The sequence below is a fragment of the Punica granatum genome, chromosome 2 (genome assembly GCF_007655135.1).
Source record: "Punica granatum isolate Tunisia-2019 chromosome 2, ASM765513v2, whole genome shotgun sequence".
Classification (NCBI taxonomy): Eukaryota; Viridiplantae; Streptophyta; class Magnoliopsida; order Myrtales; family Lythraceae; genus Punica; species Punica granatum.
The window spans coordinates 18,578,392-18,650,480 of NC_045128.1; the positions used below are offsets into that span (position 1 = coordinate 18,578,392).

General features: G+C 45.1%; 1 protein-coding gene across 1 annotated transcript; it reads right to left on the reverse strand.

The window, feature by feature from the left end:
* Window positions 1-20,376: 20,376 nt before the first annotated feature.
* LOC116194871 (brefeldin A-inhibited guanine nucleotide-exchange protein 5) lies at window positions 20,377-38,533 on the reverse strand. The gene is made up of 34 exons (XM_031523779.1): window positions 38,374-38,533; window positions 38,117-38,256; window positions 36,680-36,755; window positions 35,681-35,930; window positions 35,137-35,258; window positions 34,996-35,054; window positions 32,885-32,942; window positions 32,726-32,810; window positions 32,410-32,607; window positions 31,844-31,902; window positions 31,693-31,762; window positions 31,544-31,612; window positions 31,267-31,389; window positions 31,135-31,188; window positions 30,947-31,035; window positions 30,707-30,803; window positions 30,499-30,597; window positions 30,183-30,383; window positions 29,160-29,270; window positions 28,893-29,077; window positions 27,661-28,287; window positions 26,576-26,993; window positions 25,832-26,071; window positions 25,592-25,715; window positions 25,299-25,447; window positions 24,303-24,659; window positions 23,808-23,974; window positions 23,262-23,494; window positions 23,007-23,182; window positions 22,627-22,740; window positions 22,389-22,525; window positions 21,749-22,046; window positions 21,157-21,252; window positions 20,377-20,881 (listed from the first exon to the last, which is right to left on the reverse strand). The coding sequence occupies exons 2-34, from the start codon at window positions 38,229-38,231 to the stop codon at window positions 20,807-20,809; spliced, it is 5,331 nt and encodes a 1,776-aa protein (XP_031379639.1). The 5' UTR covers window positions 38,232-38,256; window positions 38,374-38,533; the 3' UTR covers window positions 20,377-20,806.
* Between the last annotated feature and the right edge of the window lie 33,556 nt (window positions 38,534-72,089).

Consider the following 72,089-nt stretch of genomic DNA (forward strand, 5'->3'; position numbering starts at 1 on the left):
GGCCCCGCGCGAAAATTCCATCCCGATCAACAAATACGGCCCCCGACAAGCCAGACTGCCAGTCGGGTCTACCAGTCGACCCGACTGCTCCGATTCGGGTCTGTTCGTTCCAGCCGAGTCTCCCGACTCCCTTTGCCACTTCTCCGACTCTTTCCTCGTGTTCCGAGGCTAGGTAACACTCCTCTACGACTTAGAGAAGTTAGGATCTCCGATATTCTTTTGATATGAGGTGTTAAGGCGTTTAACAAGTTGAAATGCATGCAAGTTTACGTTCTTACCTACTCCCATGTAAATGTACGTCGTTTATCATGCTATACGTCGTATGAACACATGCATCATGACGGGAAAGAACTTAAATCGGGGTTGAAGAGGTCGCCTTGACCCGCGTGAGCCACGGAAAGTCACGGCCATTCCTCATGGGAGGTGGTCGAGAGTTTCTTTGGACCACACGGGTCCAAGGAATCCTCTTTCGCCTCGAAATAAGTCGGTTCCCGTATTTTCCATTTCGTCGTTGTATGAGTCGATGCCGTTTTATTGATTCCTTTAAATATTTTGTTTGTGCATGTTTGTATGCCCGTTTGCGTAATTATGATCATGGCGGCATCGATTTGGTTAAAACGTGCGCTACTATCGTGCTTGACGTATTATGCATGCAAGATACGATCCGAATCGATCTAGGAGGCCCTCCATAACCCAAGTAGGGTCATGGAGAGCTCTCGGCTCAACCTTTGGAGGAGGGGCCGAGTGCTCTTTGACCCATCCCGGGCTTAGGACGGTCTCTTTCGTTGTTTCGGAATCGTCCCTTGGAATTGAGTGTACCCATATTTTGTGTTTCTATCGTCGATCATGTGCTAGCCGTCTCCTAGGAGAGTTAGTTTTGGAAGATTATCCGTCAAGTCCACAATTCCTCGATATAAGATCACTACCACCGAATAATTTCACAAATGGGAGAAACGAGACGTATCATTCGGTTAATTAAATCACTTGGATTAAATAATTGGACAAATTGAATATTAATTCGTAAACATATCGATGGTTCATGAAACGGCGGAAATGCCCTTTTCCTTAAAAGCTCATAATTTCAAAACATCGAGACGTGTAACACGAATAGAATTGTGTCTAGCAAGTACTCGCGTACTATGACTCGAGTCCGGGCCCAATTTGAGGCGGCTCGAGTCGAGATGCGCGAGTCCTCTTTAGACCTCTTCGTGTCACACGATCTTTAATTTATATATGAACATCACATGTTTTACCACTCAAGGGCATAGTCGTCATTCCGTGATTCATCGATATCCTAGTCTTTAAGGAGTCGGAAACACCTCGATCTATGGACGGAAAGGGACGGCCCGTTCGGGTGCGAGTTTCATTCGTACGGCCCATTCCGTTCACTTTCGGTGTTTCTATCTTCCTATCGTAGATTCGGTGGTGAACCTTTTTATTTCAGTTGAAAAAGACGAAGAACCGGATTAATCATGTACTTGACTTAAATAAACATTAGATAATGGATAGTGGAATATTAGATTCCAATCTAGAGTCAAAACACGAGTTTGGCTAATTCAGTGAAACCGCAGTGACACTTAACTGAATAAGAGTCATAAAACAAACACACACATGTAATCGGCTTAGAACCTTATCCTAGCCCGCCCTCTATGTTTGCCTAGGTTAGATGCATTGTTTGCCAATCAACCACGGGTAATAACTGATTAAATCACGTACATTCGACTTAATACACCACTTGTCTGTATTCACCGACAATTGTCAGTTGCTTTCTGTATCGTGTCAGTTACATCAGTTTTCTTCCGTTTTATTCTTGCTTTTGATGATTTATTGCGGTTCGGGCCCGAACCCATAAGTCACGTGTTGCATGGGGTCCAACGCCCCAAATCACCGAACACGAGGTCCAACGCCTCTTAACTCACCGAGCGCGTGCAACCCGAGTGCGGAATGGGATCTAGCCTCGATTCACCGTCACACTCCGAATACGGCCTATGTGGAAGGCGGATTTGGATTGAGCGCGTGAAACGTGTTTAGATATCACCCGGGAGCTCGATCGATCCAACGGTTACAGTGGAAACAAGTCGTTTTTCTGCAAACCGACGGTTCGATCGGACCCGACCCCCGGCTCTTTGAGCCCGCGTTGCCTTAATTTATTTATCGGTTATTCAAAATACACGGTGAGCAGGAGCGGAATAGTGGCCCAATGCAAACCGATCGGGATCCATTTACTTATTCGGTTATACTTTGTAATTGTTCGAGAGAACATTGTGAGGATTCTATTTGTATGTTCATTCATCTCCTTGTAAGGATCCCCGATCGGTGAGCGAGAGGTCCGAGTGCTGGATCGGTTAAGTTGGTCTATCGCCACCAAAGGGTGAGTAAGCTTGGATACTCGTGGTTTCGGTTCACGCAGGGAATCAACCATCACGGTTCGATGAACTATAACGCTAAGATAGTGAACCGACTCCTCGATGCACAAGCCTACTCATCTTTCGGACTCTTGGTCCAACTTGATCAATTCATCGAATTTACGGTGTCAAAACGGGCGAGTCGAGCGCAACTCTAAATCACGCGGTAAATAAACAAAATGGCAAGCCTAGCAAACTAGAGTACCGAGAGGGCGTGTGGGATATAGGCCCGCACGTAATAGAACCCCCGAATTCGGAATTTTCGGTTCCGTACGACCATTGCCTTAGCATTTAGGTGTACCCCGTACCCCTAGACCCGGGTAACTTGCCGGCCCTCGACCCTCGGGTCGTAAAATGGCAAGTGGCGACTCCTTCTCACGTGCGTCCGTCGCGCGTCCCCGGGAAGGTGGACACTCCCAAGCCGCGTTTGCTTAGGCGCGCGCATGCGTGCCCCGACGAGATGAAATTCGGGTGCGCACAGCTTGGCGACTCCGCTGGGGACATCTAGAGGGTTCGGGCTCAATCTCGTTTGCTTACTTGCTTGTTTATTTACTGCTTTCCGTCGTTTACCGCTTATCTATTTACGCACATTTATTTCACGCATGCATTGCATATCATACTAGTTTCTTAGGTACCTTGTCCGACATCCCACGGGCACCAATATAGGAAGCTAGGTTAGTCAGAGGTTCCGAGTAAGGGAACGGATCGAGTCGGCTATGCCACCGAACCGGCCCCCAAAGATCCTCGCTCGATTTCAAGGAATTCACACCCTTGAGTCGGGAGCCCCCATCCATAGATAGCACGGTCCTTGTAGCACCGAACCATGCATCGTGCTATGCCTCCATGCAAGCCTTCAACCCGACGCCGACAACAGTCCATCGAGTCGGCCTGCGTGCCACTCGAGTCTTTTCCATTTCAAGAGCGATGTACATGTAATTTCTATTAAGCCGTGGGCATTTACTCTCTTCGCACACATGCATCATGCAATTTTCAAAAAATAGGATGTCATTCATGTTGACGAGTCCTAAGCGGATTTTCCTGTCGTCTTGGTAAGGGACGCCTCGCTCGGCCTCCTGCCCGCGCCTCGGCAGAGTCCACCAGAACACAAGAACCTCACCGACCCGCCACGAAATGCAGATGGCATATACTCTGGGACAGCATGATCGACCTCATCAACACTAGGTTCGATCACCGAGAGGTCGCTGAGAAACGAAGAACTCGCCGGCCAACCACCTCAGAGGGAGCTCTCCCAAACTCGTGCCAAGATGCAGAGATGCGGTCAGGAGCTCGCTTGAGCGAACGCCGCCCTGGAGAGGTCTAGGAAAGGGCCTCATGAAGACCCACACATGCACTCTAGGATAGATATCTCCGCAAGGCCCTCGCCTAGACCCGGTGCTTTCCAAGGCGGCGCTCGCTCAAACCCCGAGTGTGGTGGCAAATCAGCTTAAGGCTCTATTTTACAAAATTTGCATTGTACTTTGAACCTTTCGAGTCAATTTGAACGACAACATTAGCTTTTGAAAACTCACGCATTGCACGCATCCTATTTATTTACTATTTTACACGAGAATTAACACTACCACACAGTAGACAAAGTTGTGACCGCCTTTGCAGGTGGATCTCTCGTGGTCCTCACCCTTCCTCCACGGCGAGACGATCAGTAGCTCAAGGGCCAACCATCTAAGCAATACTAACTCCCCATGAATCCCACGCAATCGATTACGTCATTGCATGGTTGAGTACACGTCCCTCGATGCTACAAGTGCTTCCACCAGCACAACAGTGTGCCCTTTCCGCGTCGTGCGAGCACACCCCTACCTTGCCCATGCACGCATCCTCGACACACCTTGTGCATGTCCCTCAGCGCGCTCGCACGACGCCTACCAGGCTAGTTCAATCCCCTAAGCCCTTACGCTGAAATCGCGAATATAGTTTGCTCCTTCATTGTTTTCTTTCCCATTGTAGAAAATTCTACACAAGAAGACAGCATGAATACTGATCGACCACAATTGAGACAACAAACGTCTTACATCTATCCAGCTCCTTGGGATTTCAACACTAAGTCCTCATCCCTGCTCCACAAAGCAAGACCGCAAGCAAATCAGCGTCACCGCATTGCAGCGCCTCACGCTATTCCTCAGCATTGACCTTTGCTTTCGCATTTCTTGCACTTTCCTATCAACCCCGCATTTACTGCATCGGACTTCGACCCCGCATCGGGCTCCGGCCCTGCATCGGGCTCCGGCCCCGCATTTATTGCATCGGGCTTCGGCCCCGCATCGGGCTCCAGCACTGCATCGGGCTCCGGCCTCGCATTTACTGCATCGGGCTTCGGCCCCGCATCGGGCTCCGGCCCTGCATCGGGCTCCGGCCCCGCATTTATTGCATCGGGCTTCTGCCCCGCATCGGGCTCCCGCCCTGCATCGGGCTCCGGCCTCGCATTTACTGCATCGGGCCTCGGCCCCGCATCGGGCTCCAGCCTCGCATTTACTGCATCGGGCTCCGGCCCTGCATCGGGCTCCGGCCCCGCATTTATTGCATCGGGCCTCGGTCCCGCATCGGGCTCCGGCCTTGCATCGGGCTCCGGCCCCGCATTTACTGCATCGGGCTTCGGCCCCGCATCGGGCTCCGGCCCTGCATTTACTGCATTGGGCTTCAGCCCCGCATCGGGCTCCAGCCCTACATCGGGCTCCGGCCTCGCATTTATTGCATTGGGCTTCGGCCCCGCATCGGGCTCCGACCCTGCATCGGGCTCCGGCCCTGCATTTACTGCATCGGGCTCCGACCCTGCATCGGGCTTCGACCCCGCATTTACTGCATTAGGCTTCGACCATACATCGGCCTCTGGCCCTGCATTTACTTTTGGGTTTCGGCCCTGCAGCGGGCTCCGGCCCCATTTTTGGGCTTCGGCCCCACATCGGGCCTCGATCTTGCATTTACAGCTTTCGGGCCTTGGTCCTACATTTACTACTTTCGGGCCCCGGCCCAGTATTTACTGCTTTCAGGTTTTGACACCTCGCATCTACTGCTTTCAGGCTCATCTAAAGTAAAAAATCGACTTGGATTCAAATTCATCCAAGCGATACTCCGAGGAGCAAGTTTAATCCTTCAACCGCAAAAGATCACAAGCAACGGCTCTGACGAACAGAGCATGGCCCTGCCCACCCGCCGCGAGAGTCACTAGCACGGTCACATCTCCGACCGGAGAATGATCCCTGCCCACCCTCCACTGTGGCCATCAACCAGCCACTGGGGCAACATGCACTTTTCCCTAAACTCTCTTTTTACATTTATCTTAATACATTCCCAAGCGGACTCCGGACAAGAAAGGGGCATTAGGACAGTTCTCAGGACGCCCTATTGGTTTTGTCGGAATTGTTCGATTCGTCTGTCCTCCTGGGATCCGGCTTCTCGAGCCTTCCCTAGGACGGCTGTGCATGCCAACCAGCAATTGGGGAAAGTACGCCTATACGGCTCACGATCACAGTCTGACCACCCCAGGGTGGTGATGATTAGACTCCCGGAATTGAGTGTCCCCCACGCGCGGCACCCACGGGTCGCGCGCTGGATGAGGGAACCTCCCATGGGTCCACCTTACATTTCTTACCACACATTCCACCGCATAATCGCCTAATGCATCATCCTCTTTGTCATCCTTCACAGGGACACGCCAGTCGCGGGCGAAGAGCGATGCGCGGGTTCACACCTCCCCGAGAACTCCTATCGGGTCTTTCTTCCTATACTTTAGTAGGGAAGGGCCCGACAAGGAGGTACCCCCTATGAAGCCGACGACGGAAGCATCCGAACGAGCTGCATGCCTTCAGCGCAACCGTCTCAATCGACAAACAAACATGCCTATCGGCTTCGAGAGCACACCTTTCCGGCGTACAACTGATGCTGGAACCACAAGCACGATCGGGGATGATGGTTGTACAAGAGGCCCGACACAAATCACAAAGACCGGGGCATCCCCGTCCAACATTCACGCGGAGGCAACCTTGGTCACCCACACTCCTGGGGCAATTTTGTTTTTGTTTTAGACAATAGGGGAAAGGACTTGTAAAGTTTGCAAGGACAAAAGACGCGAAGTTCGGCTTTTGAGTGCACAAGCATCAGACTTCTGAGAAAACCAGCCCTCGCAAAATTGGGCTAGGACAACAAAGTACATCAAGTCTCCATGGGGCGAAGCAAACAAAAGCAGCCTCGATGATGCAAAGTCGAGGAGTTTCAAACAAGTACAAGGGGCACAATACAGACCCCAGCTGCGAGGAAAAAAACAGAGCGAAAAGAAGCGGGATAAACCCGCCAATGAAGAGAGAGAGAAAAAAAGCGGGAAAAACCCGCCAATAAAAAATGGGGCAATGCCGAGGTTCACCAAAAGCACCGGCACCCCCGATCCAAAAGAAATGAACAAATCCCAACAAAAAGGGAAGCAGTAGTCGCAACTCCTCGACGGAGACAGAGCGTAACGCACTCGAACGTCGAATCATTCGAGCACTTCGCCCTTGCAAACTCGAGAGATAAAAGAATCGAGCCCGCTAGGTTGAAAACCCCTCGGGGCGACCTAGGCAAAAGCTAGGGCAAAAGAGAGGCATGACCGAAAATCCCGAGGCGGGCGGTCGTGGCAAAAGGAGAGTTCATCCCCTTTAGGTTGAGAGGTGCGGCCCCGAGGTGGGTGACCGTAGTAAAAGGAGAGCAAAACGAGAGATAAACAAAACAGTCACCCGAGGCTCTCGCACATTGCGCGAGCTAGGGATCCCCAAGGGAAATGGCCAGGATGTCTACTCCAACGCGATCCCCGATCGGCTCTTCAACATAACTCAACTTTCCAAGGCGGATTCTTCCCCAGGCGTAGTGGACAACCGAGCACGCCATCCGAGGAGTTTGGCGCAGCCCACACCGCGGAAAGACAAAAAGGGGATACATTTCGCTGCAGGCGTGAACCCGTGTATCCTTTTAGCCTGGGGCAACGTGCTCTCTAAGCTTTCTCTTTTCTCCTTGTCATTTACATAACTCCAAAATGGGTCACAGCCACCCTTCAATCGGCTACCACAAAGCCAAAATCCTAGACATTTCTTTCCGGGAGTCTAGTCATAACACTCTGAAAATGACTAGACCGAGGTCTGACCAAATTTGAACAAAATTCCCCATGCGGGTTACAAATGCAGCCGCCCTACGGCACCTTGATAAGAAGGGTCCTAAGTTCACAAGCGCGTCGAACAACCGATAGAGCCGCTTGGGCACCTTTGAGAACGTCTCGATATGCCCATGCAAGGCCAACAGGAGCCCCGGAGGCCTCACATCGGGGCCTCTGAAAGCGGGATCCCATTCGCATCGCTAAAACAAAAACTCTTTGCGGGTCGCTCAGGCGACCCGAAACGAAAGAGCATGCGTCTCAAAGACATCTTTTTACCCACGCTTACACGTTGTTAGTAACCTCCATGACTTACTAATGATGTCAGGATCACAAGTACAACAAACGCGGGAACTACGGCAGACTCTGATTCCCGACTCCTCGGGATACGCAGGCACTTTACCCCAGAGTTCGAATCCCTCATCGCATAACCGGGCGTCCCTAGCGAACTACAATCGCCACTGTGACAGAGCTGACATCCGGCAGGGCAAAGAGTAACCGCCCTAGCAACAAAGCCGGCTTCCGGCAAATCAAACACACCGCCACCCCAAGGGCAAAGCATCGACGAAGCAACTTCATCGCAGCAGCAACGCCAATCTACAGCAGATCAACACCTTCGGGACAGCATCAGCCCTGTACACTTGGCGCGCGCCACTGTCCACATGACTAACGAAGAGTTATGCTCTTCTCTGCAGATACGCATGGAACCCCGAGGGGCATCTCCTTCCTGACGAACACGCGATTGGCTTGTGCGACAGATTGGGGATTCGAACCGAGTGGAAGGCATAACAGAGAATTCTCTTGGCCCTAACTCAAGGAAAAGACAGATAACAAGCTCGATTTGGAACGGGACAGTCTACCTCTGCCGACATCCCCGACGAACTACTTGGCATCCTTTCCCGCCCTTACTTTCCCTTGCTCTCTATCCACTTTATCGCTTTCCGGACTTCGCGTCCACGGACTTCGCGTCCACTTTACCGCTTTCCGGACTTCGCTTCCACTTTACCGCTTTCCGGACTTCGCGTCCACCGGACTTCGCGTCCACGGACTTCGCGTCCATTTTACTGCTTTCCTCGGGCTTTGGCCTAGTGACTTTACTGCTTTCTGGACTTCGCGTCCACGGACTTCGCGTCCATTTTACTGCTTTCCTCGGGCTTCGGCTTAGTGACTTTATCGCTTTCCGGACTTCGCGTCCACGGACTTCGCGTCCACTTTACCGCTTTCCGGACTTCGCGTCCACGGACTTCGCGTCCACTTTACTGCTTTCTGGACTTCGCGTCCACGGACTTCGCGTCCATTTTACTGCTTTCCTCGGGCTTCGGCCTAGTGACTTTACTGCTATCCGGACTTCGCGTCCACGGACTTCGCGTCCATTTTACTGCTTTCCTCGGGCTTCGGCCTAGTGACTTTATCGCTTTCCGGACTTCGCGTCCACGGACTTCGCGTCCATTTTACTGCTTTCCTCGGGCTTCGGCCTAGTGACTTTACTGCTTTCCGGACTTCGCGTCCACGGACTTCGCGTCCATTTTACTGCTTTCCTCGGGCTTCGGCCTAGTGACTTTATCGCTTTCCAGACTTCGCGTCCACGGACTTCGCGTCCATTTTACTGCTTTTCTCGGGCTTCGGCCTAGTGACTTTACTGCTTTCCGAACTTCGCGTCCACGGACTTCGCCTCCATTTTACTGCTTTCCTCGGGCTTCGGCCTAGTGACTTTACTGCTTTCCGGACTTCGCGTCCACGGACTTCGCGTCCATTTTACTGCTTTCCTCGGGCTTCGGCCTAGTGACTTTACTGCTTTCCGGACTTCGCGTCCATTTTACCGCTTTTCTCGGGCTTCGGCCTAGTGACTTTACTGCTTTCCGGACTTCGCGTCCATTTTACCGCTTTTCTCGGGCTTCGGCCTAGTGACTTTACTGCTTTTCGGACTTCCCGTCCACGGACTTCGCGTCCATTTTACCGCTTTTCTCGGGCTTCGGCCTAGTGACTTTACTGCTTTCCGGACTTCGCGTCCATTTTACCGCTTTTCTCGGGTTTCGGCCTAGTGACTTTACTGCTTTCCGGACTTCGCGTCCACGGACTTCGCGTCCATTTTACTGCTTTCCTCGGGCTTCGGCCTAGTGACTTTATCGCTTTCCGGACTTCGCGTCCATTTTACTGCTTTCCTCGGGCTTCGGCCTAGTGACTTTACTGCTTTCCGGACTTCGCGTCCACGGACTTCGCGTCCATTTTACTGCTTTCCTCGGGCTTCGGCCTAGTGACTTTATCGCTTTCCGGACTTCGCGTCCATTTTACTGCTTTTCTCGGGCTTCGGCCTAGTGACTTTACTGCTTTCCGGACTTCACGTCCATTTTACTGCTTTCCTCGGGCTTCGGCCTAGTGACTTTACTGCTTTCCGGACTTCGCGTCCATTTTACGGCTTTCCTCGGGCTTCGGCCTAGTGACTTTACTGCTTTCCGGACTTCGCGTCCACGGACTTCGCGTCCATTTTACCGCTTTTCTCGGGCTTCGGCCTAGTGACTTTATTGCATTCCGGACTTCGCGTCCACGGACTTCGCGTCCATTTTACCGCTTTTCTCGGGCTTCGGCCTAGTGACTTTACTGCTTTCCGGACTTCGCGTCCATGGACTTCGCGTCCATTTTACCGTTTTTCTCGGGCTTCGGCCTAGTGACTTTACTGCTTTCCGGACTTCGCGTCCACGGACTTCGCGTCCATTTTACTGCTTTCCTCGGGCTTCGGCCTAGTGACTTTACTGCTTTCCGGACTTCGCGTCCACGGACTTCGCGTCCATTTTACTGCTTTCCTCGGGCTTCGGCCTAGTGACTTTATCGCTTTCCGGACTTCGCGTCCATTTCACTGCTTTCCGGACTTCGCGTCCATGGACTTCGCGTCCATTTTCCTGCTTTCCACGGGCCTTGGCCCTGCACATGCTGTCGTATGGGGTTTAGACCCCTCATCTAAATTTCATAATGTTCGCTTCCTAATCAGGTGGTTACCCTATGACAGGTCCGGGCACCTTCGCACATCCTCCCTAAGTATCCAACACGAGGGAGCAAGCTATCACAGAGAGCGATAACAGAAGCGGTCGCCGGGACCAAAAAGGGTGCCTCTCATGGTCTTTGGCTACATCCTCTAACCGAGCATGCAACCAAAGAGGGGCAAGCTGTCAGCACCCCATTTTGGCCCACCGGCTTCCCGCACAAGGATTCCCGACTGAAGCTCGGGACACTATTCATCGCCCGGCAATCGGAGGCAAATAGGCGGGCACGGGGTCATGAACAATAAAGAAAAACACGGTCCACTGAGAAAGGCGGAAGAAAGCAGTCAGAAGAACCGACGAACGAGGAATCCCGAAAACAACGGAGCTGGCACTGTGGCACTATTCATCACTGAGTCACCGAAGCACCGAAAGGTGCCCAATATGGGGCTCCAAAAATCCCTCCCAGTGCCAAAATGACCAATGACACGTCCGGGCGCATTTCCGGGACATCCTGCTTAAGCTGGGACACCCCGATCCCCCACGGACGCCTTTTCTGACAGAGCTCCCGGGGTTCGCTCCACTGACAAGCAAACGGCCCCTCAAAACGGGTCTACAGGCGCCCAGGGACCACCAGGGCCGGGGAACAAGTTTCAGACAACCTTCCGGAACTCGGCTCGATCTCCCGAAGTACTCTTTAGTGATCACGAACGCCTCCCGGTGAACCTTCGGGTATTTCCACGGAAAGCAGAGACCACAACGATCTCTGAGTACCTCACGATAACCTCCAAGCACCTCAAGGCATTCGGGGCACATTGAGAGAATCCCGGTCAAAGTCCCTAGGTCTTCTCGGGCCAACGGTCCCCGACCGAGGACGACGAGCCAACAATCACCCGCGGGGCAAAAGGGTCGCCGAAACGAACATTAAGGTGCACAAAGAGCAATCGGGGACCGGGGACGCTCAACTCCACTCCGAATGTCCGAACAGGGCAAAACCGATTCTCGAGGCGCCGAGTCACCCGAACGCTCGCTCACACGACGTATGGCGATATTGGGCTCATTCAAATCCTCTTCGTTCAAGCATTCCAAATCTATAAATTAATCGGACATCAGAGACCGGACGCGCGTTCAATCAAGTCTCAAGCTTTTTCCGGCTCTTCTCTTATTCGAATGGGACCCACAGCTCAGCCAAGCCAAGCCACCAAGCCACGGCTCAATCTCCAAGCCGCGGCTAAAACCCAAAATTCGGTGGCTCCAAGCTTCAAGAAGCTACCCCCTCCACACATTTCAAATCCTTCTTACACCCATCACTTCCTATCACTTCCCCATCACCTCCCATCAACTTTCCCTTCTCTTCCTTTCCCCACACTCAACAAGACAACTTCCCCACCCTAATCTTCCCTCCAAAATTCGGAACCCCTAAGCTCCCCCCTCTAATTGCACTTAAATTCACTAATTTGGCTCATTAAGGCATCCTATAAGTGCCTAATTGCAAGACACTTTAATCACAACTCCTCTTGCACTCTCTCTCTAGCTTTCTCACTCAAAAACTCTCTCAAATTCCTCTCAAACTCCAACAATTCGTCCAGCTTTCCCTCAGCCCGAAACCAAGGCAAAATTGCCGGAAAACTCAACCGTTTTCCGGCGACCGCCACTCAACCCGAACCAAACTCAACCAAACTTCATATCCCACATGTTTTCGACCTCCCGAGTCCATTTCCGGTGTTAGTTTTGCGATTTGAAGCTCCCAGCAGCCCGAACCAGCTCTGTCCAGAAACGGGTTCCGTAGGTGTTTCACGGCTTCCCGGGCTTCCCCGACATTTCCACTACCTCACGACTATGGCGAGTCGTGCCATCATTTCCTAGGGGTTCCTCATGACCCTCACTCTCCCCCGTGACAAGGTGGTCGCGTGCCGAGAGCCGCTCAACCGCACACCACCGCCATTTCTCTCCTTTCTCCCTTCACAGATTTTTTCCAGTTTTTACCGGTTTTCTTTGCATCTCTCAGGAAAATCTACATGTCTAATCTTCATGAAACCACTGTAGGCATGATCCTCAGTCAGTTAGGAGTCCAATGCCACCGACCTTGCACCAAAAGACCACCGGGAGCCTCCCGTAGAGTCGTTTCTTCATCGGGTGCCAGTCGGGTCTGCTCCTCAGGTCGTCTTTTCTAACCCGAACTTTGCAGGAACATACAGGTCAGCTCGGGTTGAATCTCGCTACGAACCACCTATCACCGTGATCCTCAGCCAGTTAGGAGTCCAATTCCACCGACCTTGCATCAAAAGACCACCGGGAGCCTCCTGTGGAGCCGTTTCTTCATTGGGTGCCAGTCGGGTCTGTTTTGACCCGACTGGGTCTGTCCTTTTTTACTGACCCGACTTTGTTTTTGATTTCCAGAAAATCTACGCATGCTCTCCTCCTGAAACCACCACAGGCGCGATCCTTTGTCTTTTGGGAATCCAACGCAACTGGCCCCGCACGAAAATTCCATCCCGATCAACAAATACGGCCCCCGACAAGCCAGACTGCCAGTCGGGTCTACCAGTCGACCCGACTGCTCCGATTCGGGTCTGTTCGTTCCAGCCGAGTCTCCCGACTCCCTTTGCCACTTCTCCGACTCTTTCCTTGTGTTCCGAGGCTAGGTAACACTCCTCTACGACTTAGAGAAGTTAGGATCTCCGATATTCTTTTGATATGAGGTGTTAAGGCGTTTAACAAGTTGAAATGCATGCAAGTTTACGTTCTTACCTACTCCCATGTAAATGTACGTCGTTTATCATGCTATACGTCGTATGAACACATGCATCATGACGGGAAAGAACTTAAATCGGGGTTGAAGAGGTCGCCTTGACCCGCGTGAGCCACGGAAAGTCACGGCCATTCCTCATGGGAGGTGGTCGAGAGTTTCTTTGGACCACACGGGTCCAAGGAATCCTCTTTCGCCTCGAAATAAGTCGGTTCCCGTATTTTCCATTTCGTCGTTGTATGAGTCGATGCCGTTTTATTGATTCCTTTAAATATTTTGTTTGTGCATGTTTGTATGCCCGTTTGCGTAATTATGATCATGGCGGCATCGATTTGGTTAAAACGTGCGCTACTATCGTGCTTGACGTATTATGCATGCAAGATACGATCCGAATCGATCTAGGAGGCCCTCCATAACCCAAGTAGGGTCATGGAGAGCTCTCGGCTCAACCTTTGGAGGAGGGGCCGAGTGCTCTTTGACCCATCCCGGGCTTAGGACGGTCTCTTTCGTTGTTTCGGAATCGTCCCTTGGAATTGAGTGTACCCATATTTTGTGTTTCTATCGTCGATCATGTGCTAGCCGTCTCCTAGGAGAGTTAGTTTTGGAAGATTATCCGTCAAGTCCACAATTCCTCGATATAAGATCACTACCACCGAATAATTTCACAAATGGGAGAAACGAGACGTATCATTCGGTTAATTAAATCACTTGGATTAAATAATTGGACAAATTGAATATTAATTCGTAAACGTATCGATGGTTCATGAAACGGCGGAAATGCCCTTTTCCTTAAAAGCTCATAATTTCAAAACATCGAGACGTGTAACACGAATAGAATTGTGTCCAGCAAGTACTCGCGTACTATGACTCGAGTCCGGGCCCAATTTGAGGCGGCTCGAGTCGAGATGCGCGAGTCCTCTTTAGACCTCTTCGTGTCACACGATCTTTAATTTATATATGAACATCACATGTTTTACCACTCAAGGGCATAGTCGTCATTCCGTGATTCATCGATATCCTAGGCTTTAGGGAGTCGGAAACACCTCGATCTATGGACGGAAAGGGACGGCCCGTTCGGGTGCGAGTTTCATTCGTACGGCCCATTCCGTTCACTTTCGGTGTTTCTATCTTCCTATCGTAGATTCGGTGGTGAACCTTTTTATTTCAGTTGAAAAAGACGAAGAACCGGATTAATCATGTACTTGACTTAAATAAACATTAGATAATGGATAGTGGAATATTAGATTCCAATCTAGAGTCAAAACACGAGTTTGGCTAATTCAGTGAAACCGCAGTGACACTTAACTGAATAAGAGTCATAAAACAAACACACACATGTAATCGGCTTAGAACCTTATCCTAGCCCGCCCTCTATGTTTGCCTAGGTTAGATGCATTGTTTGCCAATCAACCACGGGTAATAACTGATTAAATCACGTACATTCGACTTAATACACCACTTGTCTGTATTCACCGACAATTGTCAGTTGCTTTCTGTATCGTGTCAGTTACATCAGTTTTCTTCCGTTTTATTCTTGCTTTTGGCGGATTTGGATTGAGCGCGTGAAACGTGTTTAGATATCACCCGGGAGCTCGATCGATCCAACGGTTACAGTGGAAACAAGTCGTTTTTCTGCAAACCGACGGTTCGATCGGACCCGACCCCCGGCTCTTTGAGCCCGCGTTGCCTTAATTTATTTATCGGTTATTCAAAATACACGGTGAGCAGGAGCGGAATAGTGGCCCAATGCAAACCGATCGGGATCCATTTACTTATTCGGTTATACTTTGTAATTGTTCGAGAGAACATTGTGGGGATTCTATTTGTATGTTCATTCATCTCCTTGTAAGGATCCCCGATCGGTGAGCGAAAGGTCCGAGTGCTGGATCGGTTAAGTTGGTCTATCGCCACCAAAGGGTGAGTAAGCTTGGATACTCGTGGTTTCGGTTCACGCAGGGAATCAACCATCACGGTTCGATGAACTATAACGCTAAGATAGTGAACCGACTCCTCGATGCACAAGCCTACTCATCTTTCGGACTCTTGGTCCAACTTGATCAATTCATCGAATTTACGGTGTCAAAACGGGCGAGTCGAGCGCAACTCTAAATCACGCGGTAAATAAACAAAATGGCAAGCCTAGCAAACTAGAGTACCGAGAGGGCGTGCGGGATATAGGCCCGCACGTAATAGAACCCCCGAATTCGGAATTTTCGGTTCCGTACGACCATTGCCTTAGCATTTAGGTGTACCCCGTACCCCTAGACCCGGGTAACTTGCCGGCCCTCGACCCTCGGGTCGTAAAATGGCAAGTGGCGACTCCTTCTCACGTGCGTCCGTCGCGCGTCCCCGGGAAGGTGGACACTCCCAAGCCGCGTTTGCTTAGGCGCGCGCATGCGTGCCCCGACGAGATGAAATTCGGGTGCGCACAGGTATCGATGACTCATTCGGGTTTATTCGGTTATGAGGGTAGTTTCGGTCATTGGACCAAATTATCCTCGATCCTTATGGAACCGTCTTGGTTATCGAGTCACGAATCGTTTTCATAATTAATGCATTCGGCAATAAACTTAAGCATTAATTCCACGAACGGGTTAATAGGGATGCTCACATGGTTAATTCATTCGACTTCAAACAACGTTACACGAATTGGACAATAATCTATTCGAGAGCATTGTAAGGATTTTATTTTGTACATTGTAATGATCCTTTGGACCCGCCAGGATCATGTAGACCCTGAGGGAGCCGAGAGAATGATCAAATCACTCGGAAGTGGTCTAAGAATAACTCCCGCGTTCCGACTCGAGCCGGCCTCAAATTGGATCCAGACTCGAGTCAGGATGCATGAGTCCTCCCTAAATGTTCATGCTACGCGTACTACGTGTCTCCCGCAAGTGGTAGAAGCGAGCCAGGGCTTGGGTGAGGGACTTCTTCAAAATGTCTACTTTCTGAGGGACATCTATCCGAGGGTCGGGTTCGGAGTTCGGAGGGCAAAAGAGAATGACCGGAGCATAAGAAATGGGACTGCTCTGATCAAGAAGGCAGAATTTGAAGGTCTAAAGGTGTTGTGGGGTTGGTGAGGAAGGCTTGACGAGCTCTTTGGATATGATCTTCACTTCCATTTCCTCTGTTTAAGTCTCTGCTCAAGAGATGGATTGTAACGCCCCGATTTTCAAACCATGAAAATCCGAAATACGAGAGATTATAAAAGAGTTAATATCCAGACATTTCAATAATTCCATAAACTATACAAATAATAAATAATACACGATTTTCTATAATATTTTGTAAATACAATTTGGATATCAATGATAAAATAGACGAAATCCGATGGGCACTCTGATCTTCAATATTAGCCCCCAAGAGAACTAATTTGAAAAACATGAAATCTGAAATGGATTGAGCTCAATAGTCCAGTAAGTAATCACACCTAAATTAGCCGAGTTCACTCACATTTTTAATATCTCAAAGAAATTGTAAACATACATACATATCCTCCCTGATCCCTTCTCAGCTCTGTGATCACAGTGGTGGCTCCACATTTAGTAGCCTCTTTTGCCCCAGTGTAGCCCTTTACTCATGCTTGGTTAATACTAGCAAATGGCATCACATGGTTCACTATTCTCCCAAAAAACTCGGTCAATACATTCATATATCATAATCATGATATTGAAAATCAACTCATATCATATCAAAACTACATGCGTGACTTGAAAATTGACATGGCCATGAAAATGAATTTTGAAAAATCATATACATATGTTTCGAAATTACTAGCTTAGGATAGAATTACTCACCCCGCAAGAATTGCCTGAATTTCCCGTGCTTAAACAAATAAAAAATCTTAAACATTCTCCCGAGCTTTCTCTATTTTCAATAGAAGAATAAAGAAGAAGACGAGATAATGAAATGGACGAAATGAGAGGCTCCGATGTAAGTGGAAAACGTATAAATAGGAATACATTGTCTTACCCAAATCAGATCGATTGAAATGGATTAATTGTTCAGCAATTAATGAGAGAAAATTGGAGGAACTTAGAATATTTATTTTATTGTAATCTCCTTTGACCGAAGCAATAATGGGCAGAATCTATTTAAAAGAGACAAATTGCAATTGGCGGTTACAAGGAGACTTATATTAGGAGATTTTTATGGAAATTAATGACTCGATAATTATGCAACGAGTTTATTCCAATTTCAATAAATCCCAAATATATGAACGGGAAGTTTTCCGAACATTTATGACCATTATGATACTTAAAACAAAATGAGAAACAATAATTCAATTAGGAATAAATTTTGACAGTAAATGTGCTCTTAATAACCGAAAATATAAATGGCTATAAAATATTTTTAAAAACTGAAAATGCTTTCTTAGTGCATTTACCTTTCAAAATAAAAATTCAGGGTATTACAGATAACGCAAGGTCGAGTGGCTTTTAGAGTTTTCATAACTTTTAATGCGACAATTGACATTTTATAATGGTGCCACAACACTCAGGAAACTTTAAAAATTCTTCAACTATAGAAATTGAAAAGTTCTTTGTATATATATACTATATATGTGTGACTATTATCCAAATTGGTTATTGAGTACCCGAAACTCAGCTCCGCTCTTATTTGAATTATTTTCAACTAACGCGGACACAGGTGGTGCATGGCTATCGTCAGCTCGTGCCAAAGGGATTAGAAACTTCAAAAACAAGAATTGGCTGCGATACATATGAAAGAGTATACAAGAATGATGTATAAGTGTGGGACAACTAATGTGGATACTACCCAAATTGCCTATATCATTTCCCGTATCCCAACCTTTGAAATCAACCCAGCAGTCAAAATCGAAGAATGGCCAAGACCACATCTCCCCCTTGGAATTGGCCAAGCCCCGCACCTCCCCTTAATTATACTCGGCCAAGGTCACTCCTACCTCTAGTACTTCCCCTTGGAGTCGGCCAAGGCCACTCCACCTTGGAGTCGGCCCTATCTGGACCAACTCCCAGGAGTCGCCATGTCTCATTTCGGGATCGCCATGGAGCATTTCCTCTGTCTGGGGAGTAGGCCACGACCAAATTCCTCTTGGAGAGCCGCTTCTCTCCTCTCTTACCTTATTCCTTTTTTTCACCCTCCTTTCATACCTCCATAACCGTAACCACCACTTACTTGGCCGTTGAAGGGCTAAATCAGATCTCCAAGCCCTGATATTGGCTTCATTAACTGGTTTCAACCCATAGGAGTAGCTAAGGACGACTCGGGATCTTGAGCTCTATCATATATTGTGTTTAAGAAAAAAGGAAAAATATAACTATTTATCAGTGAATACATGCACTCAGTGTCATCAGAAGAACAAAATAAACACTCTTCTACCATATGAACTGCAAGGATCTATGATTGTAAAAGCACAAATATGGACATCCTTAGTGGTCTAACTGTGTTTTTTTGGGAGAGGGAATTTGGCATTATGAAGAATATGTCAACCCCTCAAATTGAAGGAAGTTAGAGTAACTTAATGTGATGGCTCTCTTCTTGCTCATTCAACTTCCCTACAAATATTTCCCGCTCCTCTCCTCTTCTCTCTTCTACCTTTGCTAATAATATTCTTAAACAAGGAATGAAACTCTCCCTCCATTTCCTCTCATTTCCTCTTATCTCCCTAAGAAACACTCAAACACTCAACAGGGGCGACGTGAGAGTTAAGGCCCCATAATGGTCGGAGACTGCGATGGCTCAATCCACTATGATATAATATGTATGTTGCCAACTTTATTCGATATTCCAAATCTAATGAGGCACAGTCCATAACCATGGAGATAGATGATCCCGACTGGTGCGTTCTCTTTGATCATTCCGTTTAATTAGCGGAATAAATCCAAAGGACATTCTCCTCAAATTTCCTTTTTTCCCATAATTGGGCAAATTACAAATAGAAAAAACCTAAATTTTATTTTTTAAAAAAATATCAATTTTGTCTTAAATTTTACTTTGTAACAAAAAAAATCACATGTTTTGATAATCTTCTCAAATATAACCTCCGTTATAATCATGTTAAGATCTTCGTCTATTTGCCTACATGGACTTTATGAGACCCACCAAATCATTTGATCATCTTCTCTTTTCTTTACAAAATAACTTAGGTTTTCATAAAAATTTCAATTTTGTTCTAGATTTTGATTTATAATTTTAAAAAAATACATGCCAGCACTTCGTTTTGGTCCACTAGCTCTAGGAGGGAACATCAATAGCATTTTTTACTACAATCCAGAAACTATTATAGAAGAAGACCCAACAAACCCGGGGTAACTATTCACAGTCGGGTCAGCCATGTTAACCGGATAGCCTCGGGAGCAATGCACGGAGGATTGCAGCACAAGGAAAATTCGAAATCAACGACCTAGCATGATCACAAGGAGGAGGGGCAAAATCGTCATTTCTGTCATCCATCGGCGAGAAGTAACCATGTTGTGAATAGTAACTCAGAGTTTGCTGGGTCTTCTTTTGTAATAGTTTCCAAGTTGTAGTCAGATATGCTGTTAATATTCTCTCCTGGAGCCAGTGAACCAAATCAGAGTGTTGACATGTATTTTTTTTAAAATCAAAATCTAAAATAAAACTGAGACTTTTATGAAAACTTCGATTATTTTTGTAAAGAAAAAGAAGATAAAAAATGATGTGCAAATTTGGGGGTACCATAAAATCCACGTAGGCAAATAGACGAAAATCTTAACATAATTATAAAGGAAGCCTAATCCGAGACAATTATCAAAACATATGATTTTTTTTTGTTACAAAGAAAATTTAGAACAAAACAAAGACTTTTTACAAAATTTAAATTTTTTTTTTAATTTACCCCCAGTAATTATATGACATGTCTCCACTCCATTGTTTGAAATTCATCCGCAGTTGGATGGCATCAACTCAAGTCACAAGATACTACTTATAGATTTGAAACCCCTACACTACTAAGTAAATTCCTTCCGCTAGTACCGGAGTTCGTCAGCCACAGAAGTGGTTTTCTTTTCTAATTGGACTTTCCCATGCTTGTTCCACTGAAATGGTATGATTTCTAAGCTTGGTATAAGGCTGTACTCGTTTTATGTTGGCCAAAAGAGAAAAACAGAAGGAAAAGGGCTCTCTTACCATTACACAAGCCAACTAATCTCAGGGTTTAGAGCAAAGAATACAACATCGTGACGATAATGATAGAGATACATTTCCTTATAATTGTTCTGTATATTTTCAAATTCAACAGAATATATTTGCCCACTCGACAAAAATCAAACTCCCAATTTCGTGTCTATTTCCCACCAGCCGCCCTTTACTATTGTTAAATACCATCAGCAATGCATAACAATCTTCAGGCTAGAAACACAATCTCCTGCCAACTTGCGATAGGCAACTATTTCCACAGCTTCTGAGGAGCCAACTTTATCGAGGGAAAGCTCAAACTAATCTTAGCAAAATAAGGCGCTGGGTGCGTCCTGCAAGGAGGTGACCCTTCCGAAGAATCATCCCTTGAAGAGAGCAGCTCACTAGGACAGCAACAGAACTATGATGGTACAGATGGTAAAAGAACCATCAACTGTGCCCGGAAAAGATCGCCAAGGGCTCCGCGGACATCCATCTGCACAATAAAAGGAGACTCTAGTTGAGAATAAAGGTTGTAGAGATGAAACAGGTATAGCTGGTAGTTGTTTTCATTCACATAATGGCTTTTATTGTAAAGACTGCAATAATGTGACCAGGTAAGAGCAAAGGCTATTGCCCAATTCTAATGATAGATACCAGTAAAATGTCCAATGCGTCAAAGCTGACTATGCCAAATAAGATAGATGCAACAGGGATGATCAGAGGCAGAGAGTAACCAATTAATGTATCTCTGCTTTAAGAGAAGATTACCTGGTCACAGCAGACGAGTTTAGTAAGCAAGGGATAGAACTCTCGTAGGTGTCTTCGGAAGATTTTGTTATCCATAAGAGACATGCCCTTAAGCACCTGAAAGATCAAATAAATCACAGTTCTGTTCAGACAAACACATTGGTCAAGTGAATTTGAAGCAGACTTTTATGAGACATATGAAGGACTGATAAGCATCGCAAAGATGAGAAAGATTACTCTCATTTTTCATGGGGAACATATATAGACTAGCAAGGACTTGCTTTTTGACCAGTTGTAGCACATAGTTAAGCACACAAGGGATCTAACAGCTAATGAGAGCCCTTATGGTACAGGTTATTTCATGCCTAAATGTGAACTTTCAGATAACTTTCACTGCATGTATTTTTGGGAAAATGCATGTAAGCACACAAATATCTCAAAAGCCCGAAAAATTTCTGATATCAAAACTATTTCAAAACTGACGTTATCCTAGGCAAATTATCTGCACCCACATTTTACTTAGAGAAATAATATCACATACAATTACAGACTACTAATATCCACATTGGATTCTTCAGTCTTATAAAACAGAATAATAAGCGCAGTGCAGTACCTTAACTATGACTGGAGACCGCAATTCCAGAACACGATGAATATCCATATTAGTAGTCTCCCCAATATCAGACTGGAGATCAGAAACATCCTTCAGGACCTGTTCACAGAAAGTTACCAGCTTCTCCTCTGCGATGCTGAAGAGCTTCCCCTCCTCAGCGTTGGAAGCCCCAATATCATCCTCTGAAGATTCTGGCTGTTCCTTTCTGAGGGAAGTGTTTCCTGAAGTAGTCTTTTGTAAGATGTCCAAATATATGCTGGTCCCAGCTAATTCCTGGCAGAGGAGATTCGAAGGTGGCCTGTACAAATACAGACTTGCTGAGTGCACAAAGCTCCGACTTCGAATGCAAAGCTCAAAATCATGATAGTAGAACAGAACAAAAGGAAACATAATTATCAGAACCAGAGTGGACTAGGCAGTTTCACCCATTCAATTATGAACAGCCATGTGCCGACCATCTTTTCAGCAACAGACCAATATGCAACAGGAATGCATCAATTAAACTCAATTGAACCATTCAAAAAACCTTGAGGTGATTGGACTTTATTCAGACAAATCTATGTGCTCCAGTTTGCTTTTATGGAAATTTGACAAATACAAGATAGTTGCACACTAACAAATTCTCAAATTAGCTACGTACCTTTCAGCAGGTGCAAAGCGCATCCTCAAGCGTAGGTTGCTATACGAATTATATGATGCTGCAAATTCTAGCAAGGACAGCAATATGTCCATTATGGCTATCTTCTGTGATACTCTCAACTTGCCCCAATATTTTCTCTGCAAGCACAGTAAATCTCAGTCCGCTTTCTATGTATTCAAGACTTTCAAAGAACCGAATTCATTCTTTAGATAGAACTCATCGACAAATTAATCTTTACCTGAATGCTGTCAATGGCACCAAGTAGTAATAATTGAGTGATGCACTTTCCTCTGACGGCTGCCAACAATGGAGTTTCCTCCTCTTTAGGTTCAGGATCCCCGGCATCAGAAGCCTGCACCTTAAGAAGGTCTAGTAAGAAGACACTAAGGCAAACTTGGGCAACTTCATTCATTATCAAAGTATCTGTAAGCAATAGTTCTATTTCTTTCATTGCAGATGCAGTTCAAGTATTATGTCAGTATCTTTTCCATAAAAAGGCAAGGCGAAGTAATCATAGCATCCAATGACCATGTTGACAGTACTTAGATGATGAAATTTTTTTCAAAAATATAGAAGCCAGAATAGAGAAATAAATCATGTTAAGTGTGCAACCGCAACCTTGGCTGGAGAAGATGGAACTGAAGCATCTGAAGGACGGCCCTTTGGTTTAGAGGTAAGATTTCTGAGGAAGAGATTATCTATGTTTCCCATAATTCGTTGACCTAATGTTTTACTCCGTTGGAGGCCTCCACCTTCCACTAATTTCTGAGCTCTTCCTGATGGGGATGGAAGACCTACAGAAGTCCAAAATTTAGAAAATATAATCCACTTGTCAGTAGAGTAGCATGATCATAGTATCTGAAAGAGCTTAACCTTCAGATCCATCAACTTTAGTTTGAGAAGCTGATTCCTGACTGTCAATGGTCTGTGTTAATTCTTGATTTCCATTGTCAGCGACATCAAATTGATGGACTTCACCCTGGTCAACAGATGCCATATTGTTTAAACTGAACTCTAAACCACGAGAGGAAGCAGTTCGGTTCCTCATTTTCTCGAAGCCTACTTCATTGAGCAGCTCCAGCGGCTGTGTAGTGTATGAAGCATCTCTGCATATTAAAATAAAAGCAGCAACATTTAGAGCATATCCATAGGCACAAATAAAAATTACAATCCACAGCAACATCAGCTTTTCAATTATCAAAATCAAATATAAAGAAAATTGACATATCTAATAAAACAGTTCAGCACAAATAAATGGGAAGAAAAGGAACCTTAGATTGAGCCTATTACAAAGCAGGGTATGAGCATCTCTGTTAGGGTAGTGGATACTTTGGAAAACTACCAAGGGTTTTCGGAGAAACCTACCATAATAAAATAATAACAATAATAGAATAAAAAGACTGAATTCAGTTAACACACCTTATGCTTTTTAATAATGTATCCCAGTCTCTCTCACTGAATCGATGTCCACCAACCTCTATGAGATGTACCAGTGCACCCAGAGCAATTGAAACTACTGTTTGGTCAGGTCTTTTAGCGCAATCCAGTAGCAGGCTCAACAGCGGTGGCAACATAAAACACACCTCCTGCACCGAACAGACCTAACTGCTGAGAATACTGAATAGAACTAGAAACCCAATCAAGCAGAAATAAAGTGCTCCTAACAAGAGGCTTCAGACATGTAGGACATGTTCTACTATATGGGGTTGTACTCCCCCCAAACCAATCCCCATAATCAGTAAAAGAAAAGAGAACAGAAGGTGGATCGGGGACATTGTTTTAGAAGTGTAAAACTATAAGTTAGTGGCCAAAAGAAAGATTTAGCAGATTAATGAACCTCACCCTGATAAAATCTAGAAATCAAAATCAAGCATATCATTAACTCCTAGAAGACAAAAGAAGCTCAATAAATACCTTGTAGAAAGTATTGAAAAGATTGCACAGCAACTGAAGGGAATGGGTGCTTGTCTCACGAAGCCACTCATCTCCAGAAGAGACTGAACCTTCCTTTCCCGCATGCCTCACATGATCGAAAATGGGGAACAAAACTCGGTGGAAAATGCTCTCCCAAAATGAAGTTGAGAACTTGCTGCCTCTCTCATTCAGCAGGTCAAACAAAACTTCCAGTGCACAACTTCTGACTTCTGGTCGTGGGTCAGTTGTCAGATCAGACAGACCCGCGAGCATAGGGAACCAATAGTGCTCAGTAACATCAAAATTTGCCTCCCCCTCCACATCAATAGGCTTCAATGCACCACCAGGAATTAGGCCCTAAGATCAGAACACCAAGAATTTAGACTATTATAGCAAATTAACAGTCACATAATGGAGGACTCAGACAATAATTGTAAACTTATTAGAGAAAACCATTTATCTAATAGACCCAATGAAAGCTGCAGCGATTAAACCAAACCAATTATATCAAGAATTCAGTCAGGGAAGAAACATGACACACTCACATCAGAAATATAACAAACTTGATGTTCAAGTGCTCCTTTTCTCTTTTTCTTGGAGTCAGATTATTTTGGCTCTGTAATGATCTCGAATTTTTCAATGGTGTACAAGGGATTCAATTCAGAGTACTGCAGGCTTCATATTTCTATAATGAAAACATGAAAATCTTGTTTATGGAACCAAAATTGGCCAGAATTCCATTATCATATACGCACAGTTCCATATTTTTTGAGCATTAAGCATGAATTTATAAAAGCATGAATTTATACCGATCGAATTCTTGTTGCATTCTTTGAAGTTCTGGTGCTATTCACAATATATATATATATATATATATATATACACATACAGGTACGTATAGTGATAATCCACTGTCTCTCAAAATGATCATTCCGAAAGAAAGTACTTAACAAGCATAATTTCTTGAAAGTAAATGTGAGAAAATCTCAAACGAACCTCAGCTAAGCGATCCTCACATATCCGTAGAAGAGCAATAGCCTTCAAGCTTATTCGATGAGAACTCTTGTTATTTGCAAACCTAATAAGGCAGTTTACGCAGTCCATAAAACAGTCGCCAACCACCAGATCAAAGTGCTCCAAAATAACTGCAAAATATTTCTCCATATCAGGTGTCAAGTTCTATAACAAATTAATCATAAGTAATAGAAAATGAGTACGATTCTACAAATTATGTTAGAATCATACAAAAGCAGCAAACAGAATGTGAAAACAAAAAGAATACCACTTACCTTGTTCTACATTTTCAAACGCACTTTCCACTATGGACTCCAATTCATCATCTGCAGCAGCAGTGAATATCATGAAAACACTACGCCACCCAGACTTAATATTCCCCACTTTGGATTTAATCATCTGAAATAGAAATCACAGAAAAGCAGGCGTGAATATACTGGAAAAGCAATGATAGGAAAGCATTCAAACAACAAATTAACATAAAAATTAGCAGCCAGCTATATCAATCAACATACCTGGACAATGCAATCAACAATTAACCTCCTTATTGATTCGCTCGGACTATTCCGCATAAGGACAACAAAAGGTTTGAGTATATCATTTTGGAAGGTGAAGTTGGTCAGTTCAGCACGTTCCAAATATTTCATACCGAGCTGCCTCAGAGAATCTATGGCATACATTGCAATTTTCTCATCATGATGGCTCCCAGCAGTAATAAAATGATTTGCCAGGACTGACCATATTCTGGCCCAAACCTGGAAACAGTATCATTAGTAATATTGCAAAGTAAGGCTTAGAAAGCCGATCATGCTCTTATTTGGAACCACATGAAATGAGATGTGGTAAAAGCCAATAATAGCCTGATAGCAACTATTTCCAGAAATTCATATGACATGTGATGCACGTCAAACTCTACCAACACCAAGATATTCCTTTTAAAGGAACTTCTAGCAACATATATCACTACAAGGGCCATCACAGCTCGTTTTTAAGCTTTGACGGTCTTTCAGTCCAAGAATTTCTATTAAGTGGGTGAACAATGATAGAACCACAACCCAGGATCCAGGCCCGGCCATCTCTTTACTCTGGCCCATATCTTTTGAGTGATGTCAGCATGCCCACTAGACATGATTAATCATCAGGCAAGACACAATGCAGCTTGCTCATATTACATGTAATACCTACATAAGTGCATCACTCGTAAGACTGTAATGTGTATAAACATGCAAGAAGAAGTTTGCAAAGTTACAGAAGAGTACCATCCGAATGCGCATCATATTGTAGTAACTGATCTCCACAAGTTTTTGCAAGCTGAAGACACGAGCAGGAGTTTGCTTCAGTTCTTCAGCTGATACACCACACAGAGCATTAAAAAATTCCACCACTGTATCACTGGGCAGCTTAACACTATTCACAAACACTTGATCAGCAGGTTTCCCTGCTAGCTCCCTTAGTGACTGAAGAACTGCATCCCTGGAGATCTGATTCGATCCATGCATGACAGTTGCAGCAATAGATGGAGTAGATGTTATGAATTCAAGTCGAGAGACACATTCCAAGACTGCATTCCATGTGTCTTGAAGAGAGTCTACGTCTGAATCACAAAGAGAAAGTAGAGTTCGCAATGCTTCCACATTCTTGCTACGCATGTCCTTTGGAGCATGCAGGAAAGTAAATCTGAAACAGAGAAAATAAGCATATGGTAATAGACGACATTACTTCCAATCTGAAATATACTGCTAGGCAAATAATTATGAGTATCAGAACCTAGCTTATGTTGCTCTAATAACTACAATTATCAAAGATTTTAACAGGCTCCTAGTCACACTGACAAAGCTGGAGTTGGAAACTTATGTCCAATGCAAAATTATTGAATTCATAGGGCAAAGTGATAACATTCAAACAGCTACACAAGACACGCTTTTCCACTATCTCGACAACAGCGACCATCTCGTCGGTACTGCACAAATTATGTGTAGCATATTAGCCCATCCTGGAAAATCCATTTACAATATTTTTTTATTCTTTCTGACAGCATTCACAAATTCTGGAAATGCATATTTGCTCCTTTCTTTAAAGACAGTTCAGGGTACACATAGAGCTGCACGTATAACAACAGCTCCAATTAAAGTAACTAACCGGGAGATAGATAGAACAGTTTCATCCATAACTGATCAAATCCATATTACTTACCATACAAAGTACCAAAAATACTGTGACAAAGGTCCAAAATAATCTCCTTGTCAAAAGGTTTGCAGTATTGAAACTAGAGCAAAAGAGATGAGAAAAAACATGAACCCTATCAATCATGGCTAAAAAAAGTGAGGCACTGCATTATGCTTACCTAACCAGAGAAGTTAGAAAAGCATAGCGCATAGTGTCCATTCCAAGAATATGAGTGATGTGTATTCCAGCTTTGAATCCCTCCATGCAGAGAACAACCCTAGGCTTATTCTCCCCTTCCTCCATAGTAACTGAGAAAGTAGCAAGCAAAGGCCACCCTACAGCTTCCACCATTGGCCTTACAAGCTCGATCTGCTTGGCAGTATAAAAGACTCCTCTCTTTACTCCTTGCTTCCGAAAGATAGCCTGTGTTTGCTTAATGATAGCTTCTCTATCAGACTTAGCATCAACTGAGGACTTCCTCTTAGGTAGCGCCAAATTCAGAATACTAACAAGTCCACCCCATTCCTCACTTTCTGGCCTTACTCTCCCAGTTTTCCCAATGTCAGTCGTTTCATCCTTCATTTTTATCTCTTCTTTAACAATGGAATCATAAATCTCTTCAAGAAGCTCTGTTGGGGCATTTGCATCACTATCATTCATGGCATTCATACGAATGAAATCTGATTTTGACATCTTAGGGTAAACCATTGGATTGTGTGCATCAGTGTTCAACATTATAACTGCATAGGCAAGAACATATGCAGTATCTGCATTTGCAAAGAGACCAGGATTATCTGCACAATATCTGCCAGGGAAAACACACAAATGCTGAATATGGGTCTGAACATGGGTGGCAATAATAACAGGAGATATTCAGATACTCATTAGTCCAAACATTCAACCCAGTAATACCAAAATAGAAGTGTTGCAGTGGCAGTAATACAAAATGAGTACGTTTACTTCTCTTCTCAATCAGATAGAGCAAGGATATTAGTTCTGGAAAAAGAACAGGAACACCACTAGCAGCACTTTTTGCTGATAACATCGAGTCAAAAAAAAAGCCATCTCTGACAGTAGAACAATGAAATGAACTTTTTATGCTTTATCTTGATTAAAGACTTTTGTTTATCAAGTATTAGGCACAAGACAGATGGGGAATGCAAATGCATGTTCCATCTGCACCTTTCTAATGATTCATCAGAATACTATCATGGATAATTGAAGCATGGACACGTGACAACAGAAAGTTCAGTAAAAATCCCCCAATGTTGGATAACATACTGCATGTGATTGTCAGTACTATCACAGCGAAGTACCTAAAAGCCAATGTTCTGTTTCTTTCTCCAACCACAGAAATTCTATATGTGGCTATGATAGATCATCACCATGCAACAGGAAGATGCTCCATACCTCTCTGCAAATTTTTCCATTATGCGATCAATCTTTTGAGCCTCCCCGGGAAGTCGGAATCCCTTGAGGAATTCACGGATTGCAATATCAAACTTCATTCCTGAAAACTTCATTGAATCTACATACGCATGCATAACAGCAAGTGGAAATTCTTCATGTTGACCCAGGTAATCACCAATCATAGCCTGCAGAAGCAACAAATTTGCATATAATTCTAAATCAAAAATCAAAACTCATGCCTGCTCAGATTGGATTAGGAGATTCCACCTTGTCCAAGCTTGCAGTATTTCTCAGAAACTGCGCAACTGAAACGGGATAGTTTTCAACCAGCTTATTCGATATCAAGAACTCTATACCCTTCACCGATTTCCTGTTGAACTACAAAATTGTAAAGCTAATAATCAGTCTTTTAGTGCAGAGCTACATCCATGCAAGGAAGAAGTATATCTTTCCGCATATTAGCAGTAAAGTCCATTTTGATTGACATAAGCAGAAAATTCAAACACAAGAATCATCTTAAGTGACCAGAGTTAACCGAAAAGTTACAACATGCTCCCAACTGATATTAGTCATCATAAAATAAGATATATATGATAAAACACTAGCCATCATCGTCCAGTCAAATTAAACTGCATCACAAAATAACGATTTCTTTTTTAGAAAGCAATAAAAAGTTTTAATCACAACCACAGAAATAAGAAGCATAACATCCACCGGACATCTGCCTGATCTGTCCTGTATTTTCATTCAGAAGAATTAGGAACTTATCATGCAATTTCCTCACAAGAGAAGGCTTCCATGATTGTAATATTAGTGAAAAGAAAACTACTAGCTATTTCTTGTGGTATGATCAACTTCATAGCTCAATAGCCTTTAGAAGAATTACTTTGAATATCTTTCTGTGAAGATGCTTATTGCTCACAGAAGGGCAAAATGAGCCTACTTTTGATGATGGCAGATTTACTGGCATAGCTGCAAGCATCTTATCCTTCAAAATTTTGGCACCTACCTTTCAGAAAAAAAATTTGGGGAACTACTTCATTGACATTTTCCCTAGCATTTGTTTTTTTGGGCCAATTCCTTAGTCTGATTTAAGAGTTGCAACGTAATGTGATCCATACATATATATATATAATTTAAACCCAGCAAACAGCACCTCTCGCCAACCGTCCTAATCCTCTCATCCCAGGTTACTTGCAACATTAAGTGAACAAATACTCTTGGGACAATTTTCCTGTTGTGGCATCCAATGCTCAGAAAATAAGCAAACGACACATGGAGTGAACGTACCTCGGAAATGGCAGCTTCAAGTGTAGATTTATGAGCCTTAGCCTTCTCAAAGTTACTGGGAGCATCTTCCCCGCTTTTTAGCTCCACTGATTCTCCAACCACATCTTCTTCACCAGTAAGTTGAGTGCTTTTACTCGATCTTTCTGAGTCACGGCATGTCTTCTCCCAATCAACCATTGATTTAAGCACATTCACTAGGCACTGGAGATGTTGATGAGGAGGTTAATCAATTAACTTCCAGCATCTCAAGTGCAACTAGAAGAAGAAAGTCTGCTACAACTAAGTAATCTTATCCAAGAAGAAACAAATAGCCTACCTGAAGAGATGAACCTTTAATAGAAGCAATCTGGGAAACTGCAGCAGAATTGGGATCTGCAATCTGTGTTCCTTGGGCAATTTTAGACAGAGAGGTAACCTACAGCAGTAAGAGATAGATGTATTTCTTAGTAAAAGGCAACGGCAATGCAGAATTTCACCCATATAAACACCAGTACTTAGTATTGAAACAGTAACTCAAATGATACCATGCGCTCGAACAAATTTGGTGCCTCAAGATCACAGTCATAGTTCACATAGACATCAACAAGCATCTGGGGATCCTTGCAAATTTTTTCAAGCATCCTGCATAACAATAATATGCAGAAGATGAAAATGGAAATGAATCATAAGATTTTCCCTATCATAAAGCAACATAAAGTTTAGTAATTTAACTACAAAATGCAGAAATAAATAAGAGGACATTCAGTCAGAAAAATAAACAGTACCGAAGGACACTTAATTTCTGGGTAGTTGGAGAGTCAAGGCCATCAAGCGATCGTAGAACTATTAAAGGAAAGAAAATGCCAATTTCACCCTGAAATTTCCATTATAGATGAGGAAAGAGGAAGATTAATGGACTGTAGCTATAAAGGTAACAGATAAGCATGTCTTAATTCCTCAGTATTAGGCCTACCTTAAGACTTTCTCTAAAGCGCAACAAAAGTACTGAGAAGATCCCAGCCGCATACTGCACAAAAATATTGGACATTGTGTAAAAAGATCATAAAGCATATTTTAAACAAGATAATAGGAAATCAGAGCAAACCTGAAATATCACTGGGGATTGGGAAACTGAAGCTCGCAGCAAAGCATATGAAAGATATGCTTTGACAGAATCAATAAAGTGAAAATTCTTGGTAAATGAATGGCTAACCCCTTCAAGTAATCCCTGCATTGCAAATAAATATCTCAATTTCATTCGAAATGAACAACTTACTAAATCAGCATTTATCACTGAAAGGGACAATAAAGCGAAATCATTTAAGCCTATAATGAAAATGGAAACAAAGACAACACAAAAGCATGTCAGGTATAAAATAAACCTGCAGAAGCTCCAGCGACAGTATACGAGTCTTTACTGTAATTTCGTCGGTATCTTCCTTCATACCCATCTGCAAGCATTAAGTAGCCACTCTTCAACAACGCCTTGGGAAACCATAAAGATAGGAGAAAAATGTAGAAAACAACCAACCTTGCAAAGTGTGCGGAATACCAACAAAGCATCACGTTGTCCTATGCTCATGCTCTCCAAGTCAATCCCTCTATTTAAAATATTAAAGCCAAACATATTAAGATATAAATTTATTACTCAGGCAAACAACAAAGAAATAGTAAATCCATACCGTGCAATCTTTTTACCATCTTCAGTATTCACTGCCTTGTCGAGAACTGCCTCTAAACCCTGTCATATAAAATATGCATTATGATAAGATGAATGTTATTATCACAAGTTCAAAATCCTTAACTTTGATTATGTACAAGTATCAAGTATGCTTAAGCCTAAATAGTGTTCATGATCCATCAGAAAAAGAATAAGTCCTTAATGGAGAAGAAAAACCCTGTAAGTAGTAATCATAGACAAATTAGTTTTAGACAATGTAGTTTCTCCAAGGATTTCACCATATAAAAGAAACCAATGTAAAGCACAAGAGTTCGTATCATGAGTTTTCAGCATCTAGCATTATGTTGTTCGAGTATGGTAATATTACTGAGCCTACAACCTAAGAAAGAATCAGGAGCTCTTAGAGCTCTTAGAGCTCTTATCAGCTTATGAAATTGGAACAAGTGTCTAATAATCAACCCAGACAAATAGCAAAGTATTTTATAACATAAACATATCCAAAACCTTGACCCTTAAGAACTCCTCATTGTTTCTGAAGAATAAGATAAATGGATGAAGACAGCTCACCTTAATGTCGGCGCCGCCAGCAAGTGTGTGGAGCTCCTCAACAGATGCAACTGATGTCTCTTTGGCTTGAGTTAAGGCATCACCTAGCGTCATGCCCTTTTCATCTTGCTCACTCGAGGAGGTTTCGTCCACTTTTGGTTTCAAATTTTCTTCAGAAGCAACTTCTGCTTGTCCATCTGAAGCTGAAGGACCACTAACCTACATATTTTATTAAATATTATTAGTCTCTAGGATAAATAGAAGCCTATGAAAATTAATTTCTTTATAACAAGACTAGGGCATAATTATTGCATAAGAGAACATTGTATATGAGTACCAGATCAGTCTCCATCCTTCGGAAAACGATACTAATGATCTGAGTTAACATTGCCTTTGAGGTTGCTTGATTAATGGGATTTTTGCTGCAAAAGAAAAGCTCCGTCAATCAACTTTTTTGGCTATCTCATATGCTAATTTAGCACCGAAAAGGAGATACCTATTGAGAGCAATATTATAGCAGACTCGAATAACTCCAAGCAAAGACTCCCCGTGCACTGCATCAAATAATAGGCTCATGATGTAGAGAAACCCAATAGTGTATGAAAAATCACAAAATATGCTGCCAAAAATATCTATTGTAATTGAGTTAATATTTATCTATTATTTCATGAGCATGCAAACCAAAATAATTCACTAACAGCATGCAACTCCTGAAGAGAGGTATCAAGGGACCTCATAAATATAACAGACTTGCAAATTTTGAATCAACAAATTATGCCAACATTAGATTTAAACATAAGCATCATACCTTCTTAGATTATACAACCAATTCTCAAACTGTAAACATGTGTAAACTATCCAAATGTTCACTAATAAGAAAAAAAAAAATTCAGATCTATCTTGTCAAATACTTAAAAGATGGAATCCACCATTCTTGTCATCAACATGGTCATTAACATATTGTATACATACACATTTACAACATTAACACTGTCAATTCTTGAATGGGAAGTTCCGAGTTTTGAATAGTTGCTTGCGTAAGTTTTCTGCAAAAACAGATGACAATCTTTATTAAAACAGAAGTTACACTGATTTTCTAACCAAAGGCTTGCAGAAGGTATTTCACACCACTCCACATGACAAAACTTTTACTATATGAACAAATTCGCCGAATTAATAGCACTATAAAGAAAAGGCCCACATATTGCTACAGGTTGATTTCATGAAGAAATCGTTTATATTTATCGATTTGCAACTATTGCACTTTATTTAGCTCAGATTAGAAGATACAGTAAATTTCTTAAATTTTATATCATGTTATCTGTCAAATAATCTCTAACCAGTATTTATCATACAATTCACATTAAAGTTGAATATATATCTTTTCCATATACATATATGGAGATCATGAATTGAATATCATATATAATTAAAGGAAAATATGAAACTATAGCACCTAAACATTATGTGGATAGTATTTGGATAAAATTGTAATAATTTTATTGAGCAAAATATTATAAAGAGTCTTATAATATGTCAAATTTTTTAAAACATTATTTTGAATAATTTGAACCTACTTTACTGAGACTACCAACTTCATTTCTGAGAGTTATTTTATCTTTGGGTTGAGTAAAAATTGACATTCTCATAGTACATTTTTTTTCCTTTCAACATTATTAAATTGTAAAGTGAAAAAGAATTTAACTAATATAAGTTTTATTACTCACAATTTTGCATCATAGCAGGTGATTAGGAAGAAAATCTATAAAAAATAGATTTAAAATGCAATATTAAAGTAGAAAATAATATTATGAATTTTAGAGTCAAATTGTAAGAAAAAAGTTTCAAGGAGTATCAAAATCATAGTAAAATTTTGGGAATTCAATTGTAAAGAAAAGGTTGAAAAAACATTTTAAAAAAAAAAAGAGTGGCTATGGGGCAACTTGTCACTATAGGGAAGATATTTTTGTAACTCTCCTCAACTAATATAAGTAATATAGATGCATCTACTGACCATAGAACTTCATGTGCAAGGGACATGCACGACAGAAACAGCTTAATAATTAAATTGAATGTCATTTTATAAAATTCTCTTCTCATCAATGCTTACTAGAGGCATCAGACCAAGATGTACAGTTAAGAACAAGTATATGCAGGACTTAATTGAATTAGTTGCATTTTCTAACTGATCTACATGACGGTATTATTGCACATAGTACTTGTCATAAGCACTGACTTAGGAACAAGTACACTCCTGATTAGTTTCCTCAATCAAACTAATAAAATCAAAATAATTCTATGCGGCATTGGCCAGGCCAAACATAAGCCCAAAATGCCAGAAAAGCAATGACTTATTGTTGAAGAAGTAAAAGAATGCGTGAATACGTGTGTCCACATACCTTGAACGTATGGACTGTGTTCCTACTTCCTATAATGCTTATGCGTAATGCTGCTAAGTATCAAAAAATAATACAAAGAATAACCTCTCTGGTACGTACCCCTAAATTTGGCTGATGGACTGTGTTCCTACTTCCTATAATGCTTATGTGTAATCCTACATGCTAAGTATCAAAAAATACTACAAAGAATACCCTCTCTGGTACATACCTCTAAATTTGGCTGATGCTACAGCAGTAAGAAGTACCTTCAGCACAAGTAGAATGGTACTGCACATTGTTTCTCAAAAGTGAACAGGCAGAGTAAACAGTACGTATAAAGAAATAACTGCTCAATAAGGAGAATGCGTACCTATCAGGAGATGAATTATCAATGCAATTGCAAACCATGTTTAGAATGTCGGTGAACAGAGGGACATTTTTACCAGCATCTAACCCAGGATCTCCCTCTAGGTGATCATAAGCAATGAGTTTCTGAAAGATTGTTAGTTCAAAGAAAGTAATTAGCACCAGCACCACCAAACCTTGCTTTTATCAAGCAAACAAATCAAAGACAATTTTGAGGAATTTGATTGCTCCATATCACTGCATAATATTAAGAATCGGTAAGTTCTGCTGCTCTCCTGAGATAGTCAGCAGGAAACATATGCATTACCTATAACAGACCTCCATCATAATTTGCACTTAACTACAGAATTCTCTGAGTTTGATGTCTAGGTTTATGCCCTTAAAACACGCATTGTAATTTCCCAAGTTTTCACAATATTAAAGAAAATTCGAGTTACAGAAGAACTACATTCCAAGTACAGAGGTAGCTATAGTGCTGCATTGTCCAAGAGAGAGAGTGGGAAATCAACATCCACAGTTAAAATTAGAGGAAACCATTAATTACTCACATGAAGACAATCAACAGCGGGATCCAGAATTTTCATATTCTTTGTTTCAAAAGCTAGTCTTAGTGGATTCAAAACAAGCTCTGCTTGAGGTCCTTCTAGTGTGTTGCCTGCACTTGCTAAGGCTGTGGCGATATCTCTACCACCTGCCAGTGCACCAGCGTTTTCCACCCCCTCAGTTCTATGCGCTTCTGCATTTGAGTTATCTGGTTCTATTCCTTCTTTTGCACTTCCACCTTCTGGCTCAGCAGAACTATACATGAAAATGGCATGAATAATATCAAACTTCTGTTCAGACAAATCTCCACAAAAATAACAACACAACAGAGTACAGAACAATCACAAGAATCACGGACAACACGTAATCTCCAGAGACTCCAGAAATGATATATGTAAGACGAATTATTGCCAAAACAGAACATGGAAAGCCATATATTTAAGATCACATGGATATTCTCATTCCCCCGTGAATATTATATAAGCAAAATCGCTATAAACAAACTGAATACATACCAGACTATATCATAGATAAAATCAAAAGGCAATACATATCATCCAAGGAAAGAGAACAATTTCATCTACTTGAGTATATTAGAATGTTCCACCAAAGTGAAAGTGATACCTAGTTTGCTTAAGAGAGGCATTTGTAGTTAGAATAATACATGAGGATTCTCACTCAATCTTACTTTTGAAAAACTGGGGGGATAAAAGTCCAGAACAATCTTGGTAGTTTCTCCGACCTCCTCAAAAATGTCGTTCCATTGAGATAGTAAAGTTTTAAACAAGAATATTAGTTCTGAGGTTCACAAATATTCTAGACAATACGGTAAGAGACATTTACTTGTTTCAGAAGGTGCAAACCAGGATTACCATGCATTAAACATCAAACACGAACCTAGAGATGATTAAAAGATCTTGCCAGCATAACAGCCTCCACATCATGAATAAATCAGAAATGCAATTAGAGAACAGTAGATTATGAATCTACTCTTGGATCCTTACCTCCCATCTCCAGCAGCAGATGTGTTTTGCTTTGTCTCGCTGCAACCAGAGTTCTGATTCACATCTTTACTGTCATCTGATAAAATGTAATCATAACAAGCTTATCAAGGATTATTAGTGATTAGTGGCCGCAACAGCAGCAAATGCAATGGAAGAGAGCAAAACGTAAAATGCAAGAGTCATTGTCAGAAAAATGACACTTATTCATCAGACAGTTTAGCAATTGCAACAAATCAAAAACTTGCTGCATCACCTCCCCTTAGATGGGAAGACTCCAGAAACAATCATACAATCATTCAATTAGCAAAGTAACATTTTATTGCCGGGGAGTGTAAGCCAAGCACAAAAGGACTGACAAAAGATGTACAGAAAAGAGTGTCCCTACAGTCATCCTCTCAACCAAGGGTCCCGCCACCTTAACAGCTTAAAGGACGGTATAAGTATTTAGGATTATTTCGTGATGAGAAAAGGGAAAATATAATCATTCACCAGGCTACAGGCAGCATTGTTCTTTCCAGGATGGAAGAATTAAAGATCACAGACAACATATAAGGCTTTCTGAAAAGGGAATCACCAAAAGAAAATAATGAACGAAATGTTCGTGAACACAAAAAGTAACCAAGCATAGCAGATTCTTGGAACTGCGAATCCTGCAAATTCCAATCATGAAAGCACTTCCAGTAAAAATGGACCTCCTGCGGCATAATATCCATCAAAAGACAAGGTGGAATGATCCAAAATCTGCAGGTGGAGAATTCACACTACATCGTGCTTCCAATTAAAGAACTTAGTCCCCAACAGATTTTAGGAACTCCACACCTCGGTAATTGAATATCAAATGGTGTGCACCATTTCACAGCCGAGAAGAGAAGCAAAAGTAAATAATGAGCTTCTAATCACGCTTGCTCATGCAACACCTGACAATGACAATGACAGAGTTCCTTTCCTCTCTAAAGTTCTGAAGTAGCCATTATCCTAGACTATAGCAGAACATTCTTACTGGAAGCCCATAAACAAATCGAAACAGCTCATTGTCTTCCAACTTTATCGGATGAAAAATACTCTTGTTTCTAGTCTTTCTTGAAATTTCCCTCAAAAGGCTGCATTACTAATTTGTCATTGCAACGACAAGTCATAGTGGATTCCATTTGAAAAACCTAAACATGATAATGACAGTAACGCAAGCTAACCCCGATTTGACACAACTAGAAATTAGCATTTACATGGAGTTACCATGAACTAAAAGTTGATACGACAGCCTGTCTGGGTTATAGTTACGGACAGCTAAACATCAACTTAGCAGGCTTAAACGGAACTAAAACCAATCATATTTCGAACCCGGATCCATTTCCACAACCGAAACAGAGTCGAACAACATGTACAACAACATAACCAAACCAAACGAATTAAACGGGTATAAGCTGAAGACCAACGAACCTATATATGACTGGATGGCCTTCTGGAGGTCAGGATACTTCTTGGCGCTGGAACATTCTTTCAGCATCGACTCGAATGCTCGGGTCACGAACCCACCTGCCGCTCCGCCCGCCATTTATCCAACCTCAGCTCGCCCTCACCTGTACATGCAAACCGCAATTCTATGAATGGCATTACCCAGCGACGCCGCCGAATCTGGGCATCGAGGCATCTAGAGATTGCGGATGAGAAGAAGATGAGAGATAGTGCGAAGGCACCTTTCGCTGCGATCAGAGGAGATCTAGGGGAGAAGAGAGTGGGAGAGCAGCATTCGAAGCTCGGATCTGTTGGTTCTGTCTCAAGTTCCGCCTGTGGATCGTGTTCGTGTTTCGTTTCCTCTCCCGTGCAAGTGCAATTGCAGGGAATTGAAGTAATTTTGACTTTCCCTTTTTTTATTATTGATTATTGATTTATTCTGATTTGTTATTAGGAGTTTTGATATTTATAATTTTGGGCTTGAGCCCAACTTTTATTATGGGCTTAAAGTGTGGGCTCGGATCTGTTGGTTCTGTCTCAAGTTCCGCCTGTGGATCGTGTTCGTGTTTCGTTTCCTCTCCCGTGCAAGTGCAATTGCAGGGAATTGAAGTAATTTTGACTTTCCCTTTTTTTATTATTGATTATTGATTTATTCTGATTTGTTATTAGGAGTTTTGATATTTATAATTTTGGGCTTGAGCCCAACTTTTATTATGGGCTTAAAGTGTGGGCTAAGGACCGAAGCCCATCAATTGCGGTTGGAAATGGAGCCACATCATACTCTTTGAAGCCCATCACCTCCTCAAAATTGAGTGATCTATCTATGCTAGGGGGGTGTAAATGAGATGGATGATTTGCAAATGGTTTGAGTTCGACTCGATGAAAACTTGGATCCGGCTCGATTTTATTGAGTTTGAGCTCGCCATTCAAACAAGCATAGCAAAGCTCAATAGTTCTTGAAAAACTCGAGCTTTTTTATCTATTATCTATTACTATAAATGGGAGAAGGAAGTTAGCTTGTATAACTTTATTTTCCAAAAATACCCATAAATAAATAGCAAGGTTAATTGATAACCATTAGATTGGTGGAAGTTTAAGGATGATTATGTAATTTTAACTTTTTATTTGTAACTCCTATCTCTCAACTCCTCTCACAAATTTTTTTCTTCATTTCTCTCCCCCTCTTTCTTAACGTATCCTCCATGCTCTCTTATTTCTCTTTCTCAACACAATAATATACTTATGAACCCAGTTAAGTCCCGAGCGCTCTCTCACATTCCCCCTTTCTCCATATTCCATGCTTCGTCTGTATTTTTTTCTGTCTCTACCTCTCTATTATTTCCTTTGTAGCCTAGAACCAAGCCCGTTTTAACTCCACTACACCTTTGTTCACGAGCAGCTCCTCCGATTGGTAACTCCAACAGGAGCCCCCAACCACGCTCAGCTCTTCCCGATCGATAAGAGGACATTGTGAGCCTCTTCCCTCTCAAAGTCAACGTCTCATGTGTGACTGAGTTGAGATGTATGGTGTTTCATTGATTATTTTATAGTGTGTTTGTTTTGATTTGGATTCTTGGTGTAATAACAGTTGAATTGCTCATTAATTGTTGGTCGATTTGTAATGATTTGGCTTGATATTAGAAGCTTGACATTATGCTTGAATATGTGGCTGAGGTGAGTGGATGATGTGCAAACATTGAATCCACACATAGAATGAAACTTGGGTCATACTCAGGCCGAATAATCGAAATGATAGGAGTCGCCACTACCTATTTGGGGTCGTTGAAACTCCGATTCGGTAAGTTGCCCAAAGATAAAGGATTTGTACCCAATTATACCACTTATGTCTTTATTTATCAGTCTTGAATCAAAGAGTAGGTTCAAGGGTTCTGTTACACACGATCTCCAAGTCGTGTGCCCCTTCAGTATGCTATTTGTCCAAGGTTTGCCACGTTTTACATATTTGTTGATTAATTAATGGTCTCGCTCAACTCTTGCGTAATTCGAGAGAATTAATTCGAGTGGATGAGTTTAATCACAAAATTATCCCAAGAATGCAATGGACCCCCAATTGGCCCAACTCACTCTCATGTGATCAAGTGGCTTTACTAATCTTGGGTCTATTCATTCATCATGCAAGTGTACTAACGGGCCTAATAATGCATCTTGATAATTTTTCATGAGATGAGTCTATATCCAATTAGATGGAATATAAGGCCTAAACTATATGCTTCTTATTTATTATAGATTATCATCCCATGGCAAGTGGATTAGCCTATTTCTAATCGTTTTCATGTATTGAGCTTTCTCAAGTGATTAAATTCATTCAAATAAATCGATTCTCGAAATCTCTTATCTCAATCGCATTAGACCCGGGATCTACGTGGATTTCACCAAAATTTCAAAGAATAGGCCCATAGGCATCTCTCAATTACTCGGCCCATTACAACAAGTTCGCTAATTTTCTTTTCATTTTTCCCCTCCTAGACCTCTCAAAATTACATAATAGTTATCCACAATAATTGGAATTCCCGAGTCTAATACAAGTGAACATTTTCCTCTTGGGCTCGCCGAACATCACAAAATGAAAATCCAAATGGCAACCTAATAGTGCGTTTGATTTCAGAATTAAAATAACTTTGATTTTGATTGTGGAAAAGGACAAATGTTATGTAATGTGTTGAGTTAAAGTTAAAGTTAAAATTTTTTACTTGGGAAATGTGTATTTTTGTTGTGTAATGAATTGAGTTAAAGTTAAAGTTAAAATTTTTGTGATTTTAACCTTGAAAACAAACGGGCCATAAGGGTTGGGGCCCGATTAGAATTAATTAGGAGATTTAAGTCAAGTGTACATGATTAATCCAATTCGTGTGGGTTTAATTTGCAACTGATTCAAATAATCACACAATTGTCATGATATCACTCACAATCACATACTTCGGTTCAATTTTAAATTATGGGCCAAATGAAATGGGCCTAGAACCCTTCGGCCATATTCATGCAAAATAAGTTTTCCTATATCCAATTAGGTTCAATTAAAGCCCAGACATTTGCCCCGTTTGGATTCAGAGTTAATTGATTTTAACTTTAACTTTAACTTTAACTCAACACACTACACAACAAAAATACACATTTCCCAATTCAAAAATTTTAACTTTAACTTTAACTCAACACACTACACAATAAAAACACACGTTTCTCAAGTCAAATTTATAATCACATCTTATTTGTCCTTTTTCACAATCAAAATTAAAATCAAAATCAAAGTAACTTTAACTCTGAATCCAAACGGCCCCTATAAATTCAATTCTTGTGGGTTTGATTCTTGTGCAATTCAATCCATTTTAAGTCCAAACCTTTAGTTAGTTCATATTCATGTGGGGTAGGTTTATTAAGCACAAGAATTAATTTCAAAGCCCACTTAGAATTAATCACCTCATTAATTGTAACTGAGCACTTGTCATCAAGCTCATCAAATCCACCCCTCAAACATCGAAATACCTATCTCATTACTAAGATGTAGATTTATATCTAGTCCCAAGAGGTTCTCAAGTTGAGCTAGTTAGAAGATCCTTGACCACCACAGATTGAGGCGGCCTTCAAGTCGGGACTCAACCTAAATCTATCCACGTCGTCTTCGAGCCCTACCAACATTAGCCTACTATCTTCTCATCTCTCCAACTTTCTTCTCCTTTCATGAGACGTACAAGACAAGAAACAAAAACAAGAATAGCGGGGCAAGGGCTACTATACAAGCCATGAATAAGATCAAGAGAGATAAGCTTCATAAAATGAGCTCTATGACTTCAACTCAGAGTCTGGTTACGACTTAAAAATCTCATATCTCGACTCCATAACACTCGAAATGGCATGGAAAGCAAAGGAAAGTGACCCAAGGCGTCTAGGAATGAAGACAACTTATCATATGCAGTAATGGTGAACTAAAACAAGCTTCTAAAGGCCTTAATCATGAACAGCCAGCAAGCACAAACATTCCCAAATGATCTTAACATAATGAGACACGAGATACTAGACTTCTACAAGTGCACAAGGTCGATCATAGATCATACCCAAAGTCTAGAAACTCAAATCAAGGATTAATCGACCAAATGCATAACAATTCATCTTGGTATCAGTTCACATGAATAGGCTTCCTACATCTCGACCATTCCTCCAAAACATCCACCCTCATCATGGAGCAAATCTCGTTCTCAAAACTCATTTGATTCGGGCACACATTCGGGCAAGAGAACAAGTCATCAAGATCGAATTCAAATATCCCAAATCAAACAAAAAATCACCAGGCAATTCAATTCACAATATAAACCCATCTCCAAATCATCCAAACTAAGCTAAGCATGCTCGAATTGATCAAACAATGTTCATCCTATTTAGCCCACATTGTAAGCTTGACTTAAAGTCGGAAAAATCATGTTAAATTACTTTAAATCGCTTGAAGAATCGGATACAACTCAGCCACATCCCAAACTTAGCCTTAAGCCATCAAAACCACGTTAAACCATCCTAAATCGAGTAAGGAAAGACCATATAACTTAGCTCACATCCTAAGCACGCCTCCTATTGTCGTAGACAAATAAAACCTCCTTAAATTGATCAAGGAATCACCACACGGCTCAGCCATGACCCAAATCCGACCTACAACCATCAAAAACATGCCAAACCATCTTAAATCGAGCAATGAACTACCATACGCCTCAATATGCAACATAACCTTGATCTTATACCATGAAAATCAAACGAGACATCTCTGAATCAACGGAAAACCATCACATAATTCAGTCCATATACTAGTAGTCAAGATTGAGACCAATGGAGCTCATTAAGCCTGCTTCTTTGGTCGTGGCTAAGCTATTAAGGTGTTGTCCAGGACCGTGCTGTTATAAAGACAGGGCATCGCTAGAGCTGTCTTTCAGCTTGAAGGAGATGGAGTTGGGTTTTGCTGTCACCAGAAGGGGTTAAAAGGCAAGCTGAAGCCTTTGATGATGTCTTGGCCATGAAGGACAACTCCTACTCGAGTTGGTGGTGGTCTGGGAAGGCATGGGAGGTGGTTGTTGGGACCGTCATGGCTGCGAAAGGGGATCTCACGGGATGTTCGAGGTAGGAGGAGGTGAATTGCAGATGAAGAGGTTGTCGGAGCTGAGGAGCGCTCGGAGTAGAGATTGTCGAGATAGTGGCGTGGAGATGAGGAGCAAGAAGCTGGAGCCATCCCTAGTTTTCTTCTCAAAGCAAATGGGTTCTATCATCTTTTTCTTTTTTTTGTTCATTTCCCCTTTAAGCTGCCGAATGTGGAAGATTGAAAGAGAATGTCTAGGGTTGGTAATGTTTGCAAGGTGATATATATGCTTGATGGAGGGCTAGGATTGGCTCTTGGGCTCTTGATTCAAGGGTTGATATCAAAGCTGGAACATGTAATATAGCTGATGAAGGTCTGAATTTTATAATTCCAAAATTATCCTTGTTCCTCTTTGTCAGCACCCCATTTTGATCCACCGGCTCCAACAGAAGACTTCCAATCAAAGCTCAGGTCACTATTCACGATTGGGAAATCGGAGGCGAACATGCAGGCACGAAGTCATGAATTACAGGAGAGAAGCAGGGTCCACTAGAAAAGCATAGGAGGGCAATCGGAAGAGTAAACAAACGATGAGTCTAGAAGCAACAGGAGCTGGCACTGTAACACTATTCATCACCGGATCACCGAAGCATCAGAAGGTATCCAATATGGGACTCTGAAAGTCCCTCTTGGTGCCAAAGTGACCAATGGCACATCCGGGCGTATTTCAGAAGCATCCTGCTTAAACCAGGGCACCCCCGAACTCTCACAAATGCCTTTCCTGACAGGACTCCAGGGGCGCCCGATCCACGAACGAGCAAACGACGGTCGAAAACAGGCCTACACATGCCCCAGGACCACCAAGGCCATGGAACAAGTTTCAGATTGCCTTTCGAAATTCGACTTGGTCTCCCGAGTAGACCCCGACTTGGAAAAAGGGCCCATTTCGAATGGAATCTAACGCTCAGAACTCATTCGGTGGAAGGCTAACGTTTGAGCTTCATCCCACTCACTCCCTACAACTCCTAGGACTAGGGAAATCATTTCGCCTCGGACCAAGCAAGTCAGTTAGGTCTCTCGAGTGACATTTTCAGTAGTCGCGAACATCTCTCGACAAGTCTTCGGGTAACGTTCCTGACAAACTGAAGCCACAACGGTCTCCAAACACCTCAGGACATTCGGAAAGCCCTGAGGAAACCCCGGTCACGGATCCCTAGGTCAGCTCCGTCTATTGGTCTTCAAACGAGGATGACGGGGTCAACGGTTCCACACGGGACAAAAAGCACACCGAGACGAACAATATAGTGCACAAGGAAGTAATTGGAGAACAGGGACGGTCAACTCCACTTAGAATGCCTGAACGAGGCAAAACCGGCTTTGGAGCTCTAGGACACCCGAATAATCCCGCATGGGAGGCGTGCCAATATTGAGCTCATTTAAATCGTAATCATGTGTGCATCAATAATTCAAGGCTCAAACAAACCACGGAAAGCACACGCGTAACTAATCGAGCCTCGAGCTTCTCTCGACTTTTCCCCGAGCCAAGAAGAGTCCATGGCTCAATCCCAAGCCACGGCTCAACCCCAAGCCGTGGCTCAGCCGCACCTAGCCACGGCTCAACCCCATGGTCGGCGGCTCAACCCTTCCTCCCTTCCCTCCACCACACAATTCAAATATCTCTTACACCCTCTTACACATCTCTCCCATCCATCACCTCCCATCAACTTTCCCTTCCTTTCTCCACACTCAACATGACATCTTCCCCTCCCTAACCACCTTGGAAATTTCGGCAGCCACCCTAAGCCCCTCTTAAGCGCACCTAAGTTACCCTAATTGCCCCCATTAAGCTTTCCTTTATAAGCCCTTGCACCATTAACTCTAATCACTTCCTTCAACTCCATTCTCTCTCAAGCCAAGTTCTCTCTAAAATCCTCTCAACCCCCCCACTACCACCGGATCACCACACGGCCCGTGCCAAGGCCAATACCGGTCGAAACCCTCAAAAAACCCTCCGGTATTCCCATTACCGCCCGACCCGACTTAAGCCAAACACCACCAAACTTCCTAGCCTACATATTTTCCACCCTCTAAGTCCATTTCCAGGCTTAGATTTTCGATTTGAAGCCTCCAACCTCACGTTCCAGCCGTGAGGACTATCGGGTCCCGAGAACCCCGTCCGGCGCATCCAACTTCTTAGACGTGCCATTTCCCTCCACGACTTTGGCGAGTCGTGCCATCACGTTCAAAGGGTTCCTCATAACCCCCACTCTCCCCCGTGAAAAGGTGGTCACGGTCCGAGAGCCATACCATCGTGCACAACCTTCGTTCCACCCGTTCTCTCTTTACCGGGTCCACAGTTTTTTTATCGAACTTTATCTCATCGTTTCGAGTTTGTCCAGGCTTCGGCACGTTCGGGACTGTCCACGAACGTCTAGATCTGCCCCTTAGGAGTCCGAGGAACCTGATCTCACTTGGTGCCGTGACCAAAGCTAGCGTGCCGACCCCGTTTTCTCCAAGCTGCCACAGTCGCTGCCTCTCGAGTACCTACTGCCCTTGGTGTCCAGCTGGGTCACCCGACCCTCTTGCCACTTCCCCGACTCTTTTCCTCGAACATCGAGGCTAGGTAACACTCCTCTACGACTTAGAGAAGTTAGTTTCTTCATATTTGCTTGTCTAAGGGCGTTAAGATGATCATTAATCGAAAAGCATGCAAGTTAGTTTTTTTTCATACGGATCCATGCATTTCCATGCAACCCCCATGCACGTTCGTCCTATGCCTTGCCCGTATGCCGTATGAACATATGTATCATGATGGGAAACGGCTAAGATCAAGATAGGAGAGACCATTTTGGCCACGGTTGGACCATGGGAACCCACGGCCTAGTTCTAAAAGGGGACCCGTGAGCTCCCTTGGCTCACCCGAAACTAGGGTGGCCTCTCCCCTCCCGAAATTAGTTGGTTCCCATATTTTATCGTCGTTTATCGCGTGTAATATGTTAATATGACGGGAAATAACTTAAATCGGGGTTGAAGAGGCCGCCTTGACCCGTGTGAACCAAGGGACACGGCCACTCTTGAGGGGATGTGGCCGAGAGTTCCTTTGGACCACATGAGCCCAAGGAAGTCTCTTCCATTCCGAAATAGGTTGGTTCCCGTGTTTCCATGTTTTATTGTTGCATGGATCGACGTCGTTTTATCGATTCCTTCATATCTATATATTACATGTGTTTGGTTGCGTTTCGAGATCTTGGCGGCGTCGATTTCCTTTCATTTTCATCGAAACATGTGTTGTTATTGTGCTTGATGTGTTATGTATGCAAGACACGACCGGAATCGACGTAGGAGACCCTACATAACCCAAGTCTGGTCAAGGAGAGCTCTCGGCCCAACCCTTGGAGGAATGGCCGAATGCTACTTGACCCTTCCCGGGTTTAGGATGGTCTCCTCCATTACTTCGGAATCGTCCCTTGGAGTTGAATGTATTTATGTTCGTGTTTTTATCGTTAGCCATGCGATAGTCATATGAGGGATAAGTTAATTTCGAATGATTACCCGTTAAATCCATAATACCCATGATACAAGGCCACCGCAACCGAATAATTTCACAAATGGGAGAAATGGAACGTATCATTCGATTAATTGAATCACTCGGACCAAATAATTGGATAAATTGATTATTAATTCGTAAACGCATCGATGGTTCATCGAACGGCGGAAATGCCCTTTTCCTTAAAAGCTCATAATTTCAAAACATCGAGACGTGTAACACGAATAGAATCGTGTCTAGCAAGTACTCGCGTACTATGACTCGAGTCCGGGCCCAATTTGAAGCGACTCGAGTCGAGATGCGCGAGTCCTCTTTAGACCTCTTCGTGTCACATGATCTTTAATTTGTATATGAACATCACATGTTTTACCACTCAAGGGCATAGTCGTCATTTCGTGATTCACCGATATCCTAGGCATTAGGGAGTCAGAAACACCTCGATCTATGGACGGAAAAGAGCGGCCCGTTCGGGTGCGAGTTTCAATCGTACGGTCCATTCTGCCCACTTTCGGTGTTTCTATCTCCCTATTGTAGATTCGGTGGCGGGCATCTTCATTTCTGTTATAAAACACACAAAAAATCTGATTAATCACGCATCTAATTTAATCAAACATCAGATAATGGGTAGGTGGAATACTAGGTTCCAAATTAGAGTCAAAATACTAGTTTGGCAAATTCGGTGAAACCGCAGTGACACCTCTCTGAATAAAGTTCTAAAACAAATTCACACATGTAATTGGCCTAGAACCATATCCCAGCCCACCTCTTTGTTTGCATAGGTTAGATACATTGTTTGCTAATCAACCCCGGTTAATAACTGATTAAATCACGTACATTCGGCCTAATATACAACTTGTCTGTATTTATTTGCATTTATCAGTTTTTGTCTGTTTTTCAATAGTTTTATCAGTTTTCTTCTGTTTTCCATTTTCTTTTGCTGATCTGTTGCGACTCGAGTTCGAACCCATAGGTTACGTAATACATGAGGTCCAACACCCCAAATTGCCGAACACGAGGTCCAACGCCTCCTAACCCACTGAGCGCGTGCAACCCGAGTCCGAAATGGGATCTAGCCTCGAGTCACCATCACACTCCAAATATGGCCTATGTGGAAGGCAATTTGGATTGAACGTATGAAACGTGTTTAGATATCACCTGGGAGCTCAATCGGTCCAACGGTTACAGTGGGAATCAATCGGTTCTCCTACAGACCTTTGGTTCGATCGGACCCGACCCCCGGCTCCTTGAGCCCGAGTTGCCTTAATTTATTTATCGGTCATTTAAAACACACGGTGAGCCGGAGTGGAATATTAGCCCAATGCAAACCGATCGGGATCCGTTTATTTATTCAGTTATACTTTGTAATTATTCGACAAAACATTGCGAGAATTTTATTTGTACATTCACTCATTCATTTGTAAGGATCCCCGATCGGCGAGCGAGAGGTCCGAGTGTCCAACCGGTCAAGTTGGTCTATTGTTACCAAGAGAGGAGTAAGCTCAAATACTCGTGGTCTCGGTTCGTGCAGGGAATCGACCATCACGGTTCGATGAATTGTAACGCTAAGATAGTGAACCGATTCCTCGACGCACAGCCTACTCATCTTTCGGATTCTTGGCCCAACTTGATCAATTCATCGACTTTATGGTGTCAAAACGGGCGAGTCAAGTGCGACCCTAAATCACGCGGTAAATAAACAAAACGGCAAGCCTAGCAAATTAGAGTACCGAAAGGGCGTGCGGGATATAGGCTCGCACGTAATAGAACTCCCGAATTCGGAATTTCCGGTTCCACATGACCATTGCCTTACACACCTTGTACCCCTAGACCCGGGCGACTCAACAGCCCTCGACCTACGGGTCGTAAACAGTAAGTGGCGACTGCTTCTCACGCGTCCCTGGGAAGGTGGACACTCCCAAGTGGCGTTGCATAGGCTTCGCGCACGCGTGCCCCGACGAGATGAAATACGGGTGCGCACACTCTCGATATTTTTCCCTTATAGTATCATGGATAAGGCACATGTCAATGAAATTTTGTGATCGTTTGATGTCAGAAAGGCCTTGAAATAATTTATGTCCCTAGAATGACCCGTTTTGTTCTAGTATGGACGAAACATGCAATTTTGTACCGATTGGGTCAAATATACCCCTGATTTCTTTTGATCACATTGAACTTTGGTAAGTTAGGAACGCATGGCCGCTGGAAGCTCATGAAAACACGATTACTTAAAGTTTTTACCATTTATTCCGTACAGCATGCCAAAATTGTCCATTATTCATCGATGCGCGCACAATTCATTCTAAATTCCCGTTCTCACTCATCGAGTTGAATCTCGGGGTGCGATACCATTATGTACGTTGTGGCCTCGAGAATTGCTCCATTTGGGTCCAAATTAAATCAAAATGTGCATTTATACCTTCAATGGAGTTGTCCCAGATCCACTACTTGAATATTCCGACTTCCAGGAATTTTATCTCCCAGCTCCAATAAGTTCTCTGAGTGATTTTTGTGCCTAAATGTCACTGACTCGTCAAATTTCAAGGGAAAAATAGTTTTGGCCTGAGTTACTTCCATTAAGCAAGCTAATTTCATCGATTCTCAGACTATAGAGAAGTAGAGTTTTTGGTCTTACCTTCCTCAATTGGGAATTTTGAAAAATCATATCTCGGGATCTGGGATGAGTTTTGGGTATCGCAAAATTCCTGAGTGAATCTCTTGACATGCCTTATCTACCATAAAAATTCCAAGTCGATCTGAATCCCGATGAGTGAATTGCCAGATTGGCCTTGATAAGGTTGATCTTTGGTCAACAGTTGACCAATGTTGACTTTGACTGATTTGGTTCCTCTAATTGGTACTTTGATCGCCTTGGTCGGACTCGATCAATTTTCGATTGTCGAAATAGTGCATGCCACGAGTCTTTCACCGGTCAATCGTTACTTAGAGTCGGGTCTTTCGATGGCCAAGTTTGACTATTGACCCTTCTTTGACCTTCATTGAAGGAGATTGACCCGGTTGTCTATTTTTCCTTTGATTCTTGCTATGTTTATGCTGCTTTGCTCTATTCCACGTTTCAGAGCTCTTTTCCGCTTAAACTTCTAATTGGCCCCGGATTAACTTTTCGGTCAACTTTCATTATTTTGCCCTTACCCCTCCTTTTCAGCTATTATGACCTCCTTTTCATCCCCTGGGCCAAAATGGGCTATCTACCTATGAAATTGGAAGAATGATTTTCGCTCAAACAAGGAGTGGATTGGTGGTGTGATGAGATATATATTTGATTGGGTTGATTACTTCCTTGTTTTGGCTTTTTGATTTTGAGCATGATTCTGGATGGTCTTAGTTGTGTTCAGAAGAACTAAAGCTTGTGTTTGATCGTCAAGGAATTTCGAACATAGACTTTCACATGTTGGTCGTCCTTGTTTGATCACCTTGAGACCTTGTTTTGGTTGCTCTTGTGCTATGGAATGAGTCATTTTTATGTCTAGATGTCTTTGGATTGTTCTCCCTCATGTTTCATGTTAGTTCAGGTCTCTTAAAGGTTGATTTATACTACTTTTATGTTCTGACTTTATTTTATTTGGAGATCTGGGGACTAGTTTTGGTCACCTTCAAGTCATTCGATTAGTCGTTATCGAGTTTGGACACCTCAGGGTCATTTTCCCTTGCTTTCCATGCTGCTTCGGGTGTTATAGAGTCAAGTTAGAAGATTTCTAAGTCATAACCAGTTTCGAGTTGATGTATTAGAGCCCATCTTATTAAGTTTATCTCTATTGATCTCGTTCATGGCTCGTAATTGGCTTTGCCCCGATTCTCTCGGCTCTCGTTTCTTGTGTTGTGTATCACATCGAGCAAGAGGAAAAGAAAGGGGGAGATACATGAAGATGGAAGACTGGTGACAACCATCTAGGTTTAGGATCGGTCGAAATCGGTCGAAACTTGAATGCCATAATGAGTCCCAGTGGTCGTGGATCGTGGAACATCCACCATGCTAATCGCCTCAAGAGCCACTGGGGAGATACCTCTTCATACACTTAGAATTAAATGATGATCTAGGATCCTCCAAGTGAATGCTGGTGGTTGTTTGACAATCCTTGCTTGGCTGCCCCTTTATCTTCTTCGAAATTGGATTAACATCAACTGGGATTTGTTAAAATCGGCTTGAATGTTAGTGAACTCACCCACACGGATATAGGCTATAAAGGCTTGGACCTAAAATTGGATTGAATTGCACAACAATCAACCCACATGAATTGGACTTATAATGGAATGGGCTTTAATTGGATTTAACTGGACCTAAAACAATAAATTTTACATGGACATGGACTGAGGGTTTTAGACCCATCTCAGTTGACCCATAACTTAAAATTTGAAGCTCATGCATGTGATTATAAGTGCTATCTTGTCAATTATGTGATTGTTTAAATTGATCGCAATTTGAACCCACAAAATTTTGACTTATCATGTACACTTGACTCAAATAACTTAATTGATTCTAATCAGGCCCGAATCCTTAGGGCACAGTGAGCAAGAGAGGTCCACGTATGCTATCCTCGGGATTGTAAGCCCACGACCCTCGAATCGATTTTTTGATTCGGTCACAGGAAACGATACCGGGGTTAGCACATGCGCGATTTGGAGGGTACTTGAGGGTTGACTAAATGATTTTGATAATCAAGCCTTATAGGGATAAATTTTGATTTCTTGATCCTCGGTGAGCTCGAGAATAATATTGTGGTCCATAGTTGTTGCCCCAAGACTCAAAAATCATGTGGAGTTTGAATTTACCTCCAATTTATTGATATCAAAATTGAATCGTAAGAGTTCTGGATAGCAGTTGACGAGATCCTGGAGTATTCATTTCAATCGACTTGATTGAATTAGTTCGATCATATAGGACGATTAATTTGTTTGAATAAATTGATTAGAATATGATTAATTCACTTGACCTTAAAATTCATGGAAAAAAAAGGATAAAAGAATTCATTAGTAGTAGGTTAGATGGATTGGGCCTATATAAGGCCCATCCATATAATATTAGATTGATTTTGCTTTTGGGCCTATTTAAGGTCCATTTCCTTAGTTTCGACCACAAAGAATTTAATAGGAAAACTTGAATGAAATTGATAAGACAAATAACTAGTCTTGCATTGAAATGATCTTGAGCCAACATGTGGTGCCCTTGAGTGTGCATAATCTGTGCAATTTTATACAAGGCCCCTTTTGTAGAATTAATCACTAGATTGCGATGAATAGAGGGTAGCATGGGCTTAGCCCATGGAGGACCAACCCACTGGGTAATTTGATTATTTTATTTATTAGGTCTATATAAGGCCCATTTAATTGACATTTAGATTCTTGGGCCCATGGAGAAGCCCATCTAGGACAATTAAATATTGGGCCTATCTAATACCCACTTGTTTAATAACATTAGGTCCACCCTTATGGTTGTAAAAATTTAATTGAATTGATCCCCATTAAGAGTTTGATTTCGGGAGAGAGGCGTGAAAACCTAAAGCAACTCGACATATGATTAAAAAATGCTTAATGTACGGACCCGAATGTGGACTCTCGTCGGGGGCCGCATGCGCGCTTTTGGATCGCGCGGCTTGGGAGTGTTCACCTTCCCGTGGGGACACGTGACGAACACGCGTGAAAGAAGGAGTCGCCACTTATCATTTTACGATCCGAAGGTCGAGCGTGGATAAGTTACCCGGGGTCTAGGGGTATGGAACATCTAGTTGTTGTTAAGGCATTGATCTGTGCGGAACCGAAAAGTCCGAGTTCGGGGGTTCATGTTACGTGCGGGTCCTATATCCCGCACGCCCTTTCGGTACTCTGGTTTGCTAGGCTTGCATGTTTTATTATTTACCGCTTGAATTAAGTTGCACTCGACTCGCACGTTTTGACACCGGAGATTCGGTGAACTAAACGATGTCGGTTGAGAAGCCGAGAGAGAAGTAAACCCGTATGTCGGGGAGTTGGTTCACAGTCGTGCGTTACAGTTCATCGAACCATGGAGGTTGAATCCCTGCATGAACCAGAACCGCGAGTTCTTGGATTTACTTGTATCTGGGCAAGCATTAGACCGATTCGATTAATTCGACTCTCGGACCGTTCGCTCATCGACTGGAATTCTTACGGAATGAATGTACAAAATAAAATCCTTACAATGCTCTCGAAAACAATAAATATAAATTACAAATGACCGAATTCTAGTCGACTCGCGTTCGGTTATTATTCCACTCTAACTCACCGTGAGTTTAGGGAAACACCGAAAAACTGAAATTCAATTGACGCTCTCACTGAATAGGGCGTTGGACCTTGGGAGTGATGATTAGGGTGTTGGACCCTGTGCTCGATGATTAGGGCCTTGACCCCTAATATTATTCGGCCTAGGGATCAGGCTCGACCTGCATGGCAAACAGGTGCGGAAAGATAACAAGCAGTAGGTAAATAACAGACAATGTGTTTGTATTCACCAAATGTACGTGGATTAGCAAGTTTATTAATCCTGGGTATTTTGGCATGCAAATCCTACTCTAGACAAACAAACGTGTGCCAATGTTTTAGCATTCGGCTTTGGTTTGAGAACTTGACATGTCGGGTGTCCGTAGTCAAGTTTCGTGTGTGTGGATTGCTTTTACAGTGATTTAGTGTTGTGACACTGAATTACCACTGAATTGATCCAAATTTGTATTTTTGACTCTAGATTTGGAACCTAGAGTTCCGCCTAACCATTTTCTAGGATTTGGTTAAGTCGAGTGAAAGGTTTATCAGCATTTTGCATGTTTTTTGACAGAGATAACCATTCTAGTTACCCGAGTCTATGTTAGGATGGCAGAAACTCATCAGTTAGATAAGAAAAGGCTATGCAGATGAACCTGCACCTGAACAGGTAGCCCGTTCTTATCCCGTACTGTAGCGTTTGTATCATGCTAACCTTAAGGGTGTCACTGAATTGTGAAAAGACGATTTTGCTCTTTATTTGAAAATTATTTTCAGAAAAGGGGAAACATCGCAGTGCGGGCCACCTCGGCCTGTAGCTGGTGTCGACCAATTTCCTGGATTGTCCAGAGTTGTGCAAGAACCCCGAAAAAGCCAAAGACCAGGTCGATCTTCTCGGAAGTGATCTAGAAAAATCTTCTGTATCCTGACCTGAGTTACCTGGAATAAGGTAAAAACTCAAGTTGAGACACAGAAGCCCTTTTCAGACGTCCATGCTACATCAGACCGCGCGTTTCGGGTTTTTAAATTGATAAGTTTGAAAAGGGCACCAACGTCATTTGACAACTTATCGACGTGAGTTATCAGTTAATGGCCAATTCGTGTAAACTTTATCAGTGTGAAGTGGGTTTAATCATGTGAGCGTCCCGATTAACCCGTTTGTGGAATTAATGCTTAAGGGTTGTGCCGAATGCATTAATTGTGAAAACGATTCGCGACTCGATGATCAAGACGATTCCATAAGGATCGAGGATAATTTGGTCCAATGACCGAAACTACCCTCGTAACCGAATGGACCCGAATGAGTCATTGATACCCGAATCCATGCATGCTTTGTTTTGAAAAGACATTTTCATGCGATATTGCGACGATAATGTAAATTGCAAATTACACGAAAGCCGAGAACAGACTCAAAACGGGAAGAGGAAGCCTCATGCAACCCGTACGAGTCTAAGAGGCTCTCGGTTACTTCTCCTTGGAGATAGCCGAGAGGTCCCATGGCCCGAATGGGGTTCCACGAGGTTTCCCCGTCTCGTTTCGAATAATTTCTCGCATGCTTAAACGAAAAACATTATAAATGACACGGTTAAACGAAAGTCGGTATTGCCATGATTTGAATAACGCATTCAAACATGGAAACATGCACAAACAAGTTATTTAAGGAATCGATAAAACAATACCGACTTCATGCACGTGAGAAAATACGATGAAACTCGGGAATTGAACTTGGATCAGGCCAAGAAGATCGGTCCTTGCCCGAAAGGAGCAAGAGAGCATTCGGTCACCTCCCTTGGAGGGAAACTCGTGAGCTCTTTGCCTTTCCCGGGTCGGAATGTTCTTCTCGACTACAATCCAAGTGTTTCCCGACATGCTAGCATATAAATCAAGGATAAATATGCATGATATAACATGGAAAATGCATAAAGATTAAAACTTGAAAATAAAACATACATAAAACCCCTTATAACTCCATAAACGCAACGAGAATGTAAAAGTCCTAGCTCCTCTAAGTCGGGAATGGTCATATCTAGTCCCGAGATGCGAGATGGGACCTTCAAGAGTCGGGTTGGACCGTTAATGGGTCGGGTTTGGGCTGTTTTCAATTGAACAGACCCGAATGGCACCAAACAGACCCGGCTGGAATACTGGACAGACCCGACTAGCACAAGTCGGGTCGGACGTCGCCACGAAGGCTCCCGATGGAATTTTGAGGCAAGGTCGGCGGCCTTGGGTAGCCAAGGGACCCCTCTAGGTGACCGTGGTGGTCGTTTGTTCCCAGAGTTGTCAGGTCGACCCGTACAGTCCTGCAAAAATCACCCAAAACAGAGCAAGTTTGGAATTTTGGACCCGATTGGCACAAGTCGGGTCGGACGTCGCCACAGAGGCTCCCGATGGAATGTTTTAGCAAGGCCAACGGCTCCCGACTGCTAACTCACCTCCGGAGGTGGCTGTGGTGGTCGTTTTCCGAAAAGAGTCCTGGATCGACCCTATCTGCAAGCAAACCGTACAATCAGTCAGAAATTTCGACCTGACTGGGCAGTCGGGTTGTTTCTTCTTCCTGGGGTTAAACCGACGGGTTTTTCTTGGATTTCTTGACTCCTTGACACCCTAGGGTTGTGTGAGGAGGTGTTTGATGGGTTTTGGTAGCTCAAATAGACTTGGAAAGGCTTGAAACCCGGTTTGACATTTTTGACCTGAGAAGGACCAAATCTGTCCAGATTTTGTTCAAGGCTGGTTCTATGGCTTAGAGGCTTCAAACTTAAAATCTAATCTCAGAAATGGATAGAGGGGGTCAAAAACATGTGGGATATGAAGTTTGGTAAAGTTTGGATTTAAGTCGGGATGGATTCCGACTTAAGTCTTGAGTGTTTTGCTTGGTTTTGCCTCTTCTTGTTGAGCTGCGATTTTGCTGAACTCCTTGAGAGTTTGAGAGCTTTTGTTTGAGTGAGAAATGCTAGAGAGAGAGTGCTTGAAGGTAAAGTGATTAGCTTAATGAACTTTATGCAATATATAGGCAAAGCTAATGAGCAATTGTGAAAGCAAAGTGCAATTAGGGGCATGCTTAGCAAAAGTCGATTAACTTAATGAAGATGAGGATGAATGTCATCCAAGTATCCTTCATGAGGAAGAGCCAAATGCATTGAATGCATGGATGGTGATGGTTGAGTGCAAGAAGGACAAAGCTAGATATTTTGAAGGCAAAGAGTGCAAGAGAGCATGGGATGGACGACTTTGGCAAGGGAGGAGTTGCCCTTGGGCAATCCATGGGTCCCACGGCCGAAGAGGAGAAACTGGGAGAAAGCTCGGGTCTCGATTGGTCGCGCATTCGAAGTTCGAGATTCGAATTGAACATTGAATTGTCGATATACGCGAGGAAACGGATTTAACGAGCCCAAGGTTGGCATTTTTTATGGAGAAATGTCCCGGAAGCATATGAGGCTCGGAAGCTGGTTTTGCTCATTATAGGTGACCAGAGCGAAGTTGTCCGTTTCTGACAGCATATCTTGTGTCTGCATCTCACGTTGGTCATTTTGACGTAAATTGTCAGACAACGTGAACAATTGTCCCTTAAGCCGGTAATGCTAACGTGGGGCTAGAGACGTCCTAGGAGGCCGAAACTGGATTTCTCAGGATTATTTTTGAGTTGCTTGGGCACTCCGGAGATTACTGTAATCTTTGTTTATCGAGATCAGACCTCCAAGGACTTGAAAAGTGTATCTGAGACCTCTAAAGTATTGCTCGGGAGGTCTAGATGAGTCGTGTGATTTATTCCGACGATTCCACGTTGAGCCCTGAGAAGGCTAGCATGGTGTAGGATAGACACCAGGCGTCAAGTTTCCGTAAAAAGGACCTCCGGATATGCATTTCCACTGAAAATGGCCATTTCCGCTCCTCGGAGGTTACTCGGGAAATTGAAAAGGGTTTTGCTGTCTGTTTTGCCCAATTGTGAATGTCTGCTAGAGTTTTCAGGGCAATGCGGTATGAACTTCGTTTGCCGTAATTCCATCAGACCAGTCTCCGGCTATGCTCTTCCGAAAAGGGTATGCTTGTTTTGCCGCTCGGAAGTCATTTGAAGTGTCTGTGTGACTTCCAAGAGATAATCTGAAGCATTGTTCATGCTTTGTGTGCTGGTGGGGCATGGCTGCGTCTGATATTTGGAATTAACTTTTCTCCAGGAAGCCGGCATTTTTGGACTTCCACTGAAAAGTTGTCTGTATACAGAAAGTTGTTCTGTATAGAGCAGATGATTTGCAAAATGCCTTTGGAGACACTTTTCATCTGTTTGGCATTGAAGTGGATTTTTGGAGTCCAATATTGGCTATCTTCCGACGATCGTGCGAACTATCGGAAAATAGTACCGTCCGTGTGATATACTGAAAATGCCGGTTTTGGACATTGTTGAGCTCTCTAGTCGCTCTGTTGCCTTTGGTGACCCCTGGAGTCTTTCTATCACATCCATGGGTCATTTGCTCATTTTTGCCGACTTGAGGATGAATAATGATTTTCCGCTCTGTTAAGCCGTTTTTCTGTACTCTGCTCAAGTCATAGCTTGGATAATTGCTGATAATGTAATTTGAATCGGTGAGCCAAAATGGGATGCTGACAGCTTGTCTCTCTTTGACTGCATGCTCGAGTAGGGGATGCAGCCAAAGACTTCAGAAGCACCCCAGTTTGATAGCAATGATCGATGTGGAATTTCTTATATGGCCTTCTCCTTCTTGCTTTGGATATACGGGATATTGTGCCTATCATAAAGATAAAGGAAGTGAGGTGAGATGTGCATAAGTTTGGCAATAAACAAATGGGGTACATATATAAAGGAAATTGCAGTTAACGAGAAATGCTTTGTTTAATTAGAAATGCGGTATGCCAAGTTTAATGAAAAGTGCTGATCTTAATGAAAGGTGCACTGCATTCCTGAGAAGGTGCATGCCTGTCAGCACCCCATTTTGGCCCACCGGCTCCAACGGAGGACTTCCGACCGAAGCTCTGGACACTATTCATGATTGGGAAACCGGAGACGAACAGGCGGGTACAGAGTCATGAACAATAGGAGAAGAGCTGGGTCCATTAGAAAAGTCGAAGAGAGCAGTCGGAGGAACTTACAGGCAAAGAACCCCGAAAACAACGAAGCTGGCACTGCGGCACTATTCATCACCGAGTCACTGAAGCACCGAAAGGTGCCCAATATGGGACTCTAAAAATCCCTCTCAGTGCCAAAGTGACCAACGACACATCCGAACACGCTCCGGAGACATCCTGCATAAGCCGGGACACTCCGATCTCTCACGGACGCCTTTTCTGACAGAGCTCCCGGGGCCCGCTCCGCTGACAAACAGACGACCCCCCAACATGGGACTACAGGCACCCAGGGACCACTAAGGTCGGGAAACAAGCTTCAGACGACCTCTTGGAACTCGACTCGGTTTCCCGAGGGACGTTTCAATGGTCATGAATGTCTCTCGACGAGCCTTTGTGGCACGTCTACGGAAAACAGAGACCGCAGCGATTCCCGAACACCTCAAGACATTCAGGGAATACTGAGAAAGTCCCGGTCACAAGTCCCCGGGGCCTCCCCGGGCCAACGGTCCTCGGCCGGGGACGACGAGCCGACGATTCCCACGGGGCAGAAGGGTCACCAAAACGAATGTCAAGACGCACAAAGAGCAATCGGGGGCCGGGGGACACTAAACTCCGCTCCGAACGTCCAAACAGGGCAAAACCGACTCTCGAGGCGCCGAGTCTCCCGAACGTTCGTTCGTACGATGGATGGCGATATTAGGCTCATTCAAATCCTCGTCGTTCAAGCATTCCAAATCTACAAATTAATTGGACATCGGAGATCGGTGCGAGCTCAATCAAGTTTCGAGCGTTTTTCGGCTTTTCTCTCAATCGAATGGGACCTACAGCTCAGCCAAGCCAAGCCGCCAAGCCGCGGCTCAACCCCAAGCCACGGCTCAACCCCTCCAAGCTCGGCTCGCCCGCAACCAGCCGTGGCTCCTCCCTCCCACCGGCGGCTCCAAGCTTCCTCCACCACAAATTCAAATTTTCCCTCACATCCATCACTTCCTATCATCCATCCATCACACCCATCACTCTTCTTTGCTTTCCCCACACTCAACATGACACAAACCCCTCCCTAATCTTCCCTCCAATTTCGGCAGCCCCCTATTAGGCTCCCTAACCGCAATCAAGTTCACTTAATCACACCGTTAGAGCTCCCTATAAGTTCCCTTTCGTCATTAGACTTAATCACTTCTTCAACTCCCACTCTCTCTCAAGCCAATATCTCTCAAGAATCCTCTCAAACTCCGGCCTTCCCCTCTAGCTCGTGCGCCCCTTGCCAAGGCCAAAACCGGCCGAAACCGCCGGAAAACCACCCGGTATTCCGGTAACCACCCGACCCGACTTAAGCCAAAAATCACCAAACTCCCTAGCCTACATATTTTCCACCCCCTAAGTCCATTTCCGGGCTTAGATTTCCCATTAGAGGTCCCCAACATCACTTTCTAGCCGAAGGTGCAATCGGGTCCCGAGAGCTCCTAGCAGCGCACACCGAACCCTCCGACGTGCCATTTCTTCCCATGACTTCGGCGAGTCGTGCCATCACGTTCAAAGGGTTCTTCACGACCCTCACCCTTCTCCGTGAAGAGGTGGTCACGATCCGAGGGCCGACCGACCGTGCACAACCTCCGTTTCCTCCGTTTCCTCTCTAGCGGGTTATTATTTTCTTACCGGACTTTATCTCAATATTTCGGGTTTGTCTAGGCTTCGGCACGTTCGGGACCTCTCACGAACGCCTAGATCTGCCCCTAAGGAGTCCAATGAGCCCGACCTCGCACTGTACCGTGCCTGGAGCTCGCGTGCCAACCCGTTTTTCCCCGGACTGCCGCGGCTGTCCTCCACCCGGGTCACCCACCCGTAGCTTCAAACCGAGTCTAGCGACTCCCACGGCCACGTCCCCGACTCTTTTCCTCTTACAACGAGGCTAGGTAACATCCCTTCTTAACTTAGAGGAGTTATGACCTTCGATCTTTACTTGTACAAAGCGTTTATGTGCTTTAAAGACCCGAAATGCATGAAAAATCACATTTTTCTTTCGGATCCTCATTTCCCATGCATTTCCATGCAACGTGCGTCGTTATACTCGTTCACATGATCATGCCATGTCCGTATGATGCCCGAGTGCCTGTGCCATGATGGGAAAAGGCTCAGACCCACACGGGAGAGGTCCCCTTGGCCACGGTTGAGCCACGGGAGTCACGGTCTAACCTCTAGGGAGAGGCCCGTGAGCTCCCTTTGGCCTACCCGAGGCTGGGGGTGCCCTCTCTTCTCCGGGAAGGGGTCGGTTCCCATGTACTTTTATCATTAATCGCATGTGACGTGATAGCATGACGAGAAAAGATCCGAATCGGGGTCGAAGAAACCCTCTCGACTTATGAAAGTCACGGAAGCTCACGGCCACCCTTGGAGGAATGTGGCCGGGAGCTTCTTTGGACCACATGAGTCCGGGAGGCTTTCTTCCGCCTCGAGATGGGTCGGTTCCCGTGTTCTATTTATTTCGTTATTATTCGTGTCAAGACCGTCTTGTTACTTCCGTTTAAATATCTCATTCATGCACGTTTGTGTGATTCCATGTAATTATGGTCGTGGTGGTATCGAGATAACTAAAGCATGTATTATTCTCGTGATTGACATATTGTGTATGCAAGAAACGATTAAAAATCGGCACGGGAGATCGCTCAAAATTCGAGACGAGTCAAGGGCCACTCGGCTCCTTCCTTTGAGAAGTGGCCGAGAGTCCCCGGACTCCTCCCGAATTTAAGCCGACCTCCCTAGTCGTTTCGGATCGCTCCTTGGAATGGGATGTCTTAATGTCCGGGTCTTATTGTTAGCTATGTGGTAGATACGTGATTGATGCGTTGGTTTCGGATAATTACTCACCGGATTTATAATGCCCGTAATGCAAGGTCATTGTCACCGAATGATTTCACAAATGGGATAAACGGGACGTGCCACTCGATTAATTAAACCATTTGGACTAAATAATTGGGCAAATTGATTATTAATCCATAAGCGCATCGATGATTTATGGAACAACGATAATGCCCTTTTCCTTTAAAGGCTCACAATTTCAAAACACCGAGACACATAACACGAATGGAATTGATGTCTAATGAGCACTCGGGTGCCATGACTTGAGTCCGGGCCCAATTTGAGGCGGCTCAAGTCTAGGCGTGCGAGTCCTCCTCAGACTCCTTCGTGTTACACGATCTCCAATTTATACCCAAACATTGCAACTTTATCATCCAAGGGCACAATCGTCATTCCGTGACTCACCGATATCCTAGGCTTTAGGGAGTTGGAAACACCTAGAACTAGGAACGAGAAAGGGCAGCCCGTTCGGGTGCGAGTTTCATTCGCGCGGCCCATTTCGTTCGCTTTCGGTGTTTCCCCCTTCCTATCGTAGATTCGGTGGGGAACATTTTATTTCAGCTACAAAACACGGAAAACCGGATTAATCGTGCACTCGACTTAAGCGAACATTAGATAATGGGTAGGTGGAATATTAGATTCCAATCTAGAGTCAAAACACGAGTTTGGCTAATTCGGTGAAACCGCAATGTCACCTCACTGAATAAGGGTCTTAAAACAGACACACACATGTAATTGGCTTAGAACCCTATTCTAGTTCACCATCTATGTTTGCATAGGTTAGATACATTGTTTGCAAATCAACCCCGGTTAACAACTGATTAAATCACGTACATTTGACTTAATACACAACTTGTCTGTATTCATCTACGCTTGTCAGTTGTTATCTGTTTTCCATCAGTTTTATTAGTTTTCTTCCATTTTTCATTTCCTATTGCTTATTTGTCGCGGTTCGGGTCCGAGCCCGTAGGTTACGTATTGCACGAGGTCCAAAGCCCCGAATCACCGAACACGAGGTCCAATGCCTCCTAACCCACTGAGTGCGTGCAACCCGAGCGCGGAATGGGATCTAGCCCCGGTTCACCGTCACACTCCAAATGCGGCCTATGTGGAAGGCACATTTGGATTGCGTGAAACGGGTTTGGATATCACCCGGGAACTCAATCGGTCTATCGGATACAGTGGGAACCAACCGGTTCTCTTGCAAACCGTTGGATCGATCGAACCTGACCCCCGGCTCTTTGAGCCCGCGTTGCCTCAATTTGTTTATCGGTCGTTCAAAATACGCGGTGAGCCGGAGCGGAATATTTGCCCAATGCAAACCGATGGGGATCCATTTACTCATTCAGTTACATTTTGTAATTATTCGAGAGAACATTGTGAGGATCTTATTTGTACATCTATTCATTCATTTGTAAGGATCCCCGATCGGTGAGCGAGAGGTCCGAGTGTCGAATATGTCAAGTCGGTCTATTGTTACCCAAAGATGAGTAAACTCGAATACTCGTGGTTTCGGTTCGCGCAGGAAATCGACCATTACGGTTCGATGAACTGTAACGCCGAGATAGTGAACTGATTCCTCGACGTGCAAGCCTACTCATCTTTTGGATTCTTGGCCCAACTTGATCAATTCATCGACTTTACGGTGTCAAAACGAGCGAGTCAAGTGCAACCCTAAATCAAGCGGTAAATAAACAAAACGGCAAGCCTAGTAAACTAGAGTACTGAAAAGGCGTGCGGGATATAGGCCCGCACGTAATAGAACCACCGAATTCGGAATTTTCGGTTCCGCATGACCATTGCCTTAGCATTTAAGTGTACCCCGTACCCCTAGACCCGGGTAACTTGCTGGCCCTCGACCTTCGGGTCGTAAAATGGCAAGTGGCGACTCCTTCCCAAGTGCGTCTGTCGCGCGTCCCCGGGAAGGTGGACACTCCTAAGCCGCGTTTGCTTAGACGCGCGCATGCGTGCCCCGACGAGAAGAAATTTGGGTGCGCACAGCTTGGCGACTCCACTGGGGACCCCTAGAGGGCTCGGGCTCAATCCCGTTTGCTTGCTTGCTTGTTTATTTACTGCTTTCCGTCGTTTACCGCTTATCTACTTACGCACATTTATTTCATGCATGCATTGCATATCATGCTAGCTTTAGGTGCCTTGTCCGAAATCCCACGGGCGCCAAAATAGGAAGCTAGGTTAGTCAGAGGTTCCGAGTAAGGGAACGGATCGAGTCGGCTATGCCACCGAACCGGCCCCCAAAGATCATCGCTCCATTTCAAGGAATTCACACCCTTGAGTCGAGAGCCTCCATCCATAGTTAGCGGTTCTCCCAGTAGCACCGAAAACCATGCATACACAGGGACCGTCATGCTGGACCAATTTTTGCCTCCATGCTGTCAACCGACCCAAAAGTCGAGTCCTTGAGTCGGCCCGTAGTTTTTTTGTTAGGATGGGCATTTTGTTGTTTTTGTAAGAAAGAGCGATGTATACTGTAAAGAACACGACTATAGTTTACCTTTCCGCACTGCATACATTTTTTTCGAAAAAACTTAGGACATTGCATTGATTTGATTCTTAAAACGTTAAGTCGGCATCTCCTCCATCTAGGTAAGGATGGACCGCCCGGCTCCCAGTCTCAGACTCGAAGCAATCACGCCACCAAGGCAAGATATCATGCGCATTTGGAGGACTCTCCGACCGGTGGACCACGCATTCATTCAGGGCATCATCGGAGACGTGGTTATGTTCACCGAGGCCCCGGTGGATTGGATCTTCTTGAGGACCGCCGCCGAATTTTGGGATCCCGAGCACACAGTATTCAATTTCCAGGGGACGGAGTTAGCCCCTACGATCGAGGAGTACATGGCACTCATCCAGAGGCCTACGCCCACGACCCACGGCATCTTCGCGCCTAATCCGTTCACAACCGTCCAGGGTCAGCTCTCCACTCTCCTCCACATACCTGCTCAAGACATCCACCAGGAGCTTCATGAGAGGTGGGATCAAGGCATCAGGATCGCGTGGCTCTCCGATTGGACACTTCTCCGCGCAATGACACCTACAACGGCTTCCTATCAGCGCGATGCCTGCCATGGATTCTTACTCTTGATCTTTGGCACTCCCCTGTTTCCGTACTAGCCGAACCTCATTGACGGGGCTATAGCCCAAGTCGTCCTCCAAGTGGTGGGAGGCCATAGTTATGTGAAGGCTTTATTAGCCGAGACCGTCCGGTCTCTTGACTATGTTAGGGAGGTTCGGCGCGACAGGATGAGGGGATCCCCGCACCTACTTCAGATTTGGCTTCTCGCCCATATCCGCCCCTTTTGCTCATCACACCCGTTCTCCTACGTCGCCGACGAGCGTTCTCTGATCGAGCGCCTGGTACCGGTCATCCCACCTCCCGAGCATAGTTTCTCGGAATGGAGGCGTTTTTGGCGTGAGTTGACGCTCGTACGCTTCTTATGGGTCGCTCGATGGAATCCCGGCGGCCCCATGATCACAGGATGTCCCGGAATTGTGGGAGTCCCCCTTCTCAGCCATTTGGGGAGCACACTCATATTCCCCGCCCGGGTAATCAGACAGCTCGGCGGCCTACAGGACATTCCCGCCGAGACGGACCGTCTACCTTTCCGCATCCAGTGGGCCGACTCTACATTCGTGGCCCTCGCAAGATTCCTACAGATTCGAGAGATTCGCCGTCAACGGGACGCTAGCATCATACAGCGTCTATACTTCCCCGAACACCCCACCGACGACGAGCGAGCATTCTCCGCCACGTCAGCATACGTGGCTCGGTTCTATGCACGGGGATTGGCACCGCCGCAACGGTCCCAGGCCGCCCCTACTCCCCGCGCGACATCCACCCTCGCCCCCGAAGCCGAAAGCTCCATCCAAGCGGCCATGCACGCGGAGCTACGGGCCGTCAGGGAGGAACGAGATAGGCTCCGCTGCGAGCTTGTTGATTCCCGCGCAGAGGTCGCAGATTACAGGGAGCTCTAAACGGAGTTGACTCGAGCACGCGCCCGAGTCGCACACCTAGATCGAGAGATGGTCCGTTTGAGCGTGGAATTGGACCGAGTGCACAAGAGGGCGCGCAACCTCGCCCACCCTTAGGATTAGCGGACGCGCCCATTTTTGCCCTCGCTCGGACCTGCGCCGCTTTCAAACGACCACCGAGCGCAAAGGGATGTCGGCTTTACGTTTATGTTCCTTTCTTTTCCTTCTGTATGCTCTATTTTGTAAAACTATGGAGTTTGAAGCTAATCAATGCAATGACATTAGTACCTCGAAAACTCATGCATCTCATACATCTTGTCATTTTACTTATTCCGTACTTATCGTGTAAGATATCGATGCTCGTCCTTACACATTCTTGAAATCTAGGTGATCACAACTGGCGTCGCATCGTTACCCGACTCGTCAGCGTCTCAGGATGGCGGAAGGAGATCATGTCGATATCTTCGAAGAAGTCAACCCATCGATCCCGACTCTCTCTCAACCACTTCCAACACATGCCCCGCCGCCCCTCACTCCTGCAGGCGTACTCCCGGCGTATTCAGGCGCCCTTCCAACACATTTCCCACCCCCGGCGTCTTCAGGGGCACCTCTGCCACCGGCCTCATTAAGTTCCGCCGCCACTGACGACCAAGCCCGCATTACGGCGCTCGAGGGCACAGTCAACCAGATCGCCGCCAACATGGCGGAACTGCTCGCCCTACTTAGAGTGCCGAATCGAGCCTCTTCGAGCTCCACGCCTCTGCCGGGACAAGGGCCAACAACTGAGCCGACTCCTTGGATTCCGCCAACTCAGGCCCCGGAGAACATGGAGGCGCCCCCGCCGCCAACATTGCACACGTCCATGGCTCATCCTGTCACCAGCCCATATCCGTCGCCACCGGCCCCCACGGCCGTCCCTCTTCCACCGGCGACCTTCCTATCCTCGGAGCACGTCCTGTCCGCGCCTCCGCCTGTCCTCATACCGGCCCCTGCCGTGGCCTATACAATACCTCTGCCAACGGTCTTCCCGGCGCCTAACGCACCTGCTCCGACTCATCTTCAAGCCACAGAGCTCCCCCCCTATCCGTCTCTACAACCTCACGCCGGCCTCTCCTACCAGGCGCCGCCTCCTATAAACACCACCTACCACGAACCAGGCACGCCCACTCATGCGGCCCAATTCGCCTCACCAACGCACTTCTTCCCCGAGGCCAACGCCGAACAGGAGCGTAGATTGAAGCTAATGGAAGAAACAATACGGGCCCTACAATCGGGTGATGCTCGTCTCGACGCACGCTATGGCGACTGCAGCTTATTCCCGGGTATGCGGCTGCCCCCGAAGTTCAAAATTCCGGAGTTCAAGACTTACGAGGGCACGACGGATCCACGCCACCACCTCCTCCACTACCGGGGGAAGATGTTGTAGTATTCGGAATACGAGGAGTTTGTCATCCACTCCTTCCAGGATAGCTTATCGGGATCGGCCCTCGATTGGTTCATGTCGCTAAAGGCCGAGGACGTCCCAACGTGGGAAGACCTCTCCCAGAAGTTTATCGACCAATACCGATATTGCGCGGAAACGCCTCCCACTCTTCTGGAGCTGAGCACGAAGGAAATGACACAGGGCTAAAGATTCAAGGAATACGCCACCAAATGGCGAGCCCAAGTGGCAAAACACATCCCCCGATCAGCGAGGTTCAGCAAATCCAATTGTTCCATTCTACCCTGAGGGGGGTGTATTATTCACACCTGTTGGCGCACACTTCATCATTCTCCGACCTCATTGAGGCTGGGAAAAAGCTCGATTTGGGAATTAAGCTTGGTCGGATGGAAGTCCCCACCAGTAAAGGAGAGGAGTCATCGAAGAAGGTCCTCGCGACGTCGTCATCTTCCGGCGGGAGAAGAGGGAAAGAAGTTTCAGTGAACGCCGTCAGCACGGCACATCAGGCCTCCCAGCAGTATTCGATGAACTTCACGTCTGCGCCTCCCGTAGCTCCTTCCTACGCCTCGCACTATTAACCCCCAGCTCCTAGGGCTTCTTAGCCGACACAACGAGTCCCGCCCCCACAAGGTCAACAGGATGGTGCAGCACAATCACGACCTCGTAGACAATACCCGGCCCTGCCGGTCCCGCTCTCCCACATTTACCGGCAAGTTCGCGATAAGATCGGGACAATAGCGCTCGGCCCGAGCTTCGATCCAACCATCCAAGACCAGAACAAGCAATGCGAGTACCATCGAGGGGCACCAGGGCACACCCTAGACAATTGTTGGAGGTTAAGGGAGAGGATCCAGGGGTTGATCGATGCGAAGGAGCTCGTATTCAATGCTGTAAGGCCTCCGAATGTACAAGCTAATCCCCTCCCCGACCATGGACCGGCTCGGGGGCCCTCAATCAACATGATCACCGTATGCATACCAGGGGAGGGCGAAGGCGAGCAGGGTTGTCCCTCCCCCTTCGTGATCGAGTACGTACCCACAGAAGTTGCGGTCGGGTTCATCGGGATTGACGCAGCTCCTGCCCCGCTTGTCATAGATATTCCCGCCCGAGAACCATATTCGGACGACAAGGTCCCCTGGACTTATGAGGGAGGTGTCGGGAGCCTCGAGCAACCATTCGGCGTCATGGGCATAACCTGCTCGGGACGGCTGTATGAGAACCCGGCGGTCACGGACAAAGGAAAGGCACCCGCAATAGGAGTCGAAACCACACCCGAAGCCCCGCCTACTCTGTCCAAGAAAGTGACCGAGGAAGAAGCTGAAGCCTTCATGAAGATCATCAAGGCGAGCGAATATAAGGTGGTGGAACAGATGGCCAAATCGCTGGCCCATATATCATTGCTCGCCCTCCTCCTCGGCTCAGAACCACATAGGGAAGCCCTCCTGCGGGTCCTAACGGCTGCGCAGGTTCCCAATGGGACATCTCTGGATCGAATTGAGGAAACCGTCAACTCCATCTTCTCCAGTACCATCTCGTTCTCGGACGATGAGCTCCCCCATGAAGGATGCGCGCATTCCCGGGCGTTGCACATTGTCTGTAAGTGCAACAACCATATTGTGGGCCGAGTCATGATCGACAACGGCTCCGCGCTCAACGTGTGCCCGGTGACCACATTGAAACAGATGAACGTGGATCTCAACCGCGTCCACTCGAGCAAGACCGCAGTCCGAGCCTTCGACGGCTCGCGAAGGGAGGTGAACGGGGAAATTGACCTCCTCATAGAGGTCGGCCCATGCTCTTTCAGCGTCACATTCCAAGTGCTCGATATCCCAAACGCCTTCAGCCTGCTACTCGGAAGGCCTTGGATCCACTCAGCCGGCGCCATTCCCTCCTCACTACATTAGAAGGTGAAATTCATCGTCGAAGAGAGGATCATCAGGGTCAAAGGAGAGGAAGATTACGCTGTCTACAAAGAAATGGCAGTGCCCTACATCAGCGTCGGAAACGACGAAAACCTGCCCTTCCACTCCTTCGAGACCATCTCCGTTATTCGGGATTACGGGGAGGTCAGACCGTCCCGCGCCGACCGCATGATAGGAAAGGTCCTTTTGCGCCACAATTACGTCCCCGGCGCCGGCCTTGGGGCGCACGGGCGAGGAATCAGCTGCCCCATTGAAGTTGAAGAATATAAGCATAGGAGGGGACTCGGCTTTCGCCCCTCCTACCACGAAATCATTGAAGCCCGCAGAGGCAACCATCTCCACCGCCTCGCCACACATTATGGAAGACTCAACAGGGGCATGCAAGTCCCCCCACTCTCTCACTTCTTCCCCCGGCCGCCACTCATCATCGGGAGCACCTCTGACGGCCCTTCCTCGGACTTCGACGACACGTCTGACGCTTTGCCAATTGTGTATGCCGTCACCGAGGAGATTCCTTCAAGGGTTCACATCCGCCTGGCGCAGGAAAACGAGGAGCTTAACAACTGGACCTCAGTCCTGCGCTATTCAGCTGTGATCGCCGATGTGTAAGATTTATCTATGTACAAGATGTTTCCCGCGTGTTGGCGCAACCCTAGGCCGCACGACGGAAGAGGGATTCCTGTTATGGTTTCACGATCCACATTATCAACGAATTCCCTATATGCATTTTTTGAATCCTTGTCTATTCCATTCTCTCTTCCCTACCCTTTTGTTCACATTATTCTAAATTTTCTAAGACAATTCTTTCAATTCTCCAGGCTCCATTCGAATCCAAATCTTCGACACGTTGGTTCGAACCCATCCGAAGAATGTCTTGGAGAGCCCGGACCCATATACTTCGAGGAAGGGCTCTGTCAGCACCCCATTTTGGCTCACCATTCCAAACAACGATATTAGCAATGATCCAAGCCACGACTTGAGCAGAATACAGAAAACGGCTCGGCAGAGCAAGAAATCACTATTCATCCTCAAGTCGGCAAAATTGAGCAAATGACCCGTGGACATGACAGAATGACTCTAGGGGTCACCAAAGGGCAACAGAGCGACCAGAGAATTCAACAATGTCCAAAACCGGCATTTTCAGTATATCACATGGACGGTACTATTTTCCAATAGTTCGCTCGGCCGTCGGAAGATAGCCAATATTGGACTCCAAAAATCCACTTCAATGCCAAATAGATGAAAAGTGTCCCCAAAGGCATTTTGCAAATCATCTGCTCTATACAGAACAACTTTCTGTATACAGACAACTTTTCAGTGGAAGTCCAAAAATGCCGGTTTCCTGGAGAAAAGTTAATTCCAAATATCAGACGTGGCCATGCCCCATCAGCACACAGAGTATGAACAATGCTTCAGATTGTCTCTTGGAAGTCACACAGATACTTCAAATGACTTCCGAACGGCAAAACAAGCATACCCCTCTTCAGAAGAGCATAGCCGGAGAATGGTCTGATGGAATTACGGCAAATGAAGTTCATACCGCATTGCCCAGAAAACTCTAGCAGACATTCACAATGGGGCAAAACAGACGGCAAAACCCTTCACGGTTTCCCGAGTAACCTCCGAGGAGCGGAAATGACCATTTTCAGCGGAAATCCATATCCGGAGGTCCTCTTTGGGGAAACTTGATCCGAATGCTTACGTTACACAATGCTAGCCTTCTCAAGGCTCAATGTGGAATCGTCGGAATAAATCACACAACTCATCTAGATCTCTCGAACAGTGCTTTAGAGGTCTCAGATACACTCTTCAAGTCCTTGGAGGTCTGACCTTGACAAACAGAGGTTACAGTAATTTCTGGAGTGCCTAAGCAACTCAAAAGTCATCCTGAGAAACCCAAGTTCGGCCTCCTAGGACGTCTCCGGCCCCACGTTAGCATTACCGGCTTAAGGGATGATTGTTCACGTGGTCTGACAACTTATGTCAAAATGACCAACGTGAGATGCAGATACGAGATATGCTGTCAGAAGCGGACAACTTCGCCCTGATCACTTGCAATGGGCAAAATCGGCTTCCGAGCCTCACACACATCCGGGACATTTCTCAATGGAAAATGTCAATCTCGGGCTCATTAACTCCGTTTTCACGCGTATACCGACAATTCGACGTTCAATTTGAACCACGAACTTCGAATACGCGACCAATCGAGACCCGAGTCTTTTCCCGGTTTCTCCTCACTAGCCGTGGGACCCACGGGCTGCCCAAGGGCAACCGCCCTTTGCCCCAAAGCTTTCGGCTTTTTCCCCTTTCTCTCTTGCCCTCACCTAGCCCAAAATATCTTTGGTCTTTCTAGTCAACACTCAAACCATTAACTACACCTCCATTAATGCTTCTTGGCTCTTCCTCATCAAGATACATGGAGGACATTCATCCTCATCTCCATTAGGGCAACCGACTTTTGCTAATGAGGCCCTTAATGGTGCTTTGTTTTGCTTAATTGCTCATTAGCTTCACATATATATTGCCTACTTGTCATTAAGCTAATCACTCAATGAAAGACATGATCTTGCTAGTTTCTCCCTCTAGAAAATGCTCTCAACTTCTTAGGAACCAGCAGCAAGCAAAGAACTTCATGAAAACCGAAAACCAAGCCAAATATCTTTGGAGTTTAGGTCGGGATCCATAGCGGGCACTATTCCGACTTATATCCAAAATTCTTCAAACTTCATAGACGACATGTTTCGGACCCAAGGATTCCATTTCTGAGCCCAGTTTTTTAGTTTGGAGCCATTTACTCATCGTTTTGGTCGTTTCGGGTGAAGTTGGAGCTCTCGGGTGAACAGTGACGCGTCACCAGCGTCACCAGCGTCCGTCACCGAGCGCCACCCGCGTCCGTCACCGAGCGCCACCCGCGTCCGTCGCCGAGCACCCCAGCGTCCGTCACCGAGCGTCATCAGCGCCCGTCACCGAGCATCCCAGCGTCTGTCATCGAGCGCGCCCGTGCCCGTCACCAGCGCCCGTCATCAGCGCCTGTCACCGAGCACCCCAGCGTCCGTCATCCAGCACGCCCGTGCCCGTCACCAGCGCCACCCGAGCCCGTCATCCAGCACGCCCGTGCCCGTCACCAGCGCCACCCGCTCCTGTCACCAGTGTCACCCGCGCCCGTCACCAGCGCCACCAGCGCTCGTCACCCAGCGCGTCCGTGCCCGTCACCAGCACGCCCGCGCCCGTCATCCAGCACGCCCGTGCCCGTCACCAGCGCCACCCGCGCCCGTCACCAGCGTCACCAGCGCTCGTCACCCAGCGCGTCCGTGCCCGTGACTAGCACGCCCGCGCCCGTCACCAGAGCCACCAGCGCTCGTCACCCAGCGCGTCCGTGCCCGTCACCAGCACGCCCGCGCCCGTCATCCAGCACGCCCGTGCCCGTCGCCTAGCACGCCCGCGCTCGTCACCAGCACCACCCGTGCCCGTCGCCTAGCACGCCCGCGCCCGTCACCAGCACCACCCGTGCCCGTCGCCTAGCACGCCCGCGCCCGTCACCAGCACCACAAGCGCCCGTCATCGAGCACGCCCGTGCCCACCAGCGCCCGTCATCGTGCCCGACGCCCGTCACCGTGCTTGACCGCGCCCGTGCACGTCCACCCTTGCACCCGAATATCCTTTTAAGGGTTCCACCGAGTCACCCGACCCTCAAACACTTCCCCGACTCTTTCCTCGTATTCCGAGGCTAGGTAAAACATTTTCGACTTAGAGGAGTTAGGGCTTTTTATATTTTTGCATGGCTATGGAGTATTATGGTGTTTCATGCATGTTTCACT

Bases quoted from the DNA above. Each gene is read 5' to 3' on its own strand.
- LOC116194871 (XM_031523779.1), bottom strand. From the start codon at position 38,231: ATGGCGGGCGGAGCGGCAGGTGGGTTCGTGACCCGAGCATTCGAGTCG. The intron at 26,994-27,660 runs GTAAGCATAATG...TCTCTGTTTCAG, and splicing joins TTTCTAACTTCTCTGGTTAG to ATTTACTTTCCTGCATGCTC. The intron at 21,253-21,748 runs GTACTGCACTGC...TTGATCTTTCAG, and splicing joins GGTCTCCAGTCATAGTTAAG to GTGCTTAAGGGCATGTCTCT.